The 72,089-nt window shown below is 35.7% G+C and overlaps 4 protein-coding genes and 1 pseudogene across 8 annotated transcripts; 3 read left to right on the top strand and 2 right to left on the bottom strand.

The window, feature by feature from the left end:
* The first annotated feature begins 14,122 nt into the window (after window positions 1-14,122).
* LOC132313769 (mitochondrial fission protein ELM1-like) lies at window positions 14,123-25,052 on the top strand. 4 transcript variants are annotated; one of them, XR_009483467.1, is made up of 11 exons: window positions 14,123-14,396; window positions 14,878-15,004; window positions 15,199-15,265; window positions 17,228-17,324; window positions 18,277-18,426; window positions 18,552-18,678; window positions 23,144-23,256; window positions 23,333-23,396; window positions 23,495-23,599; window positions 23,690-23,798; window positions 24,339-24,366. XR_009483467.1 is itself a non-coding variant. In XM_059812706.1 (11 exons), the coding sequence occupies exons 1-11, from the start codon at window positions 14,280-14,282 to the stop codon at window positions 24,438-24,440; spliced, it is 1,128 nt and encodes a 375-aa protein (XP_059668689.1). In that variant the 5' UTR covers window positions 14,125-14,279; the 3' UTR covers window positions 24,441-25,052. The 4 variants fall into 4 exon arrangements, 3 of the variants coding, with proteins under 3 accessions (XP_059668689.1, XP_059668688.1, XP_059668687.1); XM_059812706.1 differs by having other exon boundaries at window positions 14,125-14,357; window positions 23,495-23,588; window positions 24,339-25,052; XM_059812705.1 differs by having other exon boundaries at window positions 14,125-14,396; window positions 23,522-23,588; window positions 24,339-25,052.
* A 79-nt stretch (window positions 25,053-25,131) lies between these two features.
* Window positions 25,132-27,410, top strand: LOC132313770 (casparian strip membrane protein 2). Of its 2 annotated transcripts, XM_059812709.1 has the most exons (4): window positions 25,132-26,296; window positions 26,342-26,499; window positions 26,876-26,999; window positions 27,198-27,410. In XM_059812709.1, the coding sequence occupies exons 1-4, from the start codon at window positions 26,156-26,158 to the stop codon at window positions 27,408-27,410; spliced, it is 636 nt and encodes a 211-aa protein (XP_059668692.1). In that variant the 5' UTR covers window positions 25,132-26,155. The 2 variants fall into 2 exon arrangements, with proteins under 2 accessions (XP_059668692.1, XP_059668691.1); XM_059812708.1 differs by having other exon boundaries at window positions 25,132-26,499.
* A 4,543-nt stretch (window positions 27,411-31,953) lies between these two features.
* On the bottom strand, window positions 31,954-46,305 carry LOC132314787 (protein trichome birefringence-like 9). The gene is made up of 5 exons (XM_059813607.1): window positions 46,222-46,305; window positions 34,613-35,001; window positions 32,767-33,156; window positions 32,416-32,574; window positions 31,954-32,290 (listed from the first exon to the last, which is right to left on the bottom strand). The coding sequence occupies exons 1-5, from the start codon at window positions 46,303-46,305 to the stop codon at window positions 31,954-31,956; spliced, it is 1,359 nt and encodes a 452-aa protein (XP_059669590.1).
* Window positions 46,306-46,951: 646 nt separating this feature from the next.
* LOC132313768 (uncharacterized) lies at window positions 46,952-62,927 on the top strand (annotated as a pseudogene).
* Window positions 62,928-66,455: 3,528 nt separating this feature from the next.
* On the bottom strand, window positions 66,456-70,154 carry LOC132313766 (uncharacterized protein At5g41620). Its single transcript, XM_059812703.1, has 4 exons — window positions 69,103-70,154; window positions 68,535-68,657; window positions 66,827-68,235; window positions 66,456-66,763 (listed from the first exon to the last, which is right to left on the bottom strand). Exons 1-4 carry the CDS (start codon window positions 69,556-69,558, stop codon window positions 66,757-66,759), a joined length of 1,995 nt encoding a protein of 664 aa, XP_059668686.1. The 5' UTR covers window positions 69,559-70,154; the 3' UTR covers window positions 66,456-66,756.
* Window positions 70,155-72,089: the final 1,935 nt, after the last annotated feature.

The following is a 72,089-nucleotide window of genomic DNA, read 5'->3' as shown; positions in this document are numbered from 1 at the left end:
TGTTAGTGAATGAGTATGTATCCTATGTTGATTGTACGTTTAAATTATGATTTTTAAACTTATATCATACTTGTGAGACTATGTTTTTGTTGTTGATTGATATTGTTATAAAGAGTAACAAATTGTATAATGATTATTCAACATTCTTCATGCTATTGTAGTTGAGAACTTAGGGCATGTATTGTGTAATACCCCTAATTTTACAAAGGATAGCCCTGGAATTTCATTAATTATTTAATTGCAAATTTTAATGGTTAATTGTTTAATTGCTTAATTTGTTTGAATTACTTGTTGTTATTTGAAGGATGTGTCAGTTTACTTGATTATTTGTGTGATTGTTTTTATTTGCATTTCATTGTTTAAGTTAATTAATTAATTAATTGTTCTGTTTTAATTAGTTGTCTTAATTGTTTTAACTTAATTATTTTAATTGAATTAATTTTGTGGAATTTAATGTTTTAATTGTTTTAAATTAATTATGTTAAATAACTGGATTTAGTTATATGGATTGAGTTTTTAACGTGACTGTTATATAGCTTTTCATAGGCAGCCGTCATTGTTTATCACCTAGGTTTACCTATGGGCCGAGTTATATATGGATTAGGGCTTAATATCTAAACCTATATATATGTATATTACGTTGGTTTAGGGTTAGAAACAAAACCCTTTTCACCCTATTCACTTATACCGTGAAACAGAGAGAAACATAGAGGTACTATAGAGAGTGAGAGAATGAGGAGTGAAACTTGAGAGCATACTAAGATAGGAGGAGGAAAGATAGGTTGCTCGTAGGAGAAATCAAGGGCAACAGAGGTGGAACTGCAGTGACATTAACAGAGCATTCAGAAACTGTGGTTTAGAGTTTCAAATCTGAAACTCAAAGGCAAGTTCTATCTTTCTCTTTCCCTTTAATCCGTGTTCTGTGCATGCCTAGCTAGACTCCAGGAGTTTAATTAATACTAAAATGGAATAATTGTGCATGCTAAGTCGGAATTAAATAGAGAGTTTCATGTCTGTATATGTTTATACGTGATTTATTTATTTTAGATCTTTATGCATGAACTATGGTATAAGTTTAAATCTTTGCATGAAAAAAACACCTAAAATGAACTATGATAATGGACGTATGGGGCTTAGGTTGAAGCTTAGAGGCCTTAACAATGGAGTTTTAGGGTTTACAGAGGCTGAACAGACGGAGAACGGATGGAAAAGACAAGTCAGCACGAACTTAGCCGACTGAGTTGGGAATTCAGCCAACAGAGTTGGGGACTCAGCTGACTGAGTTGGCAATCCAGCCGGCTTAGTTGGACAGTGACGTGGATTTTAGTTTTTAATGCCCAGATTTGTTTTAAAACCTATTTTAATTAAATCTAATGGGTTAAATGGACTATGGAAGGTTCTAGAGTATATAATACACCTCTTAGGCCTAAGGAATTGGACAATATGGATTTGAAAATAATTTCTATAAATTATTGAGGGGTTGTTTAAATGGATCCAGTGGCTAAGGATGAGGAATTTGCTTGTTACAGACTTATTAATACTATTAGAAAGTATGTTCATGCTAATATGTTAAAGCATGTATTAATACAAGGTTAAACGATAAACCTGTAAGTGGAAAATTGGATAATGAATTGAAGGTCTTTACTGTGGTTCTAAAACGGTTTAGATGTTTTTCATGATTTAAAATTGTTAATCATGTCTCCCTATATTATAAGCATATAGTTATTTATCTGTAAAGAAATAAGTATGCTTAGATGGAAGTTAATTGATGTTTTAAATTTACTTTACATTGCATCAGTTATGGTACTGTTTGGAGGAGTTATATGCGTAGTTCTATTTTATAAATTTGAAGGACTGGAATAAGATTTCTAAATCGTATATTGGATGTATAATTTGATCATACACATGTTTGACTATATGTATGCTTATTCTGGAGTATGATTGATGAGTATTTATTCTTATTTTATCAATTATACGAACTTGTGTTATCTGGAGGATTGTATACACCGGTATGGGACGGTGGTATACTAGGTATGGACTAGTTCAAACACTGTGTTCTACCTAACTTGGATTGAGTCATGGATTAACCCTAAATGCTAAGTCCATGTTATATTTGTATCATGTTAATAAAACAATTGAATGACATACTTGGTTTCAGGATGGATTGACTATACATATATTAAACCACTACACAGATGGTTGATATTTTGTATTAGGAGTACAGATTTTATATATTTATGATATGGTGCCATGGTATGAGCTTGAGTCTCAGGACCATGGTTAGGGCGCGTATATCGCCTAGGATGGATAACTGGACAGTAGTTGCTGTTCCCTGTTCCCTGGTAGGTCTAGGTACACATGACCACATTATGTGCGATTTGCATAGTATCTCTACTTAGGCTGAGACAGACTTACTGGATTGGCGAGCGTCCTATAGTGTGTACTATATATACATATATGGACTACTCTAGATATTATTGAGTCTATTTAGGATATATCTGCGTATTGGATTACTGTATGAATCGTAGTAAAATAGGACTTGCATGTGGGCCTGACCCACTCTCTTATTTTTCAGGTGTTCGTCAGTTCCAGAGTTAGAGCTTGGACGTGCGGCGCAGATACAAGTATTCATTCCTCCAACTACGTAGGAATCTTTTCTATATTTAGCTTTAGATTCTTTCTTAGTATTTTATTTACTTTCAGTTTGGGATTTTTATTAGGGGTCCATTAGAGATGGATTCCCGAGTTGTTAAATTATTGGAGGGTTCTATTTTAAGGAAGTTTTAGATTGTTGGATCTTAAGTATTCAAATTTTTAAGGATTATGTTTTAGCATTCTTTTCGGCTTTTAAACTTTTATTTCTTAAATTCATTTTGTATTCTATGTTCGTTATTATATATTAATTGTTTGATATCCCTCGGGTTTGGGCGTGGGCCTGATCAACCCGTGTCTCGGATCCGAGGGGTATCACAGTTGGTATCAGAGCACTCCAGGTTTAAGTGTTTCTAGGATTCTATCGATAAGACTTCCGCGTAGCATTTTCTCTTGATTAGAGCTTAAGTTTAGCTTTCGTTGTATTCCTTTACGGTACTAGTAAATCATACTGATGTCTGATTTTGTGTGTTAATAGCATGGTTAACACAAGAACCAGACGGAACAATCATCGACGAAGGGAGGAGGCACGTATGCAACAAGATTTCCTACGGCGTCAGCAGATGGAGGAAGAGCATCAAATGCTTGGGTTTCAGGATGTTGAAGGTCAGTTTCGTAATGAGCAGGGGGAAGTTCAGCAGACTCCGGGTCAGGTCAGAGATCCAGAGATTCCTCCTCACCTAAATGACCTTGTTGCTCGGGATATAGAGGCTGGGGTAACAGCTGCACTTCGGAATTAACCACCGGTTCAGCAGGCACCTATACCAGCACCGGTTGTTCAGACTAATACTTGGGAGACGGCTAAGTGTTCTTTCACAAAGGGGAGTCCACCTGTGTTCTCAGGCTCCACCGATGCGAAAGTAGCTCATTAGTGAAAACAGGACATTGAGCGTTATCTTCGCCTAGTTCAGTGCACGAAGGTGCAGAAGCAGATGCTTGCTACCTTCAAGCTGGTTGGGGATGCACTATAGTGGTGGGAGTCAGTTACCACCGTAGAGGAGAGGATGACTTTGACTTATGATCAGTTTAGTACTCGCTTTGATGAAAAGTACTTTCCTTATGCAGTCAGGGCAGCTATAAAGACTGAGTTTCTTAATCTGCAACAGGGGAACATGACAGTGGCAGAGTATGAGCAGCAGTTCACGCACTTGTCTCTTTTTGCTCCAGAGGAGGTTGATACCGAGGAAAAGAAGGGCAACAGTTTTGTTAAGGGACTGATGTGGTCTATCAAGTGAGCTATTACAGGGAGTCCAGCTTACACTACCTATGCTCAGGTGGTGGACACTACTTTGCAGTAGTATCAGTTGACCGTGGACTTCAGACAGGTTAAGGGTGAGAAGCGAGGTGACAGAAACTCTACTAATCAGTCAGTTGAGAAAGGGAATGGCAATTGACACCGACAGACTGATAGGGGCAAATTCCAGGGACAACAGCCTTGGAAAAAGCATAAGGGTAGTTCAGATGCTCATCGGAATGGGGCACCTATTCAAAGGCAGCAGAATGGGGAACTACAGGCAGGACAGGGTCAGCCATCAGCTAACCGATAGAGGAGGCCATTTGGTACTTTCCAGGGTACTTGCTATACTTGTGGGGAGTATGGTCATACCTCCAGGCAGTGTCCTACAGTTAGGCAGGGAAAGAGACAGGGACAGCATGTGCAGCAGGGGCAGAGGGCGCCAGTGCTTCTTCCAGCTCCACAGATTCCATGGATTCAGGTACAGACTTATCCGGCATTACCGGCACCGCCGTAGCTTTAGGGACAAGCACCGCAGCAGTTACATTATGGCAGGGTGTACAACCCTATGCCATAGGATATGCAAGCACCTCAGGCTGTTAAGGGTAAGTTTTTTATTCATAGTTTTTTGGGATGTGTTTTGTTTGATACGGGTGCTATAAACTCATTTGTAACTAGGACTTTTGTTGATTTGTCTGGGATGACGACTCGAGTATGCAGTAGACCACAGGGGATTTCTACACCGTTAGGCGATACAGCCATTCTTCATGAGAGTGATGGGCCTGTGGCACTAGATATTGGTAGACTCAGGTTCCTAGCCAATCTATTGGTCCTGGACATGCACACTTATGATGTGATACTTGGGATGGATTGGTTGTCTCACTACCATACCCAAGTAAATTGTTTTGATAGGTCTATTGTGTTTACTATACTTGGTCAGGACATGTATGTCGTAGCTATGCTGTATTCGAGCGGGGTCACTAGCACCTATCTGTTCTATGTGGAGGAGGAAACGGAGGAGGGGACTACTGTTTCATTGGATATCATACCAATTGTACAGGATTTCCCGGATGTATTTCAGGAGATTCCAGGGTTGCCACCTAGTCGCGAGATCGAATTTGTGATAGACTTAGCTCCAGGCACTACGCCTATTGCTAGGGCACCCTATAGGATAACACTAGTGGAGATGCGCGAGCTAAGGGATCAGATTCAGCAGCTACTCAGCCAGGGTTTCATTTGCAGGAGTACTTCACCCTGGGGAGCGCCAGTGTTATTTGTGAAGAAGAAGGATGGTTCACTTCGCCTGTGTATAGATTACAGAGAGTTGAACAAGGTTACTATTCATAACAAGTACCCTTTACCCAGGATTGATGATCTTTTTGATCAGTTGAGGGGAGCCACGTATTTCTCTAAGATTGATCTACGTTCTGGGTATCATCAGCTGAGAGTAAGGGAGTAGGATGTTTCGAAGACCGCATTTCTTACGAGATATGGATCTTATGAGTTCCGTGTCATGCCGTTTGGGACGACTAATGCACCAGCAGTGTTCATGGACTTAATGAATAGAGTCTTCCGGGCTTATTTGGATCAGTTTGTCATTGTCTTTATTGATGATATCTTGATCTATTCTCGGTCGGAGGACGATCATGCTAGACATTTTCGGATAGTCTTACAGACGCTTCGTGAGCACCAGTTGTATGCCAAATTCGAGAAGTGTGAATTTTGGCAGTGAGAAGTGAAGTTTCTAGGTCACGTGGTGTCAGAAAAGGGGATAGCTGTAGATCCAGCCAAGGTTTCAGCAGTGGTTGAGTGGGGACAGCCTACTTCACTTACCGAGATTCGGAGCTTTCTCAGATTGGCAGGATATTATCGGAGATTCATCCAGGGGTTCTTAAAGATAGCGGGACCACTCACACACCTAACTAAAAAGGGTGTACAGTTCGTGTGGGATGAACACTGTCAGTGAGCTTTTGATGAGCTCAAAAGGAAGTTGACTTTTGCACCGGTTTTGTCTACTCCACAGAGTGGGATCGAGTATCTTATTTATACGGATGCTTCGTTTCAGGGTCTTGGATATGTTTTGATGTAGGAGGAGCGACGGATTTCGTATGGATCTCGGAAGCTTAAACCTCATGAGCTTAATTATCCAATGCATGATTTGGAGTTGGCAGCTGTGGTCTTTGCCTTATGTATTTGGAGGCATTATCTGTTGGGTGAGTCCTTCAGATTGTTCAGCGACCACAAGAGTTTGCAGTATTTGTTCACTCAGCGGGAGCTGAATATGAGACAGTGCAGGTGGTTGGAGTTTGTAAAAGACTATCACTTTTTTATACAGTATCATCCAGGAAAAGCGAATGTGGTGGCGGATGCACTCAGTCGCCAACCTGTTGGTAGTCTTTCTACTTTATTCACCACCGAGTGGAATGCTTTGAAGAGTGTGGATGAGTTGTCGGATGCTTTTATGGCTTGCATGGTAGTTACACTTTCTATCATTCACAAAGTTTTGAAGGCACAACTCACGGATCAGCAGTGTATTGATAAAGTTACAGAGATAGCTTCTGGGGAGGTTTCATTTTACTATGTTGGACTGACGGAGGCTTGAGGTATAAGGGACGCTTCGTGGTACCTTCTGCTGACAATTTGAGGAAGGACGTGATGACTGAGACTCATCACTCTGAGTTTTCTGTTCATCCAGGAAGAGACAGGATGTATCAGGATATGAAGTGGTAGTTTTGGTGGGCAGGTATAAAGCAGGACATTGTTCTTTTTGTTTCTCAGTGTAGTACCTATCAGATGGTTAAAGTTGATCATCAGAGGCCGCTAGAAGCTTTACAGCCACTACCAATACCGGAGTGAAAATGGGAAAGCATTTCTATGATTTTGTGGAAGGATTGCCCATTTCTTTCAAGGGTTAAAATTCTATTTTGGTCATCGTGTATAGGTTGACTAAATCAGCTCACTTCCTGCCTATTTGCACTAACTTCATTACGGAGCAATTGGCAAGGTTTTACGTTTCGGAGATTGTGAAGCTGCATGGTATTCCGGTGTCTATTATATTGGACAGAGATTCGAGCTTTATGTCAGGATTCTGGAAGAGTTTTCAGCAGGCTTTGGGTACAGAGTTGCACCTTAGCACTGCTTATCATCCTCAGACTGATGGACAGACTGAGAGGGTTAATCAGATTATGGAAGATATGCTTTGGTCGTGTGTGCTTGATTTCAAGGGCCACTGGGAGGATTACTTACTGCTTGTGGAGTTTGCTTATAACAATAGTTTTCAAAAGACTATTGGAATGGCACCATTTGAGGCGTTATACGGCCGACCATGTCAATCGCCTGTTTGTTGGATGGAGGTTGAAGAGAGTAGATTCTTGGGTCCTGAGTTCATTAAGGATACTTCTGAGCAGATAGCTTTTATTTGGGATCGTATGCGCACTGCTCAGAGTAGGTAGAAGAGTTATGCTGATTGGCGTACTCGTGCTTTGGAGTTTAAGGTTGGAGATCAGGTTCTACTCAAAGTGTCGCCTATGAAAGGCGTCATGCGCTTTGGGAAGAAAGGGAAGTTGTCACCGCGATTTGTCGGTTCATTCATGATTACGGATTGTGTTGGAACTGTTGCTTATCGGTTGGCACTTCCGGATAATTTGGATCGCGTACACAATGTATTCCATGTTTCCATGTTGCGAAAATTTCAGCGATATGGGGATCGGTATCAGCATATCGATGTTGGGGAGATTGAGTTGCAGCCGGATGCAACTTATTTGGAGCCACCGTGCCATATTGTCGACCGGCAGGATCAAATCCTTCGTAACAAGGTTATTCAATTAGTTCGTGTTCAGTGGAGTCATCACAACGAGGCTGAGTCCATTTGGGAACGAGAGGATGTCATTCGCTCGCAGTTTCCTGATATTTTGGAAGAAGGTAAGAGCGAATTCCGAGGACCGAATTCCTTTTGTTAGGGGAGAAAAATGTAAAACCCCTAATTTTACAAAGGATAGTCCTGGAATTTCATTAATTATTTAATTGCAATTTTTAATGGTTAATTGTTTAATAGCTTAATTTGTGTGAATTACTTGTTGTTATTTGAAGGATGTGTCAGTTTACTTGATTATTTGTGTGATTGTTTTTATTTGTATTTCATTGTTTAAGTTAATTAATTAATTAATTGTTCTGTTTTAATTAGCTGTCTCAATTGTTTTAATTTAATTATTTTAATTGAATTAATTTTGTGGGATTTAATGCTTTAATTGTTTTAAATTAATTGTGTTAAATGACTGGATTTAGTTACATGGATTTAGTTTTTAACGTGACTGTTATATAGCTTTTCATAGGCAGCCGTCATTGTTTATCACCTAAGTTTACCTATGGGCCGAGTTATATATGGATTAGGGTTTAATATCTAAACCTATATATATGTATATTACGTTGGTTTATGGTTAGAAACAAAACCCTTTTCACCCTATTCACTTATACCGTGAAACATAGAGGTATTATAGAGAGTGAGAGAACAAGGAGTGAAACTTGAGAGCGTACTGAGATAGAAGGAGGAAGGAGAGGTTGCTCGTAGGAGAAATCAAGGGCAACAGAGGTGGAACTGCAGTGACATTAACGGAGCATTCAGAAACTGTGGTTTAGAGTTTCAAATCTGAAACTCAAAGGCAAGTTCTATCTTTCTCTTTCCCTTTAATCTGTGTTCTGTGCATGCCTAGCTAGACTCTAGGAGTTTAATTAATACTAAAATGAAATAATTGTGCATGCTAAGTCGGAATTAAATAGAGAGTTTCATGTCTGTATATGTTTATACGCGATTTATTTATTTTAGATCTTTATGCATGAACTATGATATAAGTTTAAATCTTTGCATGAAAAAAACACCTAAAATGAACTATGATAATGGACGTATGGGGCTTAGGTTGAAGCTTAGAGGCCTTAACAATGGAGTTTTAGGGTTTACAGAGGCTGAACAGACGGAGAACAGACGGAGAAGACAAGTCAGCACGAACTCAGCCGACTGAGTTGGGGACTCAGCCGACTGAGTTCGGAACTCAGCCGACTGAGTTAGCAATCCAGCCAGCTTAGTTGGGCAGCGACGTGGATTTTAGTTTTTAATGCCCAGATTTGTTTTAAAACTTATTTTAATTAAATCTAATGGGTTAAATGGACTATAGAAGGTTCTAGAGTGTATAATACACCTCTTAGGCCTAAGGAATTGGACAATATAGATTTGAGAATAATTTCTATAAATTATTGAGGGGTTGTTTAAATGGATCCAGTGGCTAAGGATGAGGAATTTGCTTGTTACAAACTTATGAATACTATTAGAAAGTATGTTGATGCTAATAGGTTAAAGAATGTATTAATACAAGGTTAAATGATAAACCTGTAAGTGGAAAATTGGATAATGAATTAAAGTTCTTTATTGTGGTTCTAAAACGGTTTAGATGCTTTGCATGATTTAAAATTGTTAATTATGTCTCCCTATGTTATAAGCATATAGTTATTTATCTGCAAAGAAATAAGTATGCTTAGATGGAAGTTAATTGATGTTTTAAATTTACTTTACATTGCATCAGTTATGGTACTGTTTGAAGGAGTTATATGCGTAGTCCTACTTTATAAATTTGAAGAATTGGAATAAGATTTCTAAGTCTTATATTGGATGTATAATTTGATCATACACATGTTTGACTATATGTATGCTTATTTTGGAGTATGATTGATGAGTATTTATTCTTATTTTATCAATTATACGAACTTGTGTTATCTGGAGGATTGTATACACCGGTATGAGACGGTGACATACTAGGTATGGACTAGTTCAAACACTGTGTTCTACCTAACCTGGATTGAGTCATGGATTAACCCTAAATGTTAAGTCCATCTCATATTTGTATCATGTCAATAAACCAATTGAATGACCTACTTGGTTTCAGGATGGATTGACTATACATATATTAAACCACTACACAGATGGTTGATATTTTGTATTAAGAGTATGGATTTTATATATTTATGATATGGTGCCATTGTATGAGCTTGAGTCTCAGGACCATGGTTAGGGTGCGTATATCACCTAGGATGGATAACTGGACAGTAGTTGCTGTTCCCTGGTAGATTTAGGTACACATGACCACATTATGTGCAATTTGCATGGTATCTTTACTCAGGCTGAGATAGACTTACTGGACTAGCGAGCGTCCTATAGTGTGTACTATATATACATATATGGACTACTCTAGATATTATTGAGTCTATTTAGGATGTATCTGCATATCGAATTATTGTATGGATCGTAGTAGAATATGACTTGCATGTGGGCCTGACCCACTCTCTTATTTTTCAGGTATTTGTCAGTTCTAGAGTTAGAGCTTGGACGTGCGGCGCAGATACAGATATTCATTCCTCCAACTACGTAGGAATCTTTTCTATGTTTAGCTTTAGATTCTTTCTTAGTATTTTATTTACTTTCAGTTTGGGATTTTTATTAGGGGTCCACTAGAGATGGATTCCCGAGTTGTTAAATTATTGGAGGGTTCTATTTTAAGGAAGTTTTAGATTGTTGGATCTTAAGTATTCAAATTTTTAAGGATTATGTTTTAGTATTCTTTTCAGCTTTTAAACTTTTATTTCTTAAATTCCTTTTGTATTATATGTTCGTTATTATATATTAATCGTTTGATATCCCTCGAGTTTGGGCCTGGGCCTGATCAACCCGTGTCTCGGATCCGAGGGGTATTACATAATGCGTTTCCAAAATTGGTTTGTGCATGGTAGATGACTTTACGTTATATATATATATAATGCTAATACATATATGTTGTTGCACAAATTGCCGATTTTGGAAACTTGGGATGTTGTTGTTATGGCTAAGGCTAGGGCATGGTTCTAGTACGGGGGATTGTCCCTCTACAAGTCTAGTGCGCACATAAGGATGTTACCCATGAGCTAGTAACCCTGAAGTAACTATGGTGTCGGTTTGATCCAGCGTGATGTCCAAGTATCCACTTTGGTTTGATTTCGCATTTACATTTCCAAGTTAGTAACTTTGTGAAATTGCATCTCATTGTGCTATGTTGAAAATTCTAATGTCAATTTAATAGCGTGGATCACATTATATTGAATTGTAAACTTTGTAATAAGTTGAACTTATGCATGCACATTCCCTACGAGTAAACTTGTTTACTCACCCCGAAGTTACCAGGTGTTTTTCAGGTAAAGAAACGATATTGTGGGATGCACAACACCCCTAGGCTTGCTTGACTACTCGGAGTGTTTTTGTTATATTAGAATATACTCTTGTTAGAATGTCTTGCTCCATTTTGGTTTATTTTGATAAAACATGTATTAGTTGTTCAAACTATGTAATGTGCACTTAAGCGCACCTTTTGTTACTCTAAGAATGTGTTTGTAATGAGGTCAAGGGCCAAAGATACTAATGTGATATGTATGCTAATTTTGACTTTATTGTTGCATATGGAAGATATGTTATTTAATGCATTGAAGGGTCATATTTTGCATATGACATGCCATGAGGGCGTAGGCCATTGTAGCGCGTCCATTCTATCATATTACACATGTGTGCGTGGTCGTTTCCGGGCAAAACCCATTCATTTGTGATTTGAGCCTCCAATAGACTCATTTCACATTTTTTTTGCAAAAACTGAGCATAAGGGCATTTTGGGGTTTTCACATGAAAAATAAAGTTTTCTTTTGGCATGGTTTCTTCTTTGTGTTTTTCTCAAAAATGCCCAGAAAGTCCTCAAAATCGCATTTTAAGTCCCAAAAGCTGCTAAGCTCGTCCGTCCCTTTTTCAGCACTGTACCTTCGACTTCAAATTGTCATATTTTCCTCATTTTAACTCCGAATTGGTCCGTTATTGAGTCTAAACTGACCGTATCAAAATAAGCTTTCCAGTGGTACTAATTAGAGCTTTAGATTCCATTTGTAACTCAAGTTATTCAAGTTTTAGTGAGGTAGTGTTAGGATTTGGTTTGAACCGGAAAGGGGTTTTCTGTTCTTAACTTCAAGACTTGATATCTTTTCCGTCCGGACTCCAAATCAGGTGATTCTTGAGTCTAACTTTATTAATTTTTCATTGTATTTCCAATGGTGTACTTGGTAGCATCCATTTCTCTTTAAAATGACCATTTTGCGCCTAGGTTCATTCTTGTTCGTTTTTGAAGTATCGTTTCTGCATTTATATTCTTTGGGTCTTATGACTTCATTGAGGGTTACATTCGTGTCCCATAAACATGTAGTATCTCCAGAGACCGTTGTTTTGCTCTTTGCTTCCGCATTCTGCGTTCGTTATCGGATCTACGTTCGGTTTATCATAAGACGCACTGGCCTAAAAACCAAGGCCGTCACACCTTCTTTGGTCCCGAGCTTCCGCACTTCCTTTAAGCCTCAAGCTCCTATGCAGGGGGAGCTCGAGATGAACAGTTAAGTTTAAAACTTCCTCTATAGAGGAAAACTTTAGAGAAAATGGCGAGACCCATCCGACTATAGCGGGTACCTCCACAAGAGAGATGAAAGCGGCGACCCTTTCCTCTTGCGAGTTCAGCATCACAATTTCAGACCTAGTAGCTCGAAACTACCGATTTTCTAGATAAATGCCAGGCACGTCTTGACATGGTCTAATCAGCACTGACTAGAGGTCGCGAGGAGGGAGCTCGAGGCTACGAGGAGGGATCTCGAGCAAAAGACTGAGGTTATTTTCTAAATTATTTCTTAAATTTTGTAATTCTTCTCTCTTTTACTCTTTAAATTCGTTTAATTTCCTTTAAAAAAAAGTCAAAATTTCCTTTTTTAATTAAACTCCATTTTTTTTCTCTTTCAAAATTCTCTTATTCTTCTTTCCTTTTTAAATTTTTTGTTAATTATTTATTTTTCTTAAATTACTCATTGTTTGACGTATTATTAGCCTACCTGAACATGCTGTGTGGATAGAATCTGGGAATAGCACACCAAAGCAGTGATGGAAAGGCAAATGTGTCAAAATGCTCTTCAAAGACCCTATGTAATGTAGAATTCTATTTTCTTTCCAAATCAAGTAAAGACAACAAGCCTTCGAAATAAGCTAACCGTTTAACGAGTTTCCTGTTTAATGAGAACCCAGGCTAATAATAAGCAAAGCCGTAGTACTGGTCTAATTGTACTGCACCCTCTCGAAGCAGGTGTGTCCCTCCATTCCCGCTTTCAGAGTCCTTGGCTGACTTGACCAATGGTTAGAGAAGATAGCTCGTGACGTTCGCTTTCCTTGCGGCTTTCTGACTTTCACTTTATAGGAGCACCGGCTATCGGTATCAGAGGTTTCTGAACTGATAGTGGAAGTGATAAGGTTAGATATCTTTGACAGGGTTGTCTTTTTTGTTGATTCTTCCATTCAAAAAGGTAGTGTGATTTGCTTAGGTTAGATGTTAGGTCACCTTGATCTTTCTTTGTTCTGTTGAAGTTTTTCTACGTAGGTTCGGAATTTGACTAAATAGAGTCAGTAAGTAATCCAACTCCGCTGAAGTCACCTAAGCAACTCAAGGACAGCAGACTTTTCTGCTTGTTTAGTCAAGGTCTTTGTCTCTTGATTATATAATTTATATTTATTGTCGTGATTATTGAATATATATATAACTATAACACTGCCCCCGTCTGAATTGAATAGAAGAAAATGGTCAAAAATAAATAAATAAAGGTTTCGTTTGATTAGGTGGAATCAACTAGAAAAAGAAAAGAAAGTGAAATTTTTTAAACTTTTCTAGAGTTTGGATAGAAAGAAAAGAAATGAGAGAGAAAATTTAGTTTCCGGCATAATTTTTCCCTAAACTTTTCCCACACAAAACTTTTATCCAACTACCTTATTTTTATTTGTTTTTAGGTAACTCTCTTCTCATTATGTGTACTTTTAAGAAACAATCTGTTTGTTTTTTTTTTTTTCCAAATAAAATAAGATAATAGTATATATATTTTAATATAATAGGCTAACCCTTAACCATGGAGACACATGAGGTTCAATATTAAAAGAAAAAAAATATTAATGTTTAGATGAATCTCTAGCCTCTCTACTCTCCAATTATGTTTTTTTAAAAAATATTAATATTTAGATGAGTCTATGCTCTCTAATTATGTCTAATTGGTTGTATTATTTTATTACTATAAATTTTTTTTTCATCATTCATTACACTATATTTATTTTTAATTCTAATAAATATAAGGGTTGTTGATAACTACGTCATTTTTGTTTTTCATTTTCATTCTGCCCAAAGTAACAGAATACTAGTGATTCTAATTTCTATAAAACCAACGGATCGTCTCTTTTGCTGTAGCAAAACCCCAAACCTCGGAAGACTCGGGTCTTATCAATCAGGCATCCCAAACCTACGATCCGTTGGTTGAAAGCATGATCTGCTGTGCTCTCAGACGAGCGTTTGTAATCGGAAATGGTTTCGCAGGCGCAGAGAATCAGTGCTTTGGTCTGGTGCGTGCCTTAGGCCTGTCCCATCGACAAACGCTATACGTGAGTTGTTTTTTTTTTTTTTTTTTTTGAAGCTTGCAATCAGTTTGGTTTCCGACAGAGAGAGAAATAAAAAGAAAAAGAGAAACATACAAACTGAAATGTACATACATAGTGTGTATTTTCGTTGTTTGGTTTTCAAATGATGAGAAATTTAACTCATTTCACTGTTGGGAACGTAGATGGAAAGAAAGGGTTTATTTGTTCTGTTAATAATACCATCAATAATCATGGGTGGTGCCTTTGGGGATTGCTTTTATGATAAAATAAATAAAAATAATACACGGTCAAAGGTGTATGATACTTTTGTGTAGGTCCTAGATTCTTAAAATTTTATTCATGATTGTATTTTCCATGAATAATCTGGAGTTTTTGCTAACATGTTACTGAATGTTCTGTTACTTTGCATCCGAGCTATTACTATTATTATTATTATTATTATTATTATTTTTTCCTTTTCTTTTTGTTTGCATTTCTTCTTTAGCGAGTTTCCAGGCCAAGAGGAGGAATCAATGAGTGGCTTCATTTTTTGCCGGTTCCTCTCCACAAAAAATTAGACCATCTCATAAAGCGGATTTATGGAGATTCGCCATTCAAATTTGCTGCCAAAGGTGATAATTTGATTTCTTTCTCAGCTGGAAAAGACGCCGTATCTTTTTCAATCATTGTGTATAAACAATATAATAATGACGATAACAATATGTCCTATCGAAACGGGCGGATTCTATCTTAAATTTGATTAATAAAAGAAAATTCCAGGAGGAGAAACTGATGCCCTTTCTTGCTTTAATCTGTGGTGATGCAGGGTTATGCAATAATTTAGAAGCTGATGCAAAGCAAATAGCAAGAGTGGCTCGGGAAACATTTGAGAAGTATGTTCTGTTGTTCTTCTTTCAAATTTCATTTTCCAAATTCTTGAATATTAAAAAAATTGATTTAAAGAACCATATGCCACTCAATTGAATTTGCAATTTCAAAGTATTTTTAAGTCTAAATAATCTCAAGAAATAGACTATAGTCATACTTTCAAGAATTTCTCAGTGAAAATGCAAAACTAGCAATAAATCAACAACAAAATCACACATTTGTGAGTTTCTTGTATAAGATGCAAATTGAATGTCCTCGGGTTGCGCCACCATAATGTTTCGATAGACTTGCTTACCTAAAAAAAGATACTATTGAAATTTGACTGGAACGACTAATCTAAATTCCTCATGGCAAACACATTAACTTGACTTCAGAGACATTAAAGTATAACTGAACCAACAACATATTAACCTAAAATAATAAAAATAAGGTTCCAGCCAAACAGAACCTTGACATTTCAAAGTCCCAGCAGGGCAGATACGAAGTTCTCAATTTACACTTTTTTTTGTCAACATTTTATGCACAACGGCTTCACTAAATGTGAAAAATATAAAAATATTTCAATATAGAACCTGAAATGGTCTGAACGTGCATTCTTGACACAATGGAGAACCTTCATGTAAGCTAAAGTGAGTATGGCAGATATGATTGAACATGTGAACCTAATGGGTTCATTTTAGTAAGAGGCTCATAAATCCTGGAAATTTATTTTTCATTTTTAGGCACATCTGTTAGGAACCGCTTATTCATCAAATTCGGCTTAAGATTGGCTTGAATAAAGCTCATCCAAGTTTGTTGGTTACCAACTTGAGCCAAGTTTGAGTGCAATATCAAGTTTGTTTCTTAAGCGAGCTGGGTTTACTTTACATGTTTCTGCCCAGTAAGCTTGTGAACTATTGACTAGACACTGGTTTTTGCATAAAATGTAAGTGCATTCATGGAGCCTGCTTGAGGATATCTTGTAATAGGAATAAAATATATTGGTCTTCTAAATTTTCCTGATATTGAGTTTTGAAAATTGAGTTGATCTTTCATGATGTAGATGGATAATGCTGCTTAAATATCCTATACCAAAACCTTTTGAAAGTTTTGATCATAAAACCATAAGCTTACTATAACCCCACCTTTTTGGCACTGAATCGATGATTTTTTCTTCTTCTTCAGAACTTCTCACACGTCTTTTCTTTTCTCAATATAAACCTAAAATCTAAAGTGCTAGCCTACCAATACTGGATTTTATGCACCCTTGATGTGTGTTTCTTAGAACTTGGTTCTCTTATATCCTATGTATGCCACACACATACAACCTCTGCTTCACTATGCCCACCTTTCTGATCGGGGTCTAATCCACAAGGTAATGTGTGCTCCAGAGCATCTAATCCATGGTATGGTTGATGCGTAAAACCTCTCACATTTAAATACCTAAATATTAGAGAAAGGATTGAAATTCACCAGTTTGATTAGACCAGTTTGAAATAGTTTAATGGTGGAACAGAAAAATAGGATTCATGTAGCCGACACGAGTAGTTGGGAAAAGGCTTTGTTGAGTTGAGTTGAGTATTAAATTGTGGAACCACCAGGTTGTATTAAGTTTTAGTTCACTTGATCTTGTCAACAAGGTTAATTACTTCGCAAATCTTGTTCCTGTTTTGATGTTAACATGATTAAATAGTTGTGGTTATATTCTAATTTGATGGATGAATTCTGTATAATATGTTAATTGATAGTTTATATAGTCCATGTTTTAGTGTCTTTAAGAGTTGTTAATGACTTAAGACCTAGAATTTGTTAGCTAATATCAAATTGTGGACATGTCCTCTTGCAGAAATGGTTTTGCTTTTTCTTTTTTGGACTACATTACACAAGTGCTTTACAATTTGCATACTTCAGCGTCTAAAATCAGGATGATCGCTATTTTAATAATCTTAAATTGCATTTCTTGTTCTTCATTTTTTTACAATTTCTAGGGATGGCCCATTATTGGTGGTTGCATCTGGCCGGGATACTATTTCTGTTGCAAGTTCCATAAAGCGGTTAGCTCCAGAAAATGTTTTTGTTGTTCAGGTTTGAGGGGTGACTGTCTTTTGTCAATTGAAATTAGAATGATAACATTGAATTGGTCACATAATTCCAAAATATATGTATAAAAAATTTGTTCAAGGTTTCTTTAATCCTTTCCAAATTTCTTACATGGAATCCATATGCATAGGTGCTGTTATGGTTATAAGTTTCTTTTTCATTTTTTTCCCCTTCTTTGCATTTTTCTTTTTTATTTTGAGAAGTAAAGGGTAGTGGCATTACAAACAGAGTGTCAAATGGGACAGAGTGTATGCATGATGTGTATAGGAGCTGAAGAAGTTGGCTTTTTTCCAAGGAAATCGAATTTCCAATAAAGTTGTGATTGCATGTTTCTAAAATGCCAGTGTTTTCTCTTCTGTATTGTTTGTGTTTTTCCTTCTCTCATGAATATTTGAAGTGCCAGTCTCATGAGGATTAGATTAGGTTATTGAAGCAGCTTAAGTCTTCTTATAGTTATTACATCTCATACTTATAGGCTACTGTTTTCATTTGGCCTTTTTGGGAGTCAGTTCACCATTGGAGTACTCTACGTTTATTTTTCTGCCATCGTTTATCTCATAAATGCTTTGGCCTATCAATTGGTCATATTTCTCGTTTGTTTTATCCATTTTTTTTTTTGTTCAACCAATAGTTGTAATCTGTTGTGATATACTCCCCTGTCCCACAATTAGTGCCCATGTATGATGTATCCATTTTGGAATGTCCCAAAATAAGTGTTCGTTTTGAAAATGTAAAAAAGTCTGGTCTTTCCTAAATTAATAATGTAATTTTTTGGGTTAGTGGGGGCTAGTTTGGGAATTTTAAAGGAAGACATGCAATTAATGCACGTCTCCTTAAAATGTTGTAGTCCCCCAAAAAAAACGAATCTTACCGTGGAACAGGGGGAGCATTAATTTAAATACTTTTTCTGACATTCATTTCGACATAATGTTTGCAGATACAGCATCCCCGATCGCATCTAAATAGGTTCGATCTTGTGATTACTCCTCGTCATGATTATTATCCATTGACTCCTCAAGCACAGGAAAAGCTTCCTTGGTTTTTTCATAGGTGGGTAACTTCTCGTGAACCTCCTGACAGGCATGTGGTATGTTTCTTACCTAGACAATACTTTTTGTACTGTTCATTCTACTAAAGAAACTTTGATTGCTAGGGTTTTAGCTGTTGTTTACCATCTGAGTAATGTCAATAGTCTGATACTTCGAACTTCAGGTTCTCACTGTGGGAGCTCTTCATCGGGCTGATTCTACTGCACTATGGATTGCGGCTTCTGCCTGGCATGATGAATTGGCACCACTGCCAAAGCCTTTACTTGTGGTTAACATTGGAGGGCCTACACGTAATTTGTGCATTTCTAACCTTTTAAGTTACTGTGCTTTTGAAACAAGCTATCAATATGGATGAGCGATACGGCTCTCGGCAACCCCTTGCGTGATGGGCTTCTTCCAAAAAGATTTATCACCTATTATAATTTGCAAAGAATTTTCGTCTCTCCAAGAATACTTCAACTCTCTGAAATGGTTCCTTCCCATGTTAGTTATATCTAGAAAAAGAAATGAATATTTGATAGGCACTTAAATAGAATCATTTCATGATCCTCTATCCCAAAATATTTTTTTCATTTTGAAAAAAGTTTGGGACAATCAAAGTCTTTCAAACCGATGTTTTTTCTTCCCAGCATTATTGTATTTTTCCTTATTGAATAAGCCACAATGACTAAGGGCAATTTTGTGAATACTCTTGCAAGTTGCACCAAATATGACAGAAATGAAAATTTTAGGTTCTATTTTAGATTACATTTTCTTTCTAGGTACGATTTTAGGGGCCATTGGTTGGTATATTGGTAAAAGCTTGGACTTGTTTGAATTTTAAGAGCAAATAATTTGAGCATATAATGCAAAATATTACTCGCTCTTTACCCAGTTATCCCTCCAGGACTCTTCATTAATGGGGACTAACATAGTGCAGTAGCCTTTTCCTTGGCACAATGCACTAGAAGATTTCTGTACAGAAAATCTAGAAACTTATGTTTTAGAAGTTCAGTAACCCATTACCTTTGAACAAGTTGATTCTAACCCTCTTTCCATCTGTAAGACCTTTAATTTTCCTTTCATGTTTTTAAACCCTAAACTTACAAGCTTTCCGTGACTTACAGGCACTAAATAGTCAATCGTAAGCAGCACTTTTTCTACCCTTTTCAAGCGCTGTCATACATCAGTATGTTAAGTGTTAAAACTGTTATAACATTTACACACACACACACACACACACACACACACACATATATTTATGTTGGGTTAAATTGTAATTACTTATAGTTTATGGTCATTATGTAATTAGGTCTTTCTTACACTTGTATAGTCGTATATAATCCCTATTTTGTTTACTATAATGAGAAATATACAATTGCAGCCTCCGTATCTCTCTCTCTCAATCTCTACATGGTATCAGAGCCAAGAACCCAAGGAGAAGACGAAGATTGTAAGTTTGAAAAACACGCAATGTTACCTGATTGGGCTAAGGTAACAACGCCATCAACGGTGATGGTTTGTGCCTAGTTGACTAAGGCATTAAACTCGGCTCGGGATAGTGTGACTGTGTGACACTATCAGTATTACAAGATTCTAACATTGTAGGAGGAAATTGAAGAATGTAGAACCGAAAATTACAAACAACCAAAGGAAGAAACTTATTGTCTGCGTTTTGTTTTTTGTTTTTCTTCTTTTTCTTGTCTTTCTGGCAAACACCAAAGAAGAGAAGGAGAGAAAAAAAAAAAAAAAAAAAAAAAAACAGACCAGAAACAGAGGAGAAAAGAACAGAAAAAAAAAAAAAAAATAGAACTGAAGCTAAAAATAAAAAAAAATGCCATCTGACCTGCGAAGAAACGAGTCCGAGAATGAGTCTTTACCAGGAAGAAAAGAGGGAGGGAAAGGGAAAAATAAATAAATAAATAAATAAATATTGGAGCTGAAGCGGGGCTACCGGAAATGTAATTGGGTCCTACAAAACTGGGTTGGAGAAAACTGGTCTGGGTTAACCCAACTCCAGTGTCCAAACACTCCAAATCCCATAGTCAATCACCCCTCTTCTTCACATTCAGTCCCAAACTGCGGCTCAACGATAGCGAGGATACGCTGACCTCTGCAACTCTCTATTGGTGATACCAAAGAACCAGCCGATGGTAAAGGACCTCGTAATAAGCCCCAAACGAAGAAGCCGATCACAAAATCAGTCACAAATGACGACTACACAACCAACAACAACTGGCGATAGCAACACAGACGGTCGTCGGTGAAAAACACGGCAAAGAAATGATGCAATCAGCAACAACGAAGGCGAAGGACTGGTTCGAAACCTCCGGCAACAATCGCAATGACAACAAACCTCCGGCAACAATCGCAATGACAACAAACCTCCGGCAACGGCAAAAATCAACAGCGAAGCACACAACAGCGAGGACAACAGCAAGAATCGGATCTCTTGAAGCTAGTACACACCCTAGCCAACGATTTTCGAACTCGTAGAGGCAACGACAATGATCGGTTGCTTTGATACCATGTTAGAACATTTACATATATATATATTTATGTTGGGTTAAATTGTAATTACTTATAGTTTATGGTCATTATATAATTAGGTCTTTCTTACACTTGTATATAATCCTTATTTTGTTTAGGGTTTACTATAATGAGAAATATACAATTGGAGCCTCTTTATCACCATCTCTCTCGTTTTCTATCCCAATTGTTTGCCACTCTTGTTCCTAAGACTTTGCAGGATGCTCTTTCTAATCCAGATTGGCGACAAGCAATGGTAGATGAAATGGATGCCCTTCATTGTAATGGGACATGGGATCTTGTTCTTTTACCTCCTGGTTCCAAACCGGTTGGTTGTAAGTGAGTATACACTGTCAAATATCTTCACGTTGGTTCTATTGAGTGTTTGAAGGCTCGACTTGTTGCAAAGGGGTACACCCAGGCCCATGGTGTTGATTATGATGAGACTTTTTCCCCTGTTGCTAATATTTCTTCTATTCGAGTACTTATTTCCATTGTTGCCAATTGTAACTGGCCGTTGTTTCAATTAGATGTGAAAAATGCCTTCTTACATGGTGACTTGGTTGAAGAAGTTTATATGGAACAACCATCTGGGTTTGTTGCTCAGGGGAAGTATCGTTACACTGTTTGTCGCCTTAAGAAGGCCTTGTATGGATTGAAACAATCTCCACGGGCTTGTTTTAGAAAATTCTCTAAGGCAGCATTAGAATTTTGTCTTGACGGATCATTCGGTATTTCACCAGCGCACTAAAGTTGGCTTCATTTTTCTTGTGGTGTATGTACTATGTAGATGATATTCTGATCACAGGTGATGATTTTGAAGGCATTGCTAAGTTGAAGTTGTTTCTGCAAAATCGGTTCCACACTAAAGACTTGGGTAAACTTAAGTATTTCTTAGGTATTGAAGTTGCTAGATCCAAGGATGGTATAAGTTTATCTCAACAAAAATATTTGTTGGACTTATTAAAAGAGACGGGTATGTTAGGTGGTCGTCCGATTGATGCTCCTATGGATCTAAATATAAAACTCGTGTCTGATGAGGGTGATCTAATTAAATGACACGGGCAAATATCGACGCCTTGTTGGGAAGTTAATTTATCTCACTATCACTCGGCTTGATATTTCATATGCAGTTAGTGTCATAAGTCCGTTCATGGGAGCTCCTAGAATGCCACATTAAAATGCTATTATTCGGATTATCCGATATCTCAAGCAAGCTCCAGGTTTTGGGTTGCTATATAAATCAAATGGCCATCTCAGGGTGAAAGGTTTTACAGATGTTGAATGGGTTGGTTCTCCGTCAGATAGGAGATCTACTACAGGCTACTGCACATTTGCAGGAGGAAATCTTGTTACATGGAGAAGTAAAAACCAAACGGTGCTAGCTCGATCTAGTGCTGAAGCTGAGTACAGGGCAATGCCCATACCACTAGTGAGTTGACATGGATACAACATTTTCTGGAGGAACTTGGGTTGACATTTAAAGCTCCTATTCCATTAAATCTTGTGTTCGATGAGAGGACCAAACATATTGAAATTGATTGTCACTTCATTCGAGAAAAAATATTAAGTGGGAGTATCTCTACTTTATTTGTGAAGTCTGAAGATCAATTAGATGATATGTTTACCAAAGTGTTGGGTCATAATCGGATAAGGACTATTTGGTCCAAGCTGGGATTATATGATATATATTCTCCAGCTTGAGGGGGAGTGTTAGAACATTTACATATATATATATATATATATATATATATATATATATATTTATATTTATATTTATATTTATTTATTTATGTTGGGTTAAATTGTAATTACTTATAGTTTATGGTCATTATGTAATTAGGTCTTTCTTACACTTGTATATAATCCCTATTTTGTTTAGGGTTTACTATAATGAGAAATATACAATTGCAGCCTCCGTTTCTCTCTCTCTCTCTCTCTCTCAATCTCTACAAAAACATTTCAGTAGACTGTATTATTACTATTTTTTACCTGCTCTAGTAACAAGTCACTTGCTTGTGACCTTGCTGGCACCCTAAGACATTGTGTTATTTTGTATTTACTATTTAGGACCACTTGTCAGTTGTCACTATTTATTAAATATGAAACCATGCACACAAAATGTTGAATCTTAGCTTGAAAATCACATTTCAAATCCCTCCTTTTTCACTTTCTATTTTATCCTGTAGTTTTTGGTTTTAACAATATTATCCATGACTTTACAATATGTCAGCATCTCTTTTGTAGGGCATTGTCAATATGGTACAGATCTTGCAAAGCAGTTAACTGCCTTACTGCAGAATGTTCTCTGGAGTTGTGGAAGCCTGAGAATGTCCTTCTCTAGAAGAACACCACAGAAGGTATACATGCTTTTTAGCAATTCTTTAATTTATTATCTTGATGGTTAGTCATTGTTCATGAAGATATAATCTGCAGGTTTCTGACATCCTAGTGGGGGAATTTAGCAATCATCCTAAGGTTTACATTTGGGATGGCAAAGGTACTACCAATTCTTAATCTCACGTTAAGTATTCCTAAATATGTCTTAGAATCTGGAAGATTATCCCAGTGTGTATATTTTTATATAACACTGCTTAGATCCAAATCCGCACTTGGGGCATTTAGCTTGGGCAGATGCTTTTGTCATAACAGCTGATTCAGTTAGTATGTTGAGTGAAGCTTGCAGTACTGGGTATGTATGAAGTACGTTGATGACTGTCAGCCTTTTGACCTTAGTTATGTTGGAAGTTCTCTCTCTCTCACTTAAAAAGTTTTTCACTTCTTATGCTGCAGGAAACCTGTTTATGTGATTGGAGCTGAGCGATGTACATGGAAGTTTGCAGACTTTCACAAGTCTCTACGAGAACGAGGTGCAGTTCGTTCATTCACTGGGAAAGAAAATGTGGGTTATCAACTGCTGCATTGTATTCTTTGTTGCTAGTTGTAGATGCGAAATCACAAAATACCTCCTTGATAATTATTACTGTGCTTCTTTCTCAGAGCTCTTAATGATTGAATTAGTATATAGTGAATCTAGAGATAGAAGCTTGGGTTCAGAGTGTGAGCACGGGTCAAGTATGAGTGTAGTCACTTTGTGCATAATAATGCCAAAATTAGGTTTTTGTCCCGTCTATCTCTCAGCAACAGGTGCAGGTGAGGCAAACACTCGTACCTTTTATCAAATGATGCATTCCAACCGAGATTCGTAAAGAAATAGAACTGTTTTTCTAACCAGCTCTTATTGAATGAAATATTATTTCTGCTGCCCAAACAATTGGTATGTAAGGTAGTTTCCAATCATTATGGTCTTAAGATAAAATAGAATGGAGGAGCACGATTCATGTAACCGATTGCCAAATAGTTGGGAGAAAACTAGATTGAGTTGTATAGTAGTACCTAGTCAGTCATTGATAAAATCCTAATCTAAGGTATGACTGTACAGGTATCTGAAATATGGGGCTATACTCCTTTGAGTGACACCGTAGAGGCAGCTGGTCGTGTGATTGAAGCACTTGCCGAGCGTGGATGGAGACTGCAGCAGTAATGCGTTTTCAGTTGTTGGGTGGGTGAGCGGAGTTCAGTCAGGATGGTGCTTGGAATAGCTCTCTTCAGATTTTTGAAGTCTGTATGCTGCTTGAAAGTGCTTCATCCGCTTGGATTTAATTTCTTGGTAATTGGGTCTTCGAATTGCTTCATGTGGCTCAGTTTAAATTCTTATGGCATCGAATTGTTTGATTAAATCATCAGATCATATTGTTCTCAATTCAATTTGAGTCCAGAGGCGAAATGGGTCACTTGAGGACCTTGAGGTACATCAGACATTAAACCATTATAATATGGATGAAGGCAAGATTTGATAGACTTCAACAGAGAAGCAAACTGGCAGCTTCAGTTTCGACTCTTGAGTGATGGCAGTTAAACAGATTTCTTGGCTTACTCTGAAGATCTTTTTCGTACTGTTACCAAATTGATTTCCATTCAACTTCAATTGTTTTCTATTTGGGTTTTGGACGTGTTTAGGATCCAGAATGAAAGAGCTGTAGAGCAGCCTGTCATGTAAGAGATGAGTTATTGTATGTTAATAGATATCATATATATATATCTCCATTCTTATAAGGAAAGAATTCGAGCAGGATTTATTCTTTCGTGTTCATTATCCATTATTTTATTATTTTATTATAATACTCCGTATTAGTTTTATAGATTGGCAATGGAAGGAAAGCAAAGCATGTTTTTTCTGGCTTGTGCATAGGAGGTTTGGTCGTGATGTTTGTTCGTGCATTGCCTATAACAAGAAAGTTGGTGATTTCTATTGAAGCAACAAGCCTGAAGAATGAGTTGAGTGTAATAGAGAGAAAAATTGAACATCTCTAATTATGGTTTAGCCATCTAGTATCCCAAGAAAAGAAAAGAAAATTGTAATTATTGATATTATTTGCTAAAACTGCTTTAGGACATCATCAATTATTGGGTATTGACATGATTAGCTATTATATTTCAATTACGAGGTACTGGTGGGAATTAAGTATTTATTGGTAATTCTGAGTTAAACTAATCTTTTGTCAAATCTCGATCATTTTAAACTAACTTTTAATTCCAATCTCGTAATACGAAGAAGAAGCTAGGTCTATTTTAAAAGTCCTTTTCAACTAATGTGGGTGAGAGTGAGTAGCTAGCATTAGTGGATCAGACGGAGAAGGTAATTGTTTAGTTGACTGATTATTGGAAATAAAACTTTATTAGTTATGACCAATCAAAAACAAATTTGCAGGGTCCTACAATATTCATAAAAAATCATTTACACATTATTATGGACCAAGTAAGTTGTTATAATTTGATGTACTTTCTATATTTGACTTTTGACCGGCAGTATTAGAATTTAATTATGTCTATCTGCCCCATCATGCCTCTCTAATACCCTTGATTGAATAGTGAAAAAAAAAAAAAAAAAAAAAAAAAAAAACCACATTTGTACTGGATTTAAAAAGATGCATGAGCATTTTGCTAGCTTCATTTACTAATATATAAATTGTGTGGATCATCATACACTAACTTTTTACAATTTTAATTAATAGCAAATTAAGACCTTTAACTAACTCTAGCCTTCCTGGCTAGCTCTCTGGCTATATAAGCTCTTCCCCTCTATCTATTCAATCACAAGTTCTCTCTTGTTAATTTCTCTGTGCTCATTTTAATCCATCACAAGCTTAATTTGTGTCTCCCTTCTGCTTAAATATATATATATATATATTATAAAAAATGATGAATATGGAATCAAGCAGCTGCAGCATTGAAATGGGGGAGACAGAGACTCGTAGCGAAATGAAAGGAAAAGCCCCTCTCTTGGCCACTACTAAAGCAGCTGTGGCGCCTATGGAGCATGCAAATAAGGGAGGACTCGCGGTGGTCGGAGGAGGAGGATATAATAATATATATAAGAAGAAGAAGAAGGGCTTAGCAATATTTGACTTCGTTCTGAGGCTAGCTGCCATAGCAGCCGCTTTAGGTGCAACCGTCGCCATGGGAACTACCGATCAGACTCTTCCCTTCTTCACTCCGTTCTTCCAGTTCCAAGCCAGCTATGATGATTTACCCACTTTTCAGTACGTATATCTATATATGTATATTCTAGCTAATTATATACATATATCATGAGTCATGACTAAATCAATTAATTAAACTCATATAATACACACACACACACACACACACACACATATATATAACACACCATGAGAATCAATTAAGCTCTGTGTATGTCCATCTCATCATTCTCGTGGGATCATCAGGCTATATACCAAAGACTAGTTGGTTTAATATATGGTATGATAATTATTTAAAGACCTAATTCGATCTGGAGGCAATAACATATATAATTAATAGGGCATGCATATTTCAGTATCAGCCAAATTGCAATTTAGACTTAAAACACAGAAGATTTATACATTCATGCATTGATGTATATGTATATATTTGCAGGTTTTTTGTGATTGCAAATGCAATAGTGAGCTGCTACCTTGTTCTCTCCTTACCCTTCTCCGTGGTGTGCATCACTCGACCACATGCAGTAGGACCAAGGCTCCTTCTAATCATCTGTGACACCGTATGTGACCTCGATCGCTCCCTGATCTCTTTCTCGATCTCTCGATCATTTATATATCTGATCACATAATCACACACACACGTACACATATATATCTATGAATGAATTGAATAATATTAATGTGCGTGTGTTAGTTTCATTAATTATTGCGTGCATATATATATATATATATATACATACACATGGGCATATATGCAGGTGATGGTTGGTCTGAGCACCGCTGCTGCTGCGTCGGCTGCAGCCATAGTGTACTTGGCTCACAATGGAAATTCAAGCGCTAACTGGCTCCCAGTCTGTCAGCAGTTCACTGATTTCTGCCAGAGTGTCAGTGGAGCCGTCGTTGGATCCTTCATCCTTGTGGTTCTCTTCATGTTCCTCATTCTGCTCTCTGCTTTGGCTCTTCGAAAATAAAAATTCTAGTTAGCTAGGATGTCTATTTTTGTGATTTTGTTATACATATATTCAGCACCTGTGTACGTACTTCCTTGATATTTATCATCAACAGTACAAAAGTGTAATTTACTTGTTTGTATGAAAAATGGAAAAATTAATACGTAGTATTGCACTATTCCATCCTAGCTTGTTAATTTCTAGTAATTTACGTTAGTATAAAATTATCTATGTATATCTTTCTCGATCTATTGCAAATTAGATATAAATACTAAGAGTTTCTCTTTTTTTAAAAAAAAATATATATATATATTTTACCTATTTATAATAGGATAATACTTGAAGAAATCTCACTAGAACTTTGCCTACATCTCACTACAACTAACTCAAAACTAATTGAAATATGAAAAAAAAAAAAAAGTGAAAAAATAGAAGAAGGGGAATATATAGAGAGAAAATGGTGAATATTGAGAGAGAAGGAAGGAGGGCCGAATGAGGAAGCGAGATAATGATTCATTTGAGGCCAAAATATTGTTTCTAGCGACTTCTATGCCCATGTGACCATGTAATAATGTACAAAAATGCCCTCCCTTGATACCTATAACTACAATAATGCTATTACAAGTACTTAGCCACATATAGGTATACTAATGATGAAAATAATGAAAATGCAATGAAGCGGGAATTTTCCCGAGCACGAAAACTCGGTTCGGAGTCCACACGGGTCCTTTTGGACCGAAAAATTTAAAAATAATAAAATGAATTGTAATGCATTTTTAAAAGTTCTAAATTAAAAAAATAATATCTTAAATGACCCTCAAAACTCACTTGTCATGTAAATCGATGTTAAAAATAATAAAAAAGAAAATAAAAAAAAACCGAAAAAAAAAACATGACACTACAATTCTTTTTTTTAGTTTAATCTTCATAGTCTTAGTTAATTAACTTCTTTTACTTCCAATTCTTATTACTTCCAATCGAATTTATAGCTTGCTTTTATCACTTTCTATTTTTTTGGGAGACTTAGCAATCAACCAATTGAAGTGAATTACTTCTTTGAATGATTTAGAGGGGTGAATAAGTTAATTTGCTTGATTGATTAAATTACTTACAACTATGATCAATTAGACAGACATTCACAATCACAAAAATATAAAAATAAAGGTAAAGTAAAACAAGTAAATTAGAGTTTGAGACATGATACGAGAATTTTTAATGAGAAAAATCAAACGCAAAATCCTTCATTCTACTAAGAACTAATTTGCTGAACGCTTCTGGCTTTGCGACTCTATTGTCCAAACGCTCTAGACTTCAGGCTTACTCCATTGACTCTTGTAGAAGGATTGTTGGTAGATTAATAACACTACACAAATGCTTTGACCCTTTCAAAGTGTAATTTTCTTCAAATTTTGAATTATGCGAAGGCAAATAAAATCTAACTTCTCGGAATATCTAAATCTTCAGTATACTCCATTTCCGATCAGATAGAGAATATCACCCTAAATCACTCTTGTGCTTAATTATGTGTGTGCTCTAAAAAAAAACTCAGCAAATCATATTTGATTTTCTAAAAAAAACAGAATATCTCACAAAGGCTCTCCCAAAATATCAGTAAATTAAGTTCCAAAAAGCCATCAAAACCTTAAGAGAAAAAAATGTTTACATACAAGACAAATTCGTGCAAAAACATCTCCCAAAAACTTTGACCTTAAGGCTCCGTTTGGTTAGATGGAAACAAGCAAGAAAATAAAAGAAATGGAAAATAAAAGAAAAGTGAAGTGAATGGAAAAAAAAATTATTTTCTAACATGTATTTGGTTAGAATGAAAATTTATTCAAGAAAATTGTAGAAAAATATTAATTTGTTATTTTGGATAGCATGAAAGTGACAAAAATCGATTGAAGATACCAAATTTGCCCTTATAATTTTAAATACTAATGAATAAATGAATTTGTATTTGTTGATGAATATTTTTAGCAAGGAAATAGTAAAATAATGGATTATTAAACTTAATAATATAATTATTTATAATTTATTTATATTTAAAATAAGACTTCATAACTAATTATTAGTGTATGAGAAACGAAATTTAAAAAAAACACGGAGATGTATTGATGGCAATACTATTTTTTTTTTTAGAGAGATTTGATTGTATTTTGTTGTTGCGAGTTATACATGAACTTGTGGAAAAACAAAGAAAGGTGAAAAAATCGAAAAAAAAAAAAAACAAAGAAAAGTTGTTTTGTAGTGAACTTGCCTCTCAGAAATCCAGTACAACAATAAAGGAAGAAATTGTTTTTCACGATTAAGTTAATGAGTAAAATAGGAATGTCAAATAAAAAGGCAAACATTTCACACGAAAAAATTATTTCCCTGTGTTTTGTGCATGAAAAGTTTTGAGAGAAAATAGACGAGTATGGAAACAAACTTTTCTATTATTTTTCTCTTTCTATCTATCCAAACTCTAAAAAAAATTAAAAATTTTCTGTTTCCTTTCTTTTCTAGCTGTTTCCACCTAACCAAACAAAGCCTACGAGAAAAAAATGTTTATATACAAAATAAATTATTACAAAAACATCTCCCAAATTAAAACTAATAAAAAAGGAAACCAAGTTGGAATAACATTCCAATTTCCATATAGGTTTTAGAAGAATGCAACCGGTTCTATTTATGGCGCAACTGGTTTTGTTGACCAATGTAAAATTTAACGGTGAATTTGAAAAATGACACGCGCAACTTGTTCCACTACGCCAGTGAGATTTTCTTTAAAAATAAAATTTGGGAAATAAGGAACGCAACAGGTTGCACCAAAATGCTACCGGTTCCGGTGTGGCAGTGCACTTTTGAAACGTGAAACTTTAAAAAAATAAAAATAAAAAGTGCCTAATACCAAAACTCACCAATTGTAAAAATAAGGTGTTTACACCAACATACCTTTCCTAATAAGATATATTCATACGAATCAAAGTTAAACGCATATTGATTGTACTTATTGTTTTGCTTTTGACATCAAGGCTCAAAGATACAAAAAAAAAAAAATACAACTCAATTGAACACTTTTTGACATTAAAATTTACCAATTAAAAATTAATATCTCACAATTTGTAAAAAGAAAGCAAAATGATCCGATATGCATTAACTTTCGAACATTATATTCCATAATTTATTATTGTTAACAAGCCTTCCCATTTTCCAACAAACCGGATGAAGATTTTTTTAACGTTAAAATTGATTGAATCATTCTTAGGTTCAGATGACTTAGGGAATGTTTGGGATAGTAGAAGAAAAGAAAAGAAAGAAAATGATAACATTAGTTACGAAGGAAAATAAAAGAAAGAAAAGAAGAGGATATTGTTACTTACTTGTTGTGTTTGATTGATTAATAAATGAAAAGAAAGGAAATTATAGTAATTATATTTGGGGAAAGAAACTAATGTAATGAATTTATAATCATATCATTTTTTATAGAATTTTTCTCTTATAGATATAATGGCAAATTTGGTATTAACAAAATTTTATTAAAAATATATATTAGCTTTCCTTTCCTTTTATTTTTGGGAGGATAACAAAAGTTACTGTTTATGCTTTAATCTTTTCTTCCAAACCCTTTCATTCCCTCTCCTTTCCATCCAACATTTTATACCAAACACAACTTTTTATTTTCTTCCATTTCCTTTCTTTTCTTTTATTTTCTCCCATTTCCATTGAACCAAACTGAAGGAAGAATGAGAGGAAAAACGGGGAAAAAGTTCTTTTTCTTATTCCATTATCTCTGTTATATATGGTATTGAACTTCCTATGAGGAAAATGTTGGCAGAGTATTATATCACTGGAGTACAAGAAAATGTCAAAGGATACTGCATTATGCTAGATTATTGTCCTCAACATCCATCTGTATTTTGGAACTGTTTTATAAGTAGTTAATTCCAATTTATTGGTTATCCTTGAGTCTATAAATTTATATATTTATTAGTTAATTCCAATTTATTGATTCCGACAAAAGGTGTGCTGAAAATATCTTGGTACTTCTATTGAAACTAGTTTTAGACGAACACATCATTTTCTGGAATTGAGTCTATATATATATATATATGTTGCCTACAGTTGCACGCTATTTCAATCCTTCATAAGCATGATAAGCACAGTACTTGTTTCCAAAAAAAATGATAAGCACTGTACTACTTGAATCCTTCGTAGCATGATAAGCACTGTAGCTTATACATGACTAGAGGAAACATTATCTCTAAGTACCTTTTCTTCTTGGCTCTTGGCTTATTGTAACCTAAAACCCAATACGAAACGTATGTCTTGCAGGTTACTACAATAGTAGGGCATGCAACCAATATTGTTTGCATTTGGAAGATATGTACCAAGGCGTTTAAATTCTTGAGTCGACCTCAACCCTGTCCACTGGAAAAGTTATATATCTTTGAGGTCGCTTGAGAAGATCAGGAAGCAACCATAAACCACTGAGATGAACCCAATGAAAATACTGAGGAGCTAATATATATGAGTAGAGGCACGGGATCAGTTTCTCGCCCTCATAATCTAAACAAGTTGTGTTTTAATTTTGACCTTGCTCTCTGAATCCTTTTGATAGTAGCTGAGCATAGAGAAGTTCATTCCATGTATCTGGTACTCCGGGTAGGCACCAATGACTGCAGTCCTGTGGAGCAGAGACTGGAGTGCCTGGCTCGCGATGGCTTGAAGGATGACCATCTTTCCTCAACTCCGTCAGGTAAGTGATATTTAAGAAGTATGCTTTTCTGTTAGCACTTTCCATCTGTTTAATAACATCAGAAATATACAGATTATTTAGTGGCTCAGCTTCGAGCTTTGTGTAGTCTGTTTCTGGTGTTGTATAACTGTCACATTGACCCCCTTCATTCCATGTCCCATTCCTGCATTAATTTCAAGTCATTACAGCTAGCATATATATATATATATATATATTGAATTCTTAATTGGTCTTTCAGTGATCGGTAGCTAAATGGTGGATGATGATGTGTCTTTGTTGTTTGCTTGCCTGAAATGCACTGGTGAATAGCTGCGGAAGAAGATGTGAGTCCTTTTAGGATCTAAATTATGGATTGCCCATGACTTCCATGTTTGCAAGGACCTTTGAAACGCTTCCATGACATTCATTGTCATGTTCACACTTGCTCCTTCCTGGAAATATGAGCCCCTAATTAAAGTGCAGAAATTAAATTAGTGGAATACGTACATTAATAATAATTCATGTATTGTGCACCAAAATGGATGTGTTTGCAGCAACACATAGTAGTAATAATTATATAATGAGTGAGAGTGATACATACAGAGAGAGAGAGGGAGTAGTAAATTAGTAATTAAGAAGTTGAGATCTAGTAGTAGGTACATTTTGAGAGTTTTATCTTGGTTCCACCAATGTCCGGCACTGAATACAAGAACATCTGCTCCTACCCACTTGATGGAGTGCCAATGCAGCTTGTCGACCCTAATGGCGCTTCGGACTTTGTTGGATGCATTTTGTGGTGGGCGGCTGACAGTTACGAGGAAGGGCACCCTGTAGTACTGGACGGTGAGGTTGTATTCATGGAACTTAAATGAAAGATAGCCCCTGTGTTTAGTTATGGGGTTTCCATTTTCTTCATTTATATTTGAGCGGTTGGTAACTCCTTGTGCCAGCATGCATAGCAGGGACTCCCATTGGTTTCTTCCAATGGAGTCACCAGCAAAAACTATCCGCCCATTACGGCTTCTATCCAGGAACTCACTTGCATTCAATCTGCAGTTTAGGAAAACCCAATTAATTCATTGTACGTCTTAGGTTTAAATATTCACAATCAATCCCAAAGGCAAAGGGATGGATGGATTGAGAAAGTCTGTGGTTTAAATATTCACAAAGGGATGAATGGATTGAGAAAGTATTAAATTTTAGGGAATATGGCACGAGGATTATCAGCGTTGAAATTCATGATTCAATGGCTTTCACTGTCCTAAAGTATTTAATATTTTTCGAATTTTTGAAAGTTAATTTTGCCCAATTTTGCCCTTCTAATACCTGAATTACCAAATCGTGTAGGTCACCACCATCAAAGAAGTTAGGTAAGTAAGATTATAAAATCAAAAAGAAATTTATGTAGTAGAATATTGACTGATTTAAAAGGTGTTAAAAAAGTAATATACCACCCCCCTTTTTTTTTTTTTTTTTTTAAATACTAGTAACATGATGGGAGCTACTAAAGGTAAGTACGCACAAACAAAGGAAATAAATATTTTTGCCAATTTGAGCCAAGAATTGGTCAACTTTTGGATTGTCAAAACTTTTTGGATTCATGTTTGAAACTTGTTCCCCACATTAACTGTGGCTTTGAGATCAAATTTTTCTTCAATTCATGAATTTGAATTTTGTTAAATCTTCAAATAAAATTTGCAAATTTATAATGGCTTATCATTCCTTAAATAATAAATAATTACCTATGACACTCATTATATACAATAATGAACCAAAACGTACGTAATCCTCAACATTAAGGAAGGATAGTAAATTCTTGCCGTATTGTCACCCTTTCGCATTAATCGTTGTCTGTTTTTGTTTTTGCCTGTTTTTGCCTAACAAATATAGGGTAGTCTAAAAATATGAAGTACTTTGTATAATGAGAATATAAACAATATCGCTTTTTAATTTTTTATTTAAAAATGTATAGATTTCTTGGCTTACATTCATTTAAAGTATTTTAAATTAGTACTACTATTTGTTTCTTCTAACAAAACAGAAAATATTCCGTATAACTAAACACTTATATAAAATTAAAATTTTATTATTCACCATGGACGTTGTATTTATATAATTACTAATATATTAGTAGAAGTGTTTTGGGCAATTTGTTTGTAACCAATTTTAAATTCGACTGCTTTCACATTGTCCCGCTATGTAACATACTTAAAAAGGTTGTGACAGCGGGTTAATTATTGGTGATAAATAGAAAAGGATTTGGCATATATCATGAAGATGGTCAAAGTCAGTACAAAAATTCTCGATCAGACCTTTAACAAACATACATATGATAAATGTAATAGGTAATAATTTATCACGAAAATGATGATTGAACAGATTGAACAAGTGCAAGCAGCAGCGGCAAGAAAAGTAACAACGCAGGTAAATAATGCACAACGTTGAAATTAATTAAAAGAGTGGGAATATATATATATATATATGACGATCATAAATATATATGTACCTTGGAAGATCACAGTCCTTGGGTTGCCAACGCCATTTACGATAATCAAAATCTTGTCGGCCGCATCGATGGCACCGAAACCCGGGATCGAGAAAGGGGCAGTCCTCGGTGTAGGATTGAAGCGGGTAGGTGTCATCCCAAACCCATCTACCATTTGAATAATCACAAGAAGAAGAAGTAGTAGTGGTGGTGGTGTTATTGGAGGGTTGGAGAGAGCGTGGGTGAAATAATGATGATGATATTATGGTTTTAAAGAAGATGAGGGTAGTAGTGATAAGAAGAAGAGATGCATAGCTTATTTCTCTCTTAGTATAACTGAATTTTGAAAAACAGACAAGCAGCCACTGTTGTATCTTTTGCAGTATTAAGGGTTGTCCATGTCCATGACACTGACGTTGAAGATCCATGAAAACAGGAATTAAGAGATCAGGGGATCTATATATGTTTGAAGGGTTCTTCTCTGGATTTTATTAATTCCAGCGCGCGCGCACACACGCAGAGAGACGTTTATATATGCTAATAACTGTTTGATGAATTACAAGAATGCGATTTTGGGGGCATTAATATTTCTTACCAAATATAGTCTTTTGTTGACACTAGTGATGGATACATATATTATATATTCATTTAACCAATATATTTACACGGCGGAGTCAATTAAGGCTACATGCCCCAACCAGGCTCCACCATTTATATACAAGGTAATTTTTTTTCTTTTTGGGTTTCTATATATATAGAAAAATTCTATATATAGTCCCTCTTAATTTTTAAAATTATCTCTTCAAGAGTATCTCTTCCCTCTTACCCTATAGATTCTTTTAATTTTCTTTAAAAAGAGAGTTAATTTTCCTTTTTCAATTGGACTCTAATTATTATTTTTATTTTTTTATTTTATTTTTATTTTATTATTATTTTTTTTCCTTTCAAAGTTTTCACATTTTTTTCCCTCCTTATAATTTTTCTTTTTGCACTTACATTATGTAACTTCTTTTTTTTTCACGAGGCTTCTCTGGGTGAAATTGTCATGTCATGCAAAGACTTACAATTGTATTCAATAAAAATATTACTGAACAATTTTTTAATTTTTATATTGACCAACTTTTTATCTTTCTCATATTACTAATTGGTTACTCCGTATTATATTATGGCAAAAGTAAAAAAAAAAAAAAAAAATCCCCTAAATTTCACCAAGCGAGCACAGTACCCCATTCAGTTTAAAATTAAGCAATTTTTTTTTTTTTTTTTTTCTTAGTTGGTACTCGCACACACATGCCTCCACTGAGACTCAAACCCCTGACCTCTCTTTGAAAAGTAGGAGCCTGGTAGTGAGCAAATTAGTCCCCTGTAGTTTCAAAACTAAGTAAATTGTTCCTTTGCATTTTTACTTATTAATATCGAAAGTACCCTCTAATATGACCATTATACCTCTCTTTCTATAAAATTGTTTTGCATTCATTTATTCCCATTATACTCTTTCCGTTCCATTCGCATACGAACTCCAACATAAATTGATTTAAACATTTAAATATATATATATATATATATATATATATATATATATATCTGGATATATAATATAATAATACCAATTGGAAAGTGGTTCGACGGTACCAGGGCCTTACTTTTCAAAAGGAGGTCGGGGGTTCGAACCTCCATGGAGGCATGGGTGTGTGAGTACTAACTAGGAAAATAAAATGTATAATATATATATATATATATATATATATATATATATATTATGTTTATATGCATACATGCATATACATTATTACAAGTATATATATTATTATGTTTATATGTGATAGGGAAAAATAAGTCTAACCTACCTTAACCTAACGATAGAGGCAACTAAGTGTTGACTAGCTACCAGACTTCTTCGACTTTCGAATGATGATATTTCCATTGGATAAGAATGATAATATTTCATTATCAAAGATAATGAAAGATGACATGGTTTAACAGGGTAAGGATAACCTTGGCATAATTTGAGGAAGTCAAAGGAGTAAATCATATTCCCGATAAATCTGGCAACAAACGGATCTCCTCTGATCTCGCACAAGCGGATGATAAGGGAGACCTCAACCATTGACATCGGCTGAACAAATTTGATTCCAATCGACAGCCATAAATAGGGCACCAAGTCGTTAAAGAAAGTACGGAAAAAAACCCCTAAACAGAAATTACATAATTATTAAAGAAGGTTCAAGGTGACGTCCCTTTGTTTTGCTAATAATCCTGATGCGACTGGGCTCGGACGGCAAGACGAAAGTTTCCGATCATGGAAACCATCCCAAAGTCATCAGTTGACAATGGGTTTCCATGTTCTTATATAAGGACGGGTCTTTACATCATGATTACCCGTCCATCATATTAGGGGCAAAACGATGGTTGCGTGATGCCACCCAGTGTACGATGACAATAATCAAAATTTGGCACGTCGACCCAGGCAGTCCAATGTGGTGTTTTCCATCTAGCAATGCTTGGTCTTCTCACTACTGAGGTTTTGTCGTTAAAGACCAAACTTTATCTCATATTTGGTAGAAGCCAACTACCAAGGCCTGATCGTTGAAGACTAAGGCCTGGTCTTTCTGCACCTATATAAATGACTAAGTCTCTACCCATTAAGAAGATCACTACCAACAAGGGGGTCTCTACTTACTAGTAAAGCCTCCACCACTGAGGATGTCTCTAACAACGGAATCTCATTACTTCGTCCGTTCGTGCAATCAAGGTGGCCTTCTACACCCAAAAATGTATCGAGGCCTTCAGGTCCAAGGAGGTCCAGTGTCCCTCAAGATCCCATGTCAATGAGGTCTGTATTCCCAAGGAGGTTCCTAAGTTAAGGGCTATCATTGGACCCAACGAGGTACTGGCCACCAGACCATCATCTGTCAGCCGTTGGGTACCACGCCCTCATCCACCAGGCATCAAGCCAATCACTAGACACCAAGCCTCCACCTACCAAACGACAGTCGTCACCTCTCTTCCTTTGCAGGAACTGCCTATCAACTTCAGATTATGCAGAATTTTGGATTGATAATCCATTGCAGGTTAATTTTCAGTAATCATTTCTTACACAATCGAATATTTTTAGACAACTATAAATTGTTGCAGCACCAGATACCCCGTCTGCTGTATAAACGTCTATAGAATAGGTCATCACCCAAGATCCCACCATCGGGGGCAGAATAGTGGATCACACGATATCAATCGTCGATCTTCATATGATGACAAGGTTTAGAAGATTGACGTACCAACCTTGGTACATTGAGCTAGTTGGGTTCCTAGTCTCTCTCCTTTAGCGACTTCTCGGGGGGCACTAGTCGTCCAAGACCGATGACCAATCCTCCGAAACCATAACCTGGTAAGTCTCTACACACCGGGAAGGACTCTAAGTCCAGTGAAGTTTCTACAATCAATGAGTCCACCGTGTCTATGGTAGTCCCATGAGGTTTTTAACCATCAAACACCAATGATGGTCTTTTCTACCAGGAACCAAACATAGTCACATGCACTTCAAATTTGACGGGTCACTACCATCATAGCTACAAAACAAGGCAAGCATAAAGGATAAGTCCACGAAAGTGAAAAACTTTGACTCCCTTATTAAAGGGCAAACATATAAAGCTTGGGCAAAACATCCTTTTAAAGGGGCGAGCCGGGTGAAGCTCGTAAAAAATAACCCTTTATTAAAAGGGCGGGTTGAGTGAAGCTCGAAATTATTATTTCCCTTATCAATAGGGTATGCTGAGTGAAGCTTGAACATATTACAAACCCCTTACCAAAGGAGTAAGAACGACTACTTCCCTTATTAAAGGGTCGAGACATAAATAGTCAAACAGATCTAAATACGACTCTCGAAAGAGAAAATAGTTCCAACACCAAAAGTTAAATCATAAGGGTACAACCCTTGGTTATCATAAATCAAGGCTTGGTTATCCGAAACTAAGGCCTAGTCAACCAAGATTAAGAATTGATTGCCCAAAGTCTACAAAGGCTTGGTCATCCAAGGTCAGTGCCTGGTCACCCTAAGTCTAGTCATAAGAGAACAAGACCAGGGCCTAACTGACAAAAGTATGGTCATCAGAGATCATGACTTAACCTACAAAGGTCAGGTCAAAAAATGATCCTTCTCACAAGTTCCTGAGAAATTCATCTTTAAAGGGGCGATGTTTATTGATCGGTAATTTATTATTTTAAATGGAGGGTAGCTCCCTCACGTGTTATACCTATGTGGTAATTAATGCTTTACAAAAGTTAACAAAAAACTTAATTCCCTTACTAAAGGGACGAGCTGAGTGAAGTTTGTAAAACCTAACTCCCTTACTAAAGGGACGAGTTGAGTGAAGCTCGTAAAAGCTACTTCCCTTACTAAAGGGACGAGCTGAGTGAAGCTCGTAAAATTTAATTATCTTATTAAAGGTGTGACGAGCTGAGTGAAGCTTGTAAAATTTATTCCCTTGCCAAAGGGATGGGCTGACTGAAACCCATAAAGTTTACAACTAGTGTATTAGATTTTTAAAAGAAAAATCCAGTTTTACATCACAAAGAGTCATTGATCATGGGTTGAATCCATGCCCTTCCAAAATAGAACCTTAATTTGGTATCTGTATTAATTCCACCATTGGGAATAGTACCCAAGGAAAGATTACCTGAGGGAACATTATCCAAGGGAAGAGTACGCAAGGGAATATTACCCAGGGCCAAGAAAAAAAAAAAAAAAAAAAAAAAAAAAAAAAAAAAAACTGTTCAAGTGAACAGTACCCGTAGGCACTATTTCCAAAGGAACAGTGCACAGGGCAAAAAAAAAAAAAAAAATTACTGTTTAAGTGACCAGTACCTCGCATGCATTATTCGCGAGGGAACATTGCCCAAGGCAAAAAAAAAAAAAAAAAAAAAAAAAAAAAAAAAAAAAAATTCTACTATTCAAGTGAACAGTACTCGCGGGCACTCTTCCCAAGAGAACAGTGCCCAGGGCGAAAAAAAATAATAATAAATAAAATAAAATTTTCACATTCCCAAAGCTAGACAAACAAGCTTGGGAATGGGGTGCAACTGATAAGGAAAAATAAGCCTAACCTACCTTGACCTAACGATAGACACAACTAAGTGTTGACCCGCCGCCAAACTTCTTTAACTTTCGAACGATGATATTTCCATTGGATATGAATGATAATATTTTATTATCAAGGATAATGAAAGATGACGTGGTTCAATAGGGTAAGGATAACCTTAGCACAGTTTGAGGAAGTTAAAGGAATAAATCATATCCCCGACAAATCTGGCAACAAACGGATCTCCTCTGATCTTGCACAAACGGATGATAAGGGAGACCTCAACCATCGACATCGGCTGAACAAATTTGATTCCAATCGACAGCCATAAATAGGGCACCAAGCCGTTAAAGAAGGTACGGGAAAAAACTCCTAAACGGAAATTACATAATTATTAGGTGATACGATTACAAGCACTAACTTGATTGTCGGAGGGTCCTCGGCTGGCACTCTACCAGTGCCATTCGAGGTGACATCCCTTTGTTTTGCAGGTAAACATCGTCGTTCTGAGTTGCCAGGATTTTCACATCAACAATATGTATACATGCATATACATTATTACAAGGTCCACGACTCTATATACAAGAACCATCTGGGTTCACGAAATCCATACAGATTGATGCTCAAATGAGAAGTTACACATTTAGTTAATTTAGAGTCATATAATGTATCAGTTTATTTTAGATAAGATATTTTTTCTTTGATATATATATATATATTTTTAAAAAGTTAATTATAGGGGATAGTTTGGTAAATGCACAATGACATTCGACGGAAAGCAGTCGGAGGTGAAATGTAAAGGGGCAATTTGTTCACTTTTGAAACTATAAGGACTGATTGCTCACTTTTAAATCACATGGGAGTATTGTGCTCACTTGGTGAAATTTCAGGGTATTTTTTTTTTGCACTTTTGCCTAATATTATTTTGCAATAAAATATATATAGACTAAGGTCCTGTTTGATTTCATAATTTTAAAATAAGTCTGTTTGATAAAATTTTAGTATCAGCTTAAAATGGTAAATACCACTTAAAATAGACCAAAATTTTAAGTCCAAAAATGCTGCATATTGCATAAGACAGTAAGTGATTAGATTTTTAAAATATTTTTAAATGGCTACCCTACCTTTAAATAAATTTTTTAAGGCTTCTTTCTGCTTATGAAAACAGAGCATTATAGGTAAGTTATCACTTTTGAAAAAGTCTGATATATATATATATATATATATATATATATATAGATTTGTTTGGTTGTTACTTTTTAATTATATGTTAATGAGAATGAAAACAAATTCCTAAAATAATATATTATATTATATATATAATTCTACGTGCTATCTTTTAAACACCACATGTATAGCCTTTTTGTTACCCATTCAAAATAAAATTCTTTTCTACATGCAATTTTTAATCTTTCTAACACCTTTTAAAAGCACAATGGATTGCTTAAATATTATGTAATCCATAGCCCATATATTTTAAATTTTGTTTATTGTCTTTACCTTTAAAAATGATTTGTTTAGTTCTCGAGTTTAAAATTTTATATGTTTAGCTTAATTTAACCGTTCTGAGACACTCACGTTTATAATTATATTAATGAGTACTTTTTGAATATTTTTAATTATTTCTGTTTGAATTGATATTTTTTATTGATTAGATTTAACATTAACATTCATTGTTAAATTAATATATTTTATTTATTGAATGTGATTATTTTATTAATATTTTTATATTCTAAATATAAAATTGTTATGAGTACCAGATATTGAGGGCAAAAATGTAATCTGTATAATTTTCAGACTTCAATTTTTGTATTTAACAAATAATCTTAATGGGTTCCGTGTTTAAAATTAAAACATAATTAAACAGCTAGATTTTCAAATTAATACATTCAGCACTTTAAAATTCCAGCGCTTAAAATTCAGTACTAAAATTTTCATTGCTTAATTTTTAGTTTTATCAAACAGCAGCTAAGATTAATTTCATCAACTTTCACTGAATTACAAAAATTATAATAGTTTGTTAATTTCCTTTATTTCTAGTTGCTCAATTTTATTTTAAAAATTCTAGTGTATAAATCAAGTGGAACAATAATTTAAGATAAAATAAAAATCAATTTTGACAATAATATTCCGATGGATAAACTCTAGGGTTAGTTTGGTTAGCGTGAATTAGCGAGAAAGGAAAAGAAACAAAATTTTTTAAAGATTTTTAGCCGTTTGGTTAGCATGAAAATGAAAATTTTCAGGAAAGTAATATTCTCGCAATTGGTTGATTTTCCTCAAAATGTTTCCTCTATAAAACACGCGAAAATTTTAGTTTCGTGTGAAAGTTATATCATTATATATTAATTTTTTCTTATACCCTTGTGTAAAATGTTTCTTTTTGTTTTTTAATAGTCACAAAAGGAAAGTTTTCTTACACAAATTGATACTCCTAAATTGATTACAATTTTTTTGCTCTTGAAATTAAAATTCTTCGCTACACCTACAAAACAAAGTAAACTAATCTAATAGCAGAGTCCTAATATAAAATGAAAACTTCCAAAAAAAAAAAGAAAAAAAAAAAAAGACACATACATATCTAGACATATATATTTATTTATAAATCCAATTATATATATTATTTTATCACTATTATTATTATTATTAAATTCATAAGGGTAATTTAATTTTATATATTATTTTACTAATATTATTATTATTTAATTGTATATATTATTATTATTTTACTATTAAATTCATAAGGGTAATTTTGACATATAAAATCATTTTTCTTTCATTTTCTTGCTATCCAAACTAATTAAACAACATTTTCTCACAAGTTTCTTCAAAAAAATTCTTGCTAACCAAATGCATAATAGAAAACTAATTTTTTTTTCTTTCACTTCACTTTCCTTTCTTTTACTTTCTATCATCAATTTCTAGCTAACCAAACGGACCCTAGGTGAACTTAATATAAAATTTCTTGATGTATCTAATAAAATTTTTTCCAAGAAAATTATGATTTTCCTATCTATAAAAAAAAAAAGGGAAAGGAAATCCATTAAGCCCCATAGTAAATTATTATTTACAGTGAGGATATTTTTTCTTGAATATAGCAAATGCACTAAGTACGCGATTTGTTATGGTCAATTATGTGACAAATAAGGAAGTGGAGCCCTCCACTTCATTGTATTTGATATAAATAGTCACTATTGGTAATGTGCAGTTAATTGGCCACCATTGGTACTGTGCAGTTATAAAACAACCTTCTATTTTTAATTTGGTGCAAATACTCTTTGTTGTTTGAAAAAAAAAAAAAAAAAAAAAAAAAATTATAATGCCCTCTTGTGAGTAGAATGAAATTACACTTAAAAATGATGGTGAGCCAACCTCTGATCGATCACACACACGCGAACAATGCATGTGAACGATCGCACAGAGGTTTGGATTTTTGAACCTTTGAAAAAAATTTAACTGTTGAGCCGTGATAGATCGCGAGGGGAAATGCGATCCTTCGCATTGTGCTAGAAAATGATGAAATCCTGAAATGAAGGCCAAACTCAACCTAGAAACTATTTTTATTAACTTTTTGAAATTTTTTCAAAGAAATAAACCAAAATGAAAGCATGAAAACATAACTAAATGTAAAAGGAAAAAGAAAAGAAAAGAAAAGAGAAGAGAAGAGAAGAGAAGAAACTGAAAACAAAAATAACAAAAAGCAACAAAATAAAAAGGATGACAATGAAAACCTACAAAATCTAAAAAAGTGGAGGATTAGGGAAAGAATGTTGTTTATGACGTGGTTGATGCATGTTATTATTGTCCACCATTAGAATAAGAAAGTGATTGACCTTCAACCAAGCATACACCACAATAAAGCACATCAAAGTAACAACAACCACAACAACAATAAGAACAATTTCTCCACATATTATGATTCCGTCCTCCTCAAATCAAACATAATGAAATAGAAAACTAAATGGCCACGACAAGAACCGATACTTGAACAAGAAAAAAAAAAAAAAAAAAGCAATGATAGCCTCGACAAGGACCATCTAAAATAGAAACAAAACTAAACTAGAAAGTGCACAATTATAAGTTCAAGATTTCAAGATAGGCTCACAAAGGTCCTAAGTAAAGCAATGATCCCAAGCTTGCTCCTTTCTCGATCAAGTACCTAGAATTGCACAAAAATAAATAAGAAATAAAAGATAAATAAAAATCCTAAACTAACCATCAAATTATCACTAATGTTAAATTGAATCAATTAAATCGTAGTTCCTGGCAACGACACCAAAAATTGACACGTATTCATCAAAGACGAATATGAATGCAGTTTTGAAAGTCAATTTTACATTTATAAAACCACTACTACTATATAGTATAGTGAGTAGGGATCGTCCACAGGAACTAACATTGATTCAATTTACAATTAGTGAACAAATGATTCAATAGAAAAGATGTTTGCTTATAATCCTAAGTAAACTAAACAAACTAAACAAATGCAAATAAAAGAAATGATAAATGGATAATGGAATGAACATATTGGGAAAAAAGAAACTTAGGTCATGGAATCCACCTCTAAGCCTTGTAATCATACCATTACAATCAAATTGGGAAAAAAATACTTCTGCAATTAAGAATCGTGGCTATAAGCACACAATCATGGTCAAGAGAATACGCAAATTACATCAACAAGCATAATTCATCAAATTTAAGCATGAATTGTCTACATACCTACTTCTACTCTAATGTTCTAGCACAACCCATCAAATGTAAGCATGAATAATCAAATCAAATGCAAATATATCAATTAAGTACCATTGTTTAACCATTATCCATATAACTATAAGAAGTGAAGATGTTGAGATCAATCAACCACAATCAACACATAAGACAATATAGAGATCATAGAAGATTGATTATATCATTTTGAGTCACATTTTTCAAAGTGGACTTTTAATTTGAGATGGATGGAGTATATTATAAATAATTTATAGTATTTTGACTTTGGGGGATTGCTTATCAAATATTTTTAGAATTGAATAACAATTCACGGTCTCTCTTCCCTTCAAACCCTTCGCATGTATACCGTTTGACACATTTAAGAGATACCTATCTTCATTTGCACCGCAAACAATGAAAGAGGAGTTTGGATCAATATTTTCTTTTTGTTTACTACTGAAATTTAGCTTCTGAATGTCATGAACTACCTTGCATAAATTGTGTGCATGTTAGAGAGTCACTTTGTATAAATTTGGTTTATATTATGCTTACAAAAACCATTGAAACTTTAGAGTATGCGCATACTCATTTCGTACGAAGTAATTTTGATTATTCACCAAAAATAAAGAGTGATGCTATCATGAGAGCCCTCTCATGATAAAAGGCATGAGTTCTTATTGAATCACTGAATTAAAAGTCTTTTGAGATGTGTAAAAAGTCAAATGAGTTATTTAATCAATCTTTGAATTCATTGATTAGAAAAAGAAAGCTCACCATGAGATCTCTCATGATAGCATTGCTAAAAAAAGGAGTAACAGTGAACCCGACCCAATTTATTTTGGATCTGGCTCAATTTTGTTCCCCTTTTTATTTTCAATTTGATTCATGTATGTATAGAATATAGAGGCAACGAGCTGACAACTCCTCTATATTTGGGGTAAGGAAAATGATTTCTATATCAATATATACCTACTTGTTTAGCAGAAGTTGAAGAATGTTTTTTTATCTCTTTGATGTAAGGAATAGTCCAAGACTCATCCTTGAATTTATCCACAACATCAAACGGGTAAAACCCCTTTTAGTTGGACACACCGGGGATTAGACAAAAAAAAAATATATATATATATATATATATATATATATTTTAATTGGGTAGATACAAATGAGTTTGAACGTCAGTACTCGTGTTGTCATTTGCCGTCAGTACTCGTGTTGTCATTTGCCGGCAGACAACGCGCCACGTAAAGGAGTGCGAATCTGAAAATAAATTAAAAGAACCTAGTGCGAGGCCGTTTTGCACTCAGTTCGTAAAAAAAAAAAAAGGTGAAGTGCATAAAATTCCCCAAAGCTTTCAGCCAATTGCACAAAACTCCCTTGAATTAACAAATGCCCTTCTAAACTATGATAAAGTCGCATTTAAGGACAACAGTTGGGTCTCCTGCACCGAATAAAGAAAGTTACTAATTTACCCTTTAGTTGAAGGACCTGTTTGGATTCTTTATTAACTTCTGATGCTGAGGTGTAAAAAAAAAAAAAAAGCTCAAACGCCAATAAAGATATATATTGGACAACACATCACCTTATCACTACCTGAACCTAATTCTAATTTCTCACCTTCCGAAAAAAAAAAAAAAGAGAACAAAACCTAATTCTATCACGCAACACCTCCTTATCTCATTACCAAACGCGACCAGTGCGGTAGTGCCGCGCGAGTGAAGCCATTAATTGGTTTGTTTGTCGATTACTCCACCATTGATGCCAAATAAACACGGCGGTGAGCAGTGATTATGTTTGTGTGAGAAGAAATACACAATAGGAGGAGGAGGAGATGACCAAGAAGCTTAGTACCTTAATGCATTCCTTCGATAACGGCCACAGTGGATCAATGACGATGAGGACGACGACCACCTCCTCATTAACACCATCCCTCATCGCACTATATTCGATTCGTTGTTCAACATCTCGCTCTACTTCCACGCTGACGCTTCCATTAGATCGCTTCGTCTCTCACATCAAACTGTCGAAATCCTATCGGCTTCTCGATTTGCAGAAATCCAATTTCCTCGGACAACCAGTGTTCAACAACACTTTCATTTTCTCGCCTTAAATCGAAGAAATTTGAGCTATAGAACAAAAATTAGGGTTTGTGAATGAAACTTAGGGTTCGGTTTGTGATTGTTGAGTGGCTTGCAGAGAATCAAACGGTGAAGATCCATAAAGAGAGATGGCGATTTGGTAGAGAATGAATCTTAGGTTCCAACATACATGATTTGGGGTTGAATTTGGTGGTGGTTTCAATTTGGATTTCTTTTTTCCTTTTCTGGAATGTATCAATGGGAATTTTGATTTTATATATTTAATAGCTTATAATGGTAATAAGGGTAGTTTCGTTATTATAAATTTAAAGACATGACATGTGATTCCACGGGCCTGTTTAGCCGGGAAAATCAATCCAAACTTCATTGGTGGGTATTTTTGCAAAATTTTACATAGTTTAAGGTGTTAATTGTAAAAATAGAAGTTAAGGGATTTTTTAAGAAAAGAGAGTATAATTTAGGGAGTTTAATGCACTTTATCCTAAAAAAAAAAAAAAAATAACCATGTTGAACCGTCTCTTGGTTCCCCCTCCAGCAACTGAGCCAAGGTATCTCAGATTGTTCTCTCTCCCCCACAGGTGAACAATGGTATGCTCTCTCTCTTAACTGAACGAAGGTATGTTTTTTTTTTTTTTTTCTCATTCTTCTCAATTTTTTTGCAAGATTTCAAAACCCTAATTTCTCCATACTGCTATCACTCTTTCTTTCCTTAATATGTACTTCTCATCGTTTGCAGAATTTCAAAATTATTCATTTGTAAACTTATGGTTTCTCATCTTTGATTGGTCTGATAGCAGTTGTTTAGTTTAATATGTATATGGGTTTGATGGTATGTTGTATTGGGGGAAGATACTTGATTAACTTCATTTTCATGCTTAATGTATAATAAAAATTGAATTCATTGTTATAGGTTTATCATTCATTTTAGCTATGGGTTACGGGTGACTGCAATTTGTTTGATGGGTATTGTCTTCCTGACCTTCTGTAAGAACGAATTCGTAGGACATTCAGACTCAATATGTTTTGATGGGTTCAGTCTTCCTGACCCTCTATTGTTTGCGACCTAGTGATTATAAGTCAGAGACATTCCGACTCAGATATCCAATCTCCTTGCATATACAGCTCTTTCTCCCTCTGAAACTAGCAAAAGCTATCATCTCCAATAAACTTGGCCGAAATAGACCTCTGGTCGGGGCTCCACTGTCTCCGGTCATTTGGGCCTTGGACTCCAGCAGTATAGACCATTTAAGCCAATCCCATGACAAATAGGTAAATCTAGCCCTAATATTTTGTTATCAAGGTTTAGAAATGAAACTGAGATGAAGAAAATTAGAGGAAGAGATGGGTGTCTGAAAACAGTGGCCTATATGGAAATTCAACATCAAATTTTTTCTGTCCATGTTAATTTTTTAATGTACATTCATTTATCTTCAACTTCTTGTGTACCATACCTGTTGGCTACCAGCAATGTGGCACTGTTTGGAGTCCTCATTAACTCACATTCACTTCACTAAACCACTCTAGGTCCTACACTGTATGTTCCCCCAAGTTTTTGAAGAAAAGAACATAAAACCCAGATCTAGGATACTCCTAAAACAAATTAATGTTGGTGGAACCATTTTATATTGTTTTTGAAAATTTTATTCTGGTTTGAAGAGAAAAAATCAATTATTTTCCCTCTTTCCTGCAGGACAACAGGGAAACAAATGAAAATGAGGCAAAAGTACATTTGTTGCTGACATTTTTGAATAGATTTCCTGACAATGAGCCAGTTTTAAAGTAGTTCCTTTGTACTTTTTGAGAAACTTGGGTTAAACTATCATGGTTTGAAAATTTCATCTATTTCATCTTTGGTAATTTTGAAAATGTTGACTTGTTCTTAAACCGCTGCTAGATGGTCCCTTTAGTCTAGGTCACCGTCTTTACACTCCATTTCATAAAAGAGATCCTTTTTTTTTCTTTTTTTTTTTTTTTAATTTTAAAATTTTTAATTTTATTTTTTATAATGGTTCTTTCTAATGCATCATCTAAGAGAACAATGAAGATCTGTAGACTACAAGCATTATATGATCAAGGTTTACTAATCAGCATATTGAATTGCTTAAAATGTAGGTTTACTATGTAGTAACAGATTGTGTTGCAGTCATTCAAGAGTCAAAATGAAGTTGAACGTAGTTTGCAGAAAAGTATACAATTACATACGCTATGATCTAAAAGAAATTGCATTTCCTTCGTCTTTGCCTGATCCCCTCATATAAAAAAGCGTCGGAAATTAACTTGGAAAGAGTGATATCTTGTGAGTGTTCCATATAATTTTGATCCTTTTTTTGAATAATTTTATGTGTTTTGGACCTTTGTTTAAAATTTCATAATGCTATTGATAAATTTATAGTTGTGATTTGTTTAACTCTTAAAATAACATAATTCTCTTCTTTGCAGCATTGTTTGTAAAAATTCATTTATTTTTTTTATCGGTATCCACTTTCAATATTATATTTCACAGAAGCTACAAACACTGTGAATTAAAGTTAAATTTCTGTGAGACATATTAAATGTGCTTTACCATCGACTAGGGATGCACACGGTTTGGTTCCGGTCGGAACCGGAACCGTATAGGGTGGAACCGAACCGTGAATAAGTTTGATTTTTTTTTTCCCCCTGTACAGACTGTATTGTTGTAACAGTTTCCCTTGTTCAATGTTCAGTAGTGTAACAGTGTTCCATACTTCCATTAGTTAACAGAGTACAATAGCAATAACAAAAATATAAATATAAATATATACAGAATACGGAAAACATAAAATAAAACTGATAGTTAAGTCTATAATATTACATCCCAAAAACTGTTTGAGAAGAGAAGATGAGAGGATGAGAAGATCTGAAGATGTAGGCATCGGCGAGGACTGAAGTCTGAAGCTTGAGATGAGGCGAGGGCGACGACCGATGAGAGGAGGCGAGGGCGATGACCGTTGAGAGGAGGTGAGGGTTTAGGTTTATGTAACGACCTGAATCCGAGGGTCCGAATCGCTAACCGGGTTCTTATCCGGACCCGAGGTCAACTAAGGGCATTACCATTCTTTCTTATATCAATACATAATATACGTGTCATCCCAGGCTTTATAAATAATAATAATAATAATAATAATAAAATGACATCATAGCTACTAAATATGTCAAACAATTCACTAACCCATCAAAACATGTAGAGGAACATCATCTGCCACCTCCTTCTCGTGACCTGAAAAATGTTAAAATGATGGGGTGAGCATAAACTCAGTAGGAAATGTCTAAGATATACCTCTTATGACCCCGTGAATCCACGTATAGAATAGAAAACAAGAGAATGGGATCATACTATACTGGGGATGTAAACCATAACCACAACATCCATTATAAATACAAATGTCATCCAAGTCACAAATACACCATGTATGCCAATGAAGTGCAATGCCATGCTCATGTCGCTCCCCATTTTCGAAACATTTTCGTTTCAACTTCCAAACCGTTAGTGTAATCCGACCCAAGGCACCTCCATGGCATCACGAGAGGAGGATTGGCTAACTATCCACGACCACAAGGCACCTCCAAGGCGTTGCATCCGGCCTAGCTAGCTCAACCATACTCCCCTCGAGACTACACTAACACCACGGACCACTAGGCGCCTCCTAGGCGTCCGGTTTGCGCAAACACTTTTCAAAACATTTTCCCAAAATCATTTCATTTGCTTTCAAAACATTTTTCCCATTTTCTTTTCCCAATGGATGCATGAATGCTTCATGCTCCTAATCGTGAATTCAACCATAGAATTTCACACATGCTTTGCAAATTAAATCTCTAAAATAGGTAATTCATGTTTCCCTTCAATATTATTTTAGCATACCGAGTTTACAAAGCATAATTCATTTCACATAAGCATGCTATTACACAATTCCATACAAGTCGTGTTCACAATATAGCAAGCTTTGTAGGAAATTTCTAATAATAACTAACATTTCTCTATATTGAAAATTTAGCAAATCCAACACAATAGGCATAGAAATTCACAACTTAAACATGCTTTCTCATACAACATCAATTAATTCACATAAATTACATGCTTTAATTCAAAAGAAAAATTCTAGAAATATATCTCATGCTTTCTAGTCACAAAATTTCTCACTTATAACACAATAGGCATGAAAACATCGCCATTTAAACATATTTCTTCATCACATATTAACTTAGCATGTAAATACATCTCATATACAACACATAGCAAAGTTTGCATGAAATATACACAATTTAATCATGTAATAATACAAATTATAAGGAATTGACTCACAAAATCCAAGAGTTTATGAATTAGAAACCCCTACCCCCATGGATTGAAAAGCCCCAAAAATCCCTAGCTTTTTGAAATCCCCATGGGTGGCCAAACAAGGAATTGCTTACATCAATGTAAAGGTCTTGCCGAGTTCATCGATTTGCCGCAAACAGCATCCAAAAACTCCCTACGGTTGGACTTGAATCAAGCTTGAAAGCTTGAGAAAAGAAAAAGAAAAAAGAGAATACAGAGAGAGGAAAAGAGGGTTGCCGGGAAGGAGAGAAAAAATGAGAGACCAAATGGTCTCTTGGCCACAAAATGGTTAAGTAGTGGTCCCACCAATAAAAAAAATCTTTTCCTTTTTACTTTTCTTTTCCACCACACACATACACATGCGCATAAATTACAAACATTACAATCTACCCTCCTTAAAAGATTTCGTCCTTGAAATCTACCCTCCTTAAGGAAGGAGACCCACAACCATACACCTTTCCGAGAAACACCTCACCAAGCCGTAGAGCTAAGAACTCAACAACCTTGTTGCCTTTGATACCCGATGCCAATAGATAATCACACCCTGTCGTCAGAAAAACCCAATGCTCACCACCCTATAAGGATGCTCACAACATCACCCACAACATCATACACAAAACCCACTGGATTATGCACTCGACTTAAAACCAACACTGATCCCCTCTACACCGCTACACAAGGCTTCGGAGTCGAAAGAAAAACGGTCACAAGACCCCTAAACGTGACAATATCCTATCTCAGCCAATCCTTTAAAGGACATACAAAATCCCAAACAAGGAACCCTATTCATTACACAATCAAGCTCAAACTCAATCTACACGTCCCTATTAGACCAAGCACTCGCCACTTAACACACAGCTACACCACCACATATCGGTACAAGCAACCACCAACCGCACCATTCGGCAATCATTTCACTTAACAACCTTAAGATAGCTAAATAATGAATCTCCCAACAACTATACAATCATGAGTCACCAATCAATAAAGCGTACTGTCCTGTACCTAGGACTTAAATCCTCGAAACAAGATCTCTAATAATCAGTAATTGTACCACAAACCCCTTTATCGGACATTTGGTCTTACCTAGCACACCTCGTTACCTGAGACAACCACCTGAATCCACACTATCACACCGACTCAAGCCGCGATACCGTACTCTCACTATTCCTGACAAACCAAAACAATCATGGACCTTTGACCCGACATCGTGCTAAAGAGGGATTGATTCAGGAGATATGGTTGGCCAGGCCATTCTCATCCTCGATCCGGTCTCAACACAGATGTCGTCCCTGTCCTCAGGTCTACACCTCAAACACATCCCCACATAGTCCACAAAACAACCAAGATCCACTCACTATCCACCCATCATTCCACATAACCTCAACAACTATACAGTCACATATCAACATGCTAAAAGCAACACGACAATCATTCCTCGATCACACAATTATAATAAGCAAAAACAACACAACACCAAACGTCACAATCGTCGACCAGCACTAAAGATCCTTAATTTCCTCTTAACATCCACACTAGGTAAACAACTCATAACATTACTCGATTCAATTCCTACCCCGTCAAAACACACAATGCGACTATCTCATGCCTGAAACCTCAAAACCAAGGTCAATCATTCCTACAGTTCTTCAACGGAATCCCATAATCACACTTTAGCTGCAAAACATTCAAACAATACCAACACTTGTCCTCAAGACACTGCTAGAATCAACTGGCGCACATCTTATTACCTACCTGACAACATATAACAATACTCACAATTTTAATCAATCCTTAGATCATACCTGAAACAATTATGCTCATCAATGCTAAACATCACGCCATAACGCCTCTACTGCCACTCATTCGAAACAACGGTTCAAACCTATCATCCTATCAGACCATCAAGCCACAACTAAGCGATTCTTCCTCAAATATCCTTAAGACAACATCACTATAACAAGAAAATAAGCACCATTACTCTCGATACTCCCCACAATGACCACTACCTAACGCTAGAAAATAACCTCCATACAGTAATGTCATACCGATAAATCCCCAACACAGAAATGAGTACAAAAATCCAGAATGCTCATCACCCAAATGTCTCCTTAAAACCATCAACGATGCAATCAATCATTATCGCTTAACCGACAACATCAAATCACTCTTTCTAAGGCAATCTACATGCTTAAACAAGAAAACTTCATACCTCGGGTTCAACATCACTACTTCTCATCATTTCCGTTCCTCAGAATACCCTTGGCCCCAATGAAAGTCAAATGGGGCTACCAACTAAACCGACAATATCAACCTCGTCCTAATCATTCCAACCGACACTCCATCTCTTCGAATGCTTAAACAGGAAGCACTATCTCCTCATACCCCAGACACAATTGAAATTCGATTCCAGTCCACAGCTTTCAACTTCTAAAACAAAGTTCATTTGGTAGCACAATACTTACCATCAATCACTTCATCCGCAAACGACCGAACACTTCATCCGCAAACGACTGAACACTTCAATGACCTCATACAACCTGCCTTATAGCGCAATCCTGCCTACACAACTAAAACTAACCACTATACACTACCTCGAGACTCTCTAAACAGTCGTGCCAACCTAAAAACCCGCTCATCAACTGAGCCATGCAATCAACTCACCGAGAGTCAATTACCCGCGATGAACTCCTACAATTTTCGAAATGGAAAAATCACCTTTTAACCAACCGTAACCAACACACTTTCTTAGACCGCACCAGAACACCCACAATACACATCTACAACCCATAGATTACATTCGTGACTCAAACAACTTCTATCACACCTACCACGATCGGTTTGAAGAGAACCTCCGCACCAAACTGTAACCCAAGTCACAAACACTAACCTCCTAAGGTCATACCTTTCTCCCTCGAAACCCTCACTCGCACACCTGACCTCCACGGTCACAGGAACCCATCCACCGATGCATGAAACTCACACACAACAAAGACACCATACCATGAAATATGAACCCGTTCAAAAGTTGTGCCCTAAGTACCACACAAAATGTAACAAAAAAAATCAAGATGACTACACACTGAATAGCTCAATCCAAGAGCTAGAAGTTAACTTTTGTAGTTCGATAAGAACCAGTACCCGGCAACCTTGGAGCAACCGAGCTCCTCTCTTACTCAGGTCAAAACTTACACAACTCTCAATGCCGTGACAAGTACTCTACCGTAGTAGTAACCACCCCAATGCTCAACCGTATAAACATATATGAATATAGATATATACGTATACAAAATGAATGAAACCCACAATACTATACGAAACATGTTTGCATATATTAGGCTCATTACTTGTCACATTAGCATAAAAGAAATTGCACCAACCGTGCCTACTGCTTGCCACCGTCATGTATCACATACTTTCCACTTTATTATGTATAACACATAGTTGTTAAAGGCTCAAGGCGCACAAAAGCACAAAGGCCTCCTGGAGCCTAAGGCGTAAGGCGAGGCGTGCGCTCGACTGAAGCAAGGTGCATGTTGAAAAAAAAAAAAAAAAACTCACCCAATAAAGATGCAATAATATATATAAAGATGCAAAAGTCAACTAAATCAATTACTTGAGTTCAATATTCAACATATTTGACCAATCAATTAAATAATTTGAAAGTTCACTCTAATAAAGTAGTTCAAATTAGTTATAGGATTAAGTTTAAAACTAATTTTTGTTTTTTAAATTTTCACTTGGAATTCTATTTGACCAATCAATTAAATTGGGAAAATAAAATGTTGAATAAAAAAATTGAGATTGAATATTACTCTCACTTTTGATTTCAAACATTGTTTCAAAGTAAAATTAAGTAGTCTACTGTGAAACTTCCTAAACTTTCAAATACACACCGTCAAAGTTTTAATTTTAGAAACTAATTATGGGACATCCAATGATTTATGTACAGTACCATGTTGGAGGTCATAGAGAGGCAATATAAAAAATGAGATTGATTCTAATAAATTAAAAATTAAACAACCAATTTCAGAGAAGACATGGCAGAGACGTGGCAGCAAAAGAAACCAATATTAATTTTGCTTCTGAAGAGACGTGGCAGCAAAAGAAAAGGTCAGTTATATAAGGGAAGTTATGTAACTTATGTCTCTACGTGGCAGCAAAAAAAAAGGAGGAAAAGGTTGAAGTTGGAAAAAGAGAGAGAATAAGATTATTCTGCCGAGAGAAGAGAGAGAAGAAGGAGAAGAAGAAAAAGAGAGAAAAGAAGCGAGAGAAGAAGATCTGAGGAAGAGAGAAGGAGAAAAGAAGAAGAAAGAAAAAGAGAGAGAAAAGAAGATCTGAAGAAGAGAGAAGGAGAAAAGAAGAAGAGAGAAGAAGGAGAAGCTGAGAAGGACTTACCTGGAATCGCTGCAATCGCAAGCTTCCTCTATCGGCAGAATTTTACTTCAAAGTTTCTCAGCCCTAGCCCCCCCTCCTCTTCGATTGACTTTTACACTTTCCTTTTTGCTTCTTCGATTCACTTTTACACATTCCTTTTTGCTTCTTCGATTCACTTTTACATTTTACTTTTTGCTTTTGCTTTTATTTTATTTTTTTTCTTTCTGTAAAGTTGCTAAAACAGTAATAATAAACAAATCATAAGTAATAAACAAATAGGCAAATAGTTACAAATAAAAGGAGGCGCGCCTTTTCTATGCCCGGGGCCTCTTGCCTCTTCCATAAAGGCGCTTGCCTATTCAAAGACCATCGCCTGTGGCCTACACAGGCGCATGACTTGCTCCTCAGGCTCGTGCCTTTGGCAACTATGATAACATGTTTTCAAATACTTTCACATTTCATTTATATATAACGGCAATTTAAACATGTAAGCACTTAGCAAATAGGCATGCCTTCAAAACTGTAAACATATACACAATTAAGCAAGTAAACATGCTTCTTAGGTAATAAACACTTTAACACATAAGCACATAAACAATGCAATCCACATTCCGCACAACCCTAGGTAGGCCTCTACCCGTCGTCCTACTGGTTTTTGAACCATTGCTTTGATACCAAATTTTGTAACGACCCGATCCCGAGGGTCCGAATCGCTAACCGGGTCTTTACCCGAACCCGAGGTCAACTAAGGGCACTACCTTCCTTTCTTATATCAATACATAATATACGTGTCATCCCACGCTTTATAAATAATAATAATAATAATAATAATAATAATAAAATGAGATCATAGCTACTAAATATGTCAAACAGTCCACTAACCCATCAAAACCTATGGAGGAACGTCGTCCGCCACCTCTTTCTCGTGACCTAAAAAATGTTAAAATGATGGGGTGAGCATAAGCTCAGTAGGAAGTGTCTAAGACACACCTCTTATGACCTCGTGAATCCACGTATAGAATAGAAAACAAGAGAATGGGATCATACTATACTGGGGATGTAAACCATAACCACAACATCCATTATAAACACAAATGTCATCCAAGTCACAAATACACCATGTATGCCAATGAAGTGCAATGCCATGCTCATGTCGCTCCCCATTTCCGAAACATTTTCGTTTCAACTTCCAAACCGTTAGTGTAATCCGACCCAAGGCACCTCCATGGCATCACGAGAGGAGGATTGGCTAACTATCTACGACCACAAGGCACCTCCAAGGCGTTGCATCCGGCCTAGCTAGCTCAACCATACTCCCCTCGAGACTACACTAACACCACGGACCACTAGGCGCCTCCTAGGCGTCCGGTTTTCGCAAACACTTTTCAAAACATTTTCCCAAAATCATTTCATTTGCTTTCAAAACATTTTTCCCATTTTCTTTTCCCAATGGATGCATGAATACTTCATGCTCCTAATCGTGAATTCAACCATAGAATTGCACACATACTTTGCAAATTAAATCTCTAAAATAGGTAATTCATGTTTCCCTTCAATATTATTTTAGCATACCGAGCATACAAAGCATAATTCATTTCACATAAGCATGCTATTACACAATTCCATACAAGTCATGTGTTCACAATATAGCAAGCTTTGTAGGAAATTTCTAATAATAACTAACATGTCTCTATATTGAAAATTTAGCAAATCCAACACAATAGGCATAGAAATTCACCACTTAAACATGCTTTCTCATACAACATCAATTAATTCACATAAGTTACATGCTTTAATTCAAAAGAAAAATTCTAGAAATATATCTCATGCTTTCTAGTCACAAAATTTATCACTTATAACACAATAGGCATGAAAACATCATCATTTAAACATATTTCTTCATCACATATCAACTTAGCATGTAAATACATCTTATATACAAGACATAGCAAAGTTTGCATGAAATATACACAATTTAATCATGTAATAATACAAATTATAAGGAATTGACTCACAAAATCCAAGAGGTTATAGATTAGAAACCCCTACCTCCAAGGATGTAAAAGCCCCAAAAATCCCTAGATTTTCAAAATCCCTATGGGTGGCCAAACAAGGAATTGCTTACATCAATGTAAAGTTCTTGCTGAGTTCATCGATTTGCCGCAAACGGCATCCAAAAACTCCCTACGGTTGGACTTGAATCAAGCTTGAAAGCTTGAGAAAAGAAAAAGAAAAAAGAGAATAAAGAGAGAGGAAAAGAGGGTTGCCGGGAAGGAGAGAAAAAATGAGGGACCAAATGGTCTCTTGGCCACAAAATGGTTAAGTAGTGGTCCCACCACTAAAAAAAATCTTTTCCTTTTTCCTTTTTACTTTTCTTTTCCACCACACACAAATACACATGCACATAAATTACAAACATTACAGTTTAGATGAGAGGAGGCTGGAAGGGTCGAGGCGAGGACTGAAGTCTGAAGCTTAGGGCCAAAAACTGAAGTCTGAATGTTTTAAGTTTTTCACTTTTTCTTTTGTGATTAGCGTAGGACCACGTGGCTGCCTGATGAGTGTTTACTGTGTTTAGTTTTTCACTTTTTCTTTTAGTTACGTTTTTAGACTGTTAAGTTAGTATAGTTACTTTATATGATTAAATATAATATATATATATATGTATATATACGGTTCCGGTTCTTACCGGTTCCCACGGGCTGGAACCGGAACAGGAATCGTATGCCCACGGTTTCTAAATTCGGAACCGGCACCGGAACCGGAACCGTGAGAACCGGAACCGAAGCTTCGGTTCCGGTTCGGTTCTCATGGTTCCACGGTTCTTTTGTGCACCCCTATCATCGACCCAACAAATTACTTGTTTGAATTAATGATCTCATTTGGGAAAAAAGTAGGTTCCATTTATGGTGCTTCTACCAATTGCAGTAAAATTTTGATGAGTTTTCTCTTCTAGTTAGGGTACAAACTCTTTCTATAAAAACTGTGCATTGAATGATTTTTTATTTGTGTATCAAATTTTATTTACAAAGACAAAAGTTTTCTTGCATTTGAACTTGAGTACATGTGCTGGAGAACGAGATATGATTGACACATGTGAGCTGCACGTGTTTTGCCTCTACTTTTTGAGACGGGGCAAGGATAGATAATTGGTTTAATTTTACTATATTTTAGTAATTTAGTATTTTAGGTTTTATTTCGCAGTAGAGTTTGGTTTGGGTTCTATGTGATACTTATATATATTTGGCTCGTGACATTGTGAAAGCACTTTTTGATGATTATTGATAGATTACAAGCATTATTATTCAGAGTCCCCCCCCCCGCCCCCCCCCCCCCCCCCCCCCACGGCATCAATTTGATATCAAGACACACTACCAATCTTGCAACATTTTGGCATCAAAGCATACAACATGCATGCCGTTACTAATTAATAATGAGTACCTTTTATGGATATTGTTCAGGTATTAAAAGAAGCATCTAGGCTTTATGCTGCAAGCTGGGTGAGGGATATTGGTCCTGATCTTCGGCCAAATGATTATAAGAAGAATGAAGAGAGTGCTGATAAGTCCAACGGAGAATATTGCAAAAGTAAAGAAAGAGAATCCTCCACATTGGAGGATCTTGGTAAGTAACCAATATACATGTTCCTGGTTGAACGGTATGAAATATTGACTGATAATCTAATTAAGAGAATTGCTGCATATAACTTAACCATTGCATTATGTTATGTTATTATTGCTCTACTTATTTTATTTATACTTCAAGATCTAAGTGACTGTACATGCTTTTGTGCTCAGAATTTGTACAATGAGAATGAGAGCTAGTGATTAGCTCAAATTTGAAGTGATATTGCGAAAGTGACACGGACATAATCGTGGTGTAAAAGTGTGAAATCTTCAACATGCCTGTTGCTAGATGCATGCTACTATGCTAGTAGTAGGGATGCAACTTGGGTGGGCTAACCCGAGTCAAGCCCGATTTTCACGGGCTTGGGCAACCATTTTTACAATTATGGTTGGGCATGAGTTGAAAAATATTTTTTATTTTTAAGTTTGGGTTGACAAATATCAGCCTAAGCTTAATTTGGATTGGGGTTGGGTTGAGGTGCCAATAACCCGAGCCCAACCTCAACCCGAACCCGAGTCGTGCAAACCAATGTCTTTAATTATTTGGGTAAACTACGATGACCTCCTCTGAGGTTTGGTCTAATTGCAAATAAACTTTTCAGTTTGCAATTTTCTTGCAAAGAGTCAAAGACCTCCCAATGTCAGATTTTGTAATGAATTTACTTATATACCCTCATTATTATATTATTAAAATTATCTATAAATAGAAAATGACTATTTTACCTCCCAATACATATGTTGAAAGATTTATATATTTAAGTTGCACCCTCTCTAACAGCTTAAGCTTTTGGAGTAGATGGTTGTTAATATGGTATCAAAGCTAAACGTCTCGAGTTCAAACTTCACTGTCACCCTGATTAAAAAATTGAAAAACATGTGTTGGACCAAAAGAAGGCCACACGTGAGGGGGCGTGTTGAAGGATTTATATCAAACAACTTAAGTTATTGGAGTAGATGGTTGTTAACAACACACAACCACAATTATATGTATTTTCACTAATTGATATATATATATATATATATATATATATATATATATATATATATATATAATACACACGTAAATAGACCTATCAACCAAGCTTAATCACCACCACTGCTCACCACCTTCTCACTGCCCGTGGCGATCACCAATTATACGATGATTACTACTTACTAGTTACTTAATCGATATGTGGTCTTCTAGCACTCTTCTTTATAGCGATTCCATTCGATTCACAGCCCCAATTTTAGGATTAGGGTTATATTGTATCCATATATATATATATATATATATATTTACATAGATTCCATTAATCGATATGTAGTCTTCTGGGGCTCTTCTTTATAGCGATTCCATTCGATTCACAGTCCCAATTTTAGGATTAGGGTTATATTTTATCCATATGTATATACACAGATTCCATTCGATTCACAGCCCCACTTTTAGGATTAGGGTTATATTGTATCCATATATATATATACACACTCACACTGTACAAAACATGGACATACACAAAGGAGACCGCTACGGCTATTATTTCGACTCTCATCGCAACACGCACTTTGCGACGTCATCTCGTTATGTCGACGTACCTATTTCTTGCCATGACTGGAACTAAGGCAACAATTACGGCGGTAGTTTCTCCGGCGATGGTCACGCCACCACCATCACAGCAATTCCAATGGCGAACAAAATTAATCAATTGGTTGTGGCTCTGCAATTGGTAGACGCTATGATGGTGGTGTTGGGTTCGATTAGGGCATTGCAATCGGTGCCCGGCAACAGAAACATTGACCAAACCCAGAGGAAGAACGTTAGAGCTGATGTCGACCAATTGCACAACATCACCAACTACAGAAAAATTGTAGAAAAATCAAAACCCAAAATCGATTGATGAAAACCCAAAATTAAAACCCAGAACTGGTGCACCAATTGCACAACACTACCACCAATTGCAGATGGTGGTGGAGAGAGAGAATGATTTTGGTGGTGTTGGTGACGGTGGTGCGTGGTGGTGATAGGTTTTAATTTCATTTGGGCTACTTTAATGGTATAACCTTATAAGTAGTTAGGGAACGAAGAGAGGAAAGAGGAAAGAGTGAGAATGATTTTGGTGGTGGTGGCAGTGGTGACGGTGGTGCTTGGTGGTAATGATGGATTTCAATTTCATTTGGGTTTCTTTAATGGTATAAGTTTTATATATATATATATATATATCAATTTCATTTGGGTTTCTATAATGGTAAAAGTTATATATATATATATATATAGGAGAGTGAGATTTTGGCGGCGGTGGTGTTGGTGGAAAATATTCAAGTTTTAAATTCAAGTAGACCATGATGGAGAGAGAAAGCTTTTGTGACATCTAGCAGCAGCAGCAGCACCATGCGAGGGTGGAGTCTTCAATGTAATAGCATTAGGGGGTGGGTGGGTGGAGAAAAAGAGAGCAAGCTTCGAATATATATATATTGTAATTTGATGATACTATAAGGGTATAAGGGTCTTTTACTCTTAGTGGGTGGTCATTTTGGTCACTTCAAAACCAATTTTCTCACAAAAAGTACTACTTTTTGTATGGAGGGGAGGCCTTTGCAAAATCGGCAAACCTCAGGGTGACACGTTGCAAAAAAAATGCAAACCTCATGTTTATTTGCAATTAGGCCAAATATCAAGGGAGGTCATTGGGTGAAACTTTTTTGGAGGGGGGGGGGGGGGGGGGGGGGTTTGTGGGGGCTGGGATTTCTTGCTAGGACACTTTGATATAAAGATTCATTTATTTCAAGGTATTGAACAGGGAATCCTGAACTACAACGATTGAATTATGTTCTGGATGCTAAAATTCGACGACTGAAATGTGCACTCAAGCACATTTACAGTGAACAGTGAAGGCTGCACAATGGGAAGAAGTTTTCTTGGTGATCGTTAGACCTAGTTCTCACAGCATGTCTATTATTGAGTCATTGACCTAAAAAAGCATGTTGACTGCCTATACCATACATGACCTGTGAAGGCTGTGATATGGGAGATGATGCATGTGCTCAACAAAGATATGAGTAAGCATATGCTTATTTTTCTTTTTGGCAAGTAAAAGACTGAAAAACACCTCTACTGGTAGATTTTGCCTTATCTTGATAATGTGATGCATTTCTTACTGTGTATTTTCCATTTTTTTTTCTGCATGGGGGTTGGCCTCAATGTAATTCTGTATAATCAGTTATGGAGGAAAAAAATTCCATACCAGCAAATGCTTTTTCTATTGGTAGTTTGCAGCTCTCAGAAAAATGTTTGATGTTAGTTTTGGTTGATTTGCAATGGTGACTGTCTTCTACATATTGATAATGATTAATCTTATATTTTCTTTAAATATACAATGGGGTTAAAAGAACCAACTGCAGGAGGCAGCAAAAGTAATCTTTATGGTATGATTTTGTTTGAATATATTTTTGGACGTTGCTTCAATAAGACAGGTTATTGCTGAGTGTTAGCTACTTATGTTATAACTTGCATAATTTAGGTGCCCTTTCGTTTCTATTTTTCTATCTCCTTTGTTCTTTAACTTCATTTTTATTGGGAATAAAATAACCAGCGGTGGCTGCCAGAGGAGGAATGGAGACGCTTAGGCCTGCTTTGCAGCGGGTGTACATGACAAGAGCTTCTGCATATAGAGATGCACTCAAAAGTTTCATCGAAGGGTATCAAGAAGGTATACAGCAAGTCATGGACAAGAATGAAGATTCTAAATCCGAGCAGGAAGAGGATAAGCCCAAAACATCGAGTTGATCTTTCTAATGAGAGTCCACTTTTCTTAGTTCTTTGCAGCAAATGAATTGAGTTTTCCCCCCTCACCTTTTTTTTTTTTTGAAAAAAGCAGCTTCGCAGTTGTAAAGTCTCATTTGTTGTGTTGGCCGAAGTTACAATAGTCACATTGAATCCTCGAATATCTCAAAATGATCTTTCGGTTCTGGGCGGAATTTGGAAAACTCCTTTTCTATGGGGGCATTGTGCAGCTTTGCTATTGTGATGTTTCTAAGGAATTACCTGAACAATCAGAAATTGAATATTATATGTATCTGGATAAGCTTTTGCTTATTGAATTCAATCTTCAAATATTTATCATCCATTTTTTTGTTCTGATATGCGCTCACCATATTATATGATATTAGTGAAAGGAAATGGATGTTTAATATTTACAAATGTCTTCCAAAAATTGTGTTGAGTGAGATTGACCCAATATTTTCAAAAATGAATGAATGAATGCTTCACAACTATGAACATAGTAAGATTGGAAGTACTTGTCATCGAAGAACAATTACCTCACCAAGGTGACTTCATGGGGCCAACCAATCTCCCTCTGCTATCTCCTCCAAAGCTTTCAAGAATCGCACCCAAATGAATGTCTCCCCTATTAGCATACTCTTGTATAGAGATTCTGTTTTAATACAAGGAGAATGCTTAATGCCTATTTGGAATGTGTTACGATATTGTTTTTTATTTTTATTTTTATTTTTTATATTGGTCTTTAAATTTGGGCCCATATCATGTTTGAAACGATTGATATTGGTTTAGAATATTTCATAACAAATCAGATTTTTTGGCCCAAACCCATATTATCAAAATTGGTGATATTGTGTGTTTTGATACTATAGCAGATGAACTAAAACAAATTTCTGAATTTTCCAAAACAAATTTTCGTTACCAAACATGGTTCCGATTTCTACCCAGAACACTCCTATAACAAAACAGTTATTTTGATATTGACAAAAAATATAACGACTAAAACATATCGCATTCCGAACGGGCCCTTAGTAATAAATATGAATTTCTTTCTCCATATGCCTTGTATTCATTACCCTAATTATATTTTGGGGATCAAAATTAAACATAATTGCTTTATAGTGACCTTAAAATCAAGAAAAGGTGAATAGTGACCAATGTTGAAACTTAATTGATATTAAGTGACCATTTGAGGATAATTTGGTCAAAAATACTTAAAGATTTGATAAACATTTTAAAAATAAAATTTAGATGACAAAATTGCCATACAAATAATAACTCATTGAATTCATCCTCCTACTCTCTCTCTAATCCAACGTTTTCTTTTTTCCTTTTTAGTTTGCAATTTACAAATTTAAAAAATTAGAGTTGCTTTATCAACATTATCTCTTTTCCACCTTTTATTTATTTTTCAAAACTCTCCACCATGAACGCAAAACATAATATTTACAGTGGTAAATCAAGAAAAGAAGTTTCATCCCAAAATGCCCTTTATAGAATATTTATAGAGTCGGGTACCTTCTCACTTTGTTACTTTAATATATCATCTTTTCTAAATGATTCTAGGAAAAATTATAACTATACCTTGCAAATAATAAATAAGAAGAAAGTTTACAATTTTCTCGTCCTGCCTCCTAGAACCTTGAAGAAAGCAATGTAGAACATTTGTCCTCGGTTCTCTCCCATTTTGGTCTTCTCTTTAAAGACTCATCCTAATAATTTGTCGTCTTTTGTTAGTAAATTTAAGCAAATGTTTATTTAGGTTAATGTAAAGGGTAAATTTGTCCACTTACATAATAATATATTATAAGAAGGTTATTTAGGTAATAAACCATCAAATGGTGACTAAATATCAATTAAGCTTTAGCATTGATTACTATTCACCTTTTCTTGACTTTAAAGTCATTATAGAGCAATTATGTTTAATTTTGGTCACCAAATATAATTTTTCCAATTTTTTCATCTGCCCAAATATAGGCGGAAGATAGGAGAGAAGAAAAGTGAGCCTATTATAGAAGTTTTAAATTACTATATCACCCTTCATAAATATTTAATTAATCCCATAATTAAAATATGGGATATGTTTAATGGTAAAAATAACTTAAAAATTTATCTTTCCTTTTATCCCGATAAAATTAAATTGTTAGTTTTTTTTATTCTCTTCCATCAAACCGAACAAAAAAGGGAAACACTTCTCTTCCCTATGGATGTCTAAGTCATCCATTCTTCTCTTCCTTCTATTCAATTTTTTTCCTTCCTACCCAACGGAGTATAAATGGGTATAAAAAGAGACATTTTATATTGAAACCCCCTTTAGTGCATTAGCACTCCCCAAGTCCTCATTTACTTAAAGCAACCCTACAATAAAACACACTATCTCCACACTCTTGGGCTTGTCTTGCTGACTTTGCAGCTTAAAAGTTGGGTGGGTTAGGACGGGTTTTGAATGAATTAGTAGCCCAATACCACCTTGCCAGTGGCGGGTCATGAATGGGTCAGGACTCAAATGAGCAAGTCAAAAGCGGGTCAACCCACTTCAACCCGTTTTTCCCTCCTCGCAAACTGGATCTTTTGTCCATGAAGAAATGACAAACATGTGATATTGAAAAAAAGCAAGTTCAAAATGACAGACAAGGTTTCATTTTTTTTTCTTTTTTTTTTTTTCAAAATGACAAACTAAAATCAAAACCTTGTACTTAAAAAACAACTAAAAAATAAGAATGATCAACTTAATTTAATTTGATGAGGAACAACGAGCCTCCAAATTCAGCAAATCCATCCTAGTACCCAACAGAAGACAAATCCTCAAATAACGAACACTGACTATAAATCTCTCTCAGGTTCTTTTAACAAACATGTATGGAAAAAAAAGAAACCAGAATTCCCTCCCAAATAAGAAAACGGAGAATCAGAGCGTTTGAAGTCCAAGATTCTTATCCAACAGAGAAAGGTTCACATCGTAGCTTCAATTGAGCCCCGACATTGAAACAAAAGAACTGGAGCAGATCAATTATAGAAGCATAATAAAATAAATCTCTCAGGTTCGAACACGATTGTAATCAATCTAAATAGCATAGGCAAACAACCTTGATAAAAAATCAAATAAAAAAATAATAATAATGTATATGCTAGTCTTGCGGTTGAACTACAGTTAAGCAAAAGGATTTAGATTATAGCACCCCACATAAATTTTTTACTGTGGCTCATCTAGAGCAGTTTCAGTTATGTTCCAGTAGAATTTTATTTGGGATCGTGTGAGAGAATTTTTTAGAGGTAGAAGAGGTCAATTTGAGGCAAATAAAGGATGTGAACTGTCTCTCTTATACAATGGGTGAAACATAGGTCAAAATGAGTGATCCATATTCAATCCATTTAATCTTTTATAAAAATGGGTTAAAAATAAATCATCTATTTTGACTCATATTTTAAAATGATTCATCCATATTCATTTTAAAACAGACAGATTGATGGATCACATGACCCATTTTGCCACCACTAATTCTAACATAGCAGACCATCCTTATAAGATTTCCATTCAAACTATATTTCTTCATCTCTTTCCCAATTAACTTTCCATTCAAACAATATCATCATCCACAAGACATTCCGTTTTGTATTCCAATCTAGAACAAATATTAAGAGAATAACCTTAGTTCATAAATTAAACTAGTGCACACCAGTAAGAATGAAAAAATATTCAAACTGAACAAAAGCCCACATCAGATTGATCATTAATTTATCTGTTACTTTTGTCAGTGATAATTTAGCTGAACTAAATTGTGCCGGTTTAGGTTTTCTTTTGTCTGAACTGTTCTTTAAAACAGAAAGAAATGCAGGTAAATACCGATAAAATAAAAAAAATAATAAAAAAACAAAAAAAGAAGCAAAAATGACTTGTAAATCTGCAAACATATAAGAACTTGCAGCATGAGCGTTTTCAGTTACAGTAGGACTTTTGTACAGGGAAAACCTCGCTTGGATTAGCACAAACTTTCTACAAAATTCTGTGAAAATTAGCCACAGTTTTCATGTAAATGTAGCAATAACAGCTAAAATAGAGCAGCTCTTAGTAGTTGGTACAAAGCATAAATCAACAAGATAAAATTTCACCACTTCATCTTCTTGGTTTCTCTTTCTCAGCCAGGGGTTCCGCCGCTACTCTCTCTTTCAAATAACTACATGCATTCTGTCTCAGCCACTGCGATTTAAAAAACTCTCATTAGTCTAAACCAAATGATTAATCAACAAAAACAGAACTCACCGTTTTGATCTTCTTGCATTCGGTACTTCCCCTCTGGCTTCCACTGGCCTCAACTTTGAACCACTACCCTGCAATATAGCAGGTCTCTCCTGAACAACATTTCCAGGATCTCGTGAAGGCCCCCATTGCCGGGTGGGACTAGCAAAGTCCCTAGCAGACCCTATTCTAGAACTAGACAATATCTGGTCCCTAAGACCCTTCGTTGACCTATATCTCAGCATATCATCCCCATAACCCTTTCTTTGAGCTTGCCTCTCAAGTTCATAGAATCTCTCTCGGTCTAATACATCTCCTGAGTTCTGAATGCTTTCAGTTTGGATGCTCCATTCAACTCCATCTGACATGCTCCTTTGAATAGAAGTGCTTCTCCTTGGTGCTTTCCCAGAAGTAGAGTTCCTTCCTTTGATTTCAACATTAATTGGAACTCTCTTAGAATCACAAGCAGCCACAGAAGAATATGTAGATTTGTAGTTCTTAATATTGTTGTCCATGTTCAATTCTATGGAATGGAGATCACTTTCAGCCGAGTCTTCTTCACAATCTACCCCGTCCTCCACTTCTCCATCCTTTTCCTTCCCTTCACTCTGATGGGAGACAAAACGAGCTCTACTTCTTAAATGGGTTGTGATTTCTTCATCATTTCCATGATTTAGAGAACCACGCCCCTTTTCTTTAGTTCGTTTGGTTCTCAAAATAGATTCAAGTTGATTCCTTAGCTTGTCAACAACTGCATTTTTCTCCTCAAACTGATGTTTAGCCTCCGAAAGTTTCATTTGAACTCTCTCCTCACGCAACATGTCAGCTAATTGAAGCATCTCCCTTTCCATCTCAACCTCTTCATGAATTTTTTCGGACTCCCTCTTCATTTCTTCCACTTCAGCTTTATCATCATCCATATCCCTGGATAATTCGCCACACACTTGTTCCATTACTTCTCTTGCTCTCTTCTCACTGTCAAGTTCTTTCACTGCCTTTGTGAGTACAGCCTTTGTGTCTGCTAATTCTTTCCCAAGCTTCTTGTTCAAGCTCTCTAATCGTCGCCTCAGCTTCCTCTCTACTTCGAGTTCACCAGCAACAGACTCAATAGCAGCCTCAATCACTTGACACTCCTTATTTTTCCATGATGCCTTTTCTTCAGCAAAACACTTCATAAGATAATCAATCTCATTTTGGTCTGAACGCTGTTCATGAATCAGCTGGTTGACCTGCAAACGAGCCCTCTCAAGCTCAGCATGTAAGGCAGAGATAAGGGACATGCTTGACGAAGTCTGCTCGTCATGAGCCCAAATGCGGTTGATTATTTTCAATAGCTCTTTTGATGTCGTCAATGCATTACTGACATCCCTCAAACGGGGTTTAACTCCAACTATGGAGCCACAAGGAGTCTGGCCTCGTGATCTAGTCTCAATCTGCATTGTAAAGGAGAAAATAAATACACTGTTCCCCTTTATAACTTATAACACATCAGAGAGTATTTTAGTGAAAATAAAAATAAAAATAGAAGAAAAACTGTCATCAAATGTTTCTAATAATCATGCTCACGATACAGTTATTAGAACAGATTATCTGTAGTTTTAAAGGAGGCAGTGAAGGAGTGTGTCAATTAAAATAACAAAGGTCACTTAGAGTTCATGCAAGCTAATGAAATAAATATGAATTCCATTTGAGTGTAATTATTTTGTTTAAGAAGAACATAATCTGCTCTAACCTCCATTAAACTGGCACTGCTAACAGAATCCAAAACTCCAACACTGTGGTCTGCAAGCCTATGCCTCTGCGAAATTGATGATGGCCGTCTCTGGCGACTACCGGTTCCAGATTGATCAATCCTCTGCCAAAAAAGAGGAAAATGAAAAAGAGAACTAATTAGTGCATGTTAACCCAATGGAATTGATTAGTAAGACAATGTGTAAATGTGGTGATGAGTTCCCTCTATGAGGGCATAAAGCAAATTGAAATGAAGTTCATAAAACAGTCTCCTTAATAACATTCTATTATAAACGAGAAGCCTTAAAAAATAATAATAATAATAATTTTTAAAATTATATTGGAAATGCTATAGATTGAGTCAAAATTTCAATTTATAAGCCAATATATATACTCCATAAAACATCAACTCTGCCTAATACAGCCATTTGTTTCAACTGATTTGAGGCTTTCTTTCTTTTTCGGAAAAAAATAAAAATAAAATACAACTAACATAGGATGAAACAGAGTTGAAGGGAATTTAATTGAGTTTAAAGATGTAGTAGATGACATAAAATTAAGAAGCTGACCTCGGAAATAGGACTGTGTGATGGATCAGACAAATGGGGAGGAAGCGAACCCGATCGAACGGACTTGGGCACCCCCATTCTGTCTCTAACCCTCATATCTTTCTTCAACAACTTGTTATTGTCTCTGAGAGAGGGCGAGGGCGACGGAATCTCATTCATCTCCCAGAGCGTAGCGGCCAGCTTCCTGGCTGAGACAGGGCGGGACTTCCCCCCTCCGGTCTGGGAGGGAGCGTACACAGGGGAGTCTGGCGCGCGTAATGTGGAGGCGGTGGTCCTCCAGGTGGGGACGGGGGTGCTGGACCTGGATCCACGAGGTTTACCGACTAAAATGGCCCCACGCTTGAATCGGTAATTCTGGAGCACAGAAGAGGAAGACGAAGAAGAGGAGCAACCCCTTTTCCGGATCTTGCAATATCCGGGAATCAAACCCTCCATAGTCCGATTGTGTCTGGGCATTATCACTAGTTTGGTGTGTTAGATAGATAAATAGAAAGAAGACAGAATGTGTATCTGATGGGAAATTGAGTGATGATTGAGATCTGATGGAGAATTGAAGTGTACGTAATGGAAAAACCCTAACCCTAGTAGTAGTAAGGTGAGGTGGGTGAAAAAGGGATAGTAATATTGATTTCACAGGTGGACGGAGTAGGGTAGCTAGGAGGAAGGATATTGATGAGTGGCAGTGGCGCTGATGATACGCAACACAGGCACAATTAGAAGAACAAATGAGGTTGATTACATGATAGTGTACCTGTGGGTTGATTTGTTGGGAAATTGCAAATCAAATCAGATCTGATCCAGATAATTGATGTGTAGATGTAGATGTAGATGGGAAGTTGGGAACCCTAACTTTAGCAGCTAGGCAGGAGGAGGAGAGTGTGTGTGACTTTGTGAGAGAGATCATATCATATCATATCATAGCATAGCGGTGCTGTAGTAGTAAAGTTAGTTTGAAATGATATACTGTAATACAGTGTGTATTAGTAGTATGAGGTTTTTTTTTTAGTATTACTGTCATAGTTGCACATCAAAAGTTTTGATTTCATAGCTGCAGTTAGTAGCCAACTACAAATCGAATCAGTGCGTGATGATATTATGATACGCACAAGATAGCTATGAAATCAAAACATAGCCGACAGCGTGTCAGAAGCGCATTTGTGTAATTAGCGATGGGTAAATCTTGCAGTCAAAGAATTGCATTTGTGGAGGTCTCGTCAGTCCTCGCTACAATTACGAATTTCTCCAACTATTTTTAAAATCAACATTTAAAGATGGGTATACTATTGAAAAGCAATGAATATTGCATATTCAATTTTTTAAATGCGTATATGTTAATATTTCAGTGATACTTTTATTTGTTTCTTATGTTTATTTTTATTTATTTATTTATTATAAGTTTTACTTAAAGAGACGGTTAATTTCATGTATTTAGAGCTTATTGCAATGATCCCGAGACTTAAAGACATATTCGGGGCTTTCTGGATCAATTCGAGACTCAAACGGGAAAGATTTGATGAAATTAGGTATTTAAGGCTCGAGCACACTAATTAGTGCTTGAGCATTGATAGAAAATTTTGAATCTGCTTTTAGTATTTTGGACATAACTTTTTACTTAAAATTTCAAATTGGACAAACTCAACGGCTATGGAAAGAAGACTCGAAGCCCGATGTTTCTGTGTTTGATAAAAATTTCGAGATTCGTACTCCAAATATGTCAAAATAGCATTACAATGTCTTAACAATTTGTTGAAAAAAAAACAAAGTGTTAAGACTGTGCTCGAGCATTGTCATCCTAGAACTTAAAAATACATGCGGGAAACACTCCTTTTTAGTTCTAGACAGGCCCAAGTGACTCCAGAAGTTGTAAAGCCCATCCAAATAGGATTAGGACTCGTTCTCCATTATAAAAGAATATGAAAAGACACATTGAAGAGAACTATCTCTTCTTCCTCTTGGTTCTCCTATTTTGTGGTAGTTTTTAGGATTTTGAAGATTGAAGATTATACTTGGTGGTCCATGGAGATGGCTTCTACACTAACAATGATGATATTCTTCCTCTCCCTGAGTAGCTAAAGCATTCCTTAGGGAATTGATGTAACCCTAGTCTAAGTAGCATGGATTGATTATTATTTACTTTGGGGATTTTTATATGTATATTGATTGCATGGTTTTAAGCAATAGACTTAGTTGTACTAAACAATTGGATTTTAATGATTATAATCAGTTTCAATGAAATTAATATATTGTCTTAGAATAAATTTTATTATAATTGAATTTAACATTTCTATTGTGAGAGGTTGGCGGCTAAGGGTTTCTCTTAATGGTAGGAGTGATTATCATGCAATGGTGCTTAAACGAATATGTGAATGAATGTTTTGATAATTCATGCTTAGGAAAGACGAGTTGTAATGCATAGTAGATTAGAGTAGTTAGGTAGAAAATTCGTGTCAACCAAATATGAGTTATAGCTTAATGTTTATTCATGTAAACCTTCCTAATTGAATTAAAGTGTGCTTGTAGACACTTGATTCCCGAAATATACATATGTGAATTTCCTCATAATTGAAGTAATTGACCATGTTAGAGGCTAGCGGTGAAGTTAATCCCTAAGTTCTTCTCACTTTGATCTCATCCTTTGTTAATTTAGTTTATTTTTAGTTGTAATGCAATTTAGATTTAATCAAACAACAAAATCATCTTTTCATTGAATTAGATTAAGATTAATCTTATACTACAATCCACCACAGTTCTTGAGGTTCGACACCCCTAACATAAAACCACTCGCAATAGTACGAATTCTTGTAGGATCGGGTTATGTTGAGGGTGTCGAATACTTAGTAATACTTAGGGCTTGACTTCACCATGAACCTCATAATATTGTAAATTAATTCAACCTTAGGGATTTCAATATTTATGCATGATCAGGAATTAAATAAATTAACATTCAATTTAATTCAAATTTAAGAAGATAAATAATGAATTTACGT

Source organism: Cornus florida, unplaced genomic scaffold, assembly GCF_030987335.1.
Source record: "Cornus florida cultivar Cherokee Brave unplaced genomic scaffold, ASM3098733v1 CherokeeBrave_3.0.0_Hap2_Chr06, whole genome shotgun sequence".
Lineage (NCBI taxonomy): Eukaryota > Viridiplantae > Streptophyta > Magnoliopsida > Cornales > Cornaceae > Cornus > Cornus florida.
This window is presented reverse-complemented; position numbering and strand designations above follow the sequence as displayed.

What these genes read in the sequence shown, in the direction of transcription:
- LOC132314787 (XM_059813607.1), bottom strand. Translation starts at nt 46,305, where the DNA reads ATGAGGGATGGTGTTAATGAGGAGGTGGTCGTCGTCCTCATCGTCATT. An exon ending in TATCGAAGGAATGCATTAAG is followed by an intron (nt 35,002 to 46,221) that starts GTACTAAGCTTC and finishes CTTCAACGTCAG; the next exon opens with TGTCATGGACATGGACAACC. An exon ending in TATTCACCAGTGCATTTCAG is followed by an intron (nt 32,291 to 32,415) that starts GCAAGCAAACAA and finishes AAATTAATGCAG; the next exon opens with GAATGGGACATGGAATGAAG.
- LOC132313766 (XM_059812703.1), bottom strand. Translation starts at nt 69,558, where the DNA reads ATGCCCAGACACAATCGGACTATGGAGGGTTTGATTCCCGGATATTGC. An exon ending in CACACAGTCCTATTTCCGAG is followed by an intron (nt 68,658 to 69,102) that starts GTCAGCTTCTTA and finishes CTTTTTTGGCAG; the next exon opens with AGGATTGATCAATCTGGAAC. An exon ending in GCAGTGCCAGTTTAATGGAG is followed by an intron (nt 68,236 to 68,534) that starts GTTAGAGCAGAT and finishes TTTACAATGCAG; the next exon opens with ATTGAGACTAGATCACGAGG.
- LOC132313770 (XM_059812708.1), top strand. Translation starts at nt 26,156, where the DNA reads ATGATGAATATGGAATCAAGCAGCTGCAGCATTGAAATGGGGGAGACA. An exon ending in GATGATTTACCCACTTTTCA is followed by an intron (nt 26,500 to 26,875) that starts GTACGTATATCT and finishes ATATATTTGCAG; the next exon opens with GTTTTTTGTGATTGCAAATG. An exon ending in TTCTAATCATCTGTGACACC is followed by an intron (nt 27,000 to 27,197) that starts GTATGTGACCTC and finishes GCATATATGCAG; the next exon opens with GTGATGGTTGGTCTGAGCAC.
- LOC132313769 (XM_059812704.1), top strand. Translation starts at nt 14,280, where the DNA reads ATGATCTGCTGTGCTCTCAGACGAGCGTTTGTAATCGGAAATGGTTTC. An exon ending in CCCATCGACAAACGCTATAC is followed by an intron (nt 14,397 to 14,877) that starts GTGAGTTGTTTT and finishes TTTCTTCTTTAG; the next exon opens with CGAGTTTCCAGGCCAAGAGG. An exon ending in AAAATGTTTTTGTTGTTCAG is followed by an intron (nt 17,325 to 18,276) that starts GTTTGAGGGGTG and finishes TAATGTTTGCAG; the next exon opens with ATACAGCATCCCCGATCGCA.